The following is a 58118-nucleotide window of genomic DNA, read 5'->3' on the forward strand; positions in this document are numbered from 1 at the left end:
TATAAAAACTATCAAGACAGAACACCACAGTCAAGTTAGGATTTAAGTTGAGTGCTTATATTAGGGCTGTCGATTAATCGCAGTTAACTCACGCGATTAACTCAAAAAAATGAATTGCAATTAAAAAAATTGCAATTAATCACAATTTTAATCACACTGTTACACAATAGACTACCAAATGAAATTTATTAAATATTTTTGGATGTTTTTCTACATTTTCAAATATACTGATTTCAATTACAACACAGAATACAAAGTATACAGTGCTCATTTTATATTTTTGATTACAAATATTTGCACTGTAAATATGATAAATAAAAGGAATAGTATTTTTCAATGCACCTCATACAAGTATTGTAATGCAGTCTCGATCATGAAAGTGCAACTTACAAATGTAGTTTTTTTGGGTTACATAACTGGACTCAAAAACAAAACAATGCAAAACTTTAGAGCCTACAGGTCCACTCAGTCCTACTTCTTGTTCAGCCAATAGCTAAGATAAACAAGTTTGTTTACATTTATGGGAGATAATGCTGCCCTCTTCTTATTTACGTCATCAGAACGTGAGAACAGGCATTTGCATGGGACTTTTGTAGCCAGCATTGCAAGATATTTACATGCCAGATATGCTAAACATTTGTATGCCCCTTCATGCTTCAGCCACCATTCCAGAGGACATGCTTCCATGCTGATGACTCTCATTAAAAAAATGTGTTAATTAAATTTGTGGCTCCTTGGGGGAAAATTGTATGTCTCCAGCTCTGTTTTACCTCCATTCTGCCATATATTTCATGTTATGGCAGTCTCGGATGATGATTCAGCAGATGTTCATTTTAAGAACACTTTCGCTGCCGATTTGACAAAACGCAAAGAAGGTACCAATGTAAGATTTCTCAAGATAGCTACAGCACTCTACCCAAAGTTTAAGAATCTGAAGTGCCTTCCAAAATCTGAGAGGGATGAGGTATGGAGCATGCTTTCTGAAGTCTTAAAAGAGCAACACTTTGATGCGGAACTACAGAACCTGAACCACCAAAAAAGAAAATCAGTCTTCTGCTGGTGGCATCTGACTCAGATGATGAAAATTAACATGTACCAGTCCACACTGCTTTGGATTGTTATTGAGCAGAACCAGTCATCAGCATGGACACATGTCCTCTGGAATGGTGGTTGAAGCATGAAGGGACATATGAATCTTTAGCATATCCGGCATGTAAATATCTTGCGATGCTAGCTACAACAGTGCCATGAGAACATATGTCCTCACTTTCAGATGACATTGTGAATAAGAAGTGGGTAGCATTATCTCCTGCAAATGTAAACAAACTTGTTTGAGTGACTGGCTGAACAAGAAATAGGACTGAGTGGACTTGTAGGCTCTAAAGTTTTACATTGTTTTATTTTTTAATGCAGGGTTTTTTTTCATAATTTTACATTTGTAAGTTCAACTTTCATGATAAAGAGATTGCACTACAGTATTTGTATTAGGTGAATTGAAAAATACTATTTCTTTTGTTTTTTACAGTGCAAATATCTAATAAAAAATTTGATTCTCTTAAAGTGTTGAGCTGGGTTTAGAACCCAACACCTCTGAATCCCAGGTCTGTGCCTCTTTTTCGAAAGCTTGGGTAGTTGTTAAAGTGAGCAGTATACACGTCGTATTCTGTGTTGTAATTGAAATCAATATATTTGAAAATGTAGAAAACACCCAAAATATTTAAATAAATAGTATTCTATTATTGTTTAATCGCACAATTAATCGTGATTTTTTTAATCGCACAATTAATCGTGATTTTTTTTTTAATTGCTTGACAGCCCTAGTGTATATTAAAATAGGGTAGTTCTGACTCATGTTCCTTCTTTTGCATCACCAGCCTCTTCTACAGATGGCATTGTATTCTTATGATAAAAGAATTTAAAAAGGAGCAAATACTGTCATTTGTAGATTACTCATACTGGAAGTCATCTCTCTCTTTTTATGCAAAATCTAAAAACTACCCAGGCTTTCGAAAAAGAGGCACAGGCCCGGGATTCAGAGGTGTTGGGTTCTAACCCAGCTCAACACTTTCAGAGAATCAAATTGAAGACGCAAATGATCAGATACTTTACAGAGTTATTCATGGAGTTGCCTGACTGAACAATGGGCATATGCAGAATAATTGTGAAAACTTTAGAAATTAGGTTCTAATTGAATTTATCTTTGCAAATTAATTCTAGTAGGTATATTACTTCTATGGAGATACTAATACCTCATGACATTTAGAGTCATAAGTCAAGTCTGAAACCGTAGAGGAAAACTGGGGGAAATTACTCTTTGAATGACAATATGCCGTTAACGTCAACTTGTAAAACCCTTGGAGGAGTTTATGTGTACACACACTATGAATAAAAATTATATGCAAGACTAGAGCTGCTTCATTTCTGCTGTGCTTACATTCTCTCTGCTATTTCCCCTACCCTCTAGGTCTCCAACTAGAGCAGCTACAAAGATCGCTCTGATCAGACAATTCACCATATTCCACCCCAGTCCTTGTAGTCCCCTGATGTTCTTGGCTTAGTTTTTCTTTGATGTCTCTCAGACAATTCGTTTACCGCCATGCAGCACAGCACTTTATGAAGTATTGCAGGAGCACCCTCTGCTGGTTAAAATATCAGGACTTCATCAATTTAAATATATATTTTTAAATGAATTAAAAGTTGTTTCTGGTACTGCATCTCAAGAGTCTTCTGCCAGTTTGTGGTCATTTTCCTAGGGTATTTTTATATATATTTTTTCTCCTGTTTTGTGAAAGTCATTCACAGACAATGGGAGGAAATTAAGACTATATACAGGAGAATCAGTGGCGCGCGCACACACACACACAGTCAAATTTACAAACAAAAGACAGATGAAAAATATTGCTGTAATAATTTACAGGTAATGACACAAGTTACTCCCATGCTATTAGATAAATTTTCAGATGGAAATCTGATATGAGTTGACAATATCCATTTAACTTCTAAATTATTTCACAGTAAAGAAGAGAAGGAAAGTATTAATGATACAAATGTTTAATGAGCTTTTCACTACCTTATGTAGAAGGAAAGATTGGAAAAACCAGAGAACTTCATAAAAATATATCAATGCTTAAACATCTGAAAACACATTTTAAAATTCTTATACTTTACAGGCATATAGAAACAGTCAGGCACCTACAGAATGGAGAGTTGAGAAGTGCTAGATGCTTCAACATCATAGGAACAGTGTCTGTACACCCAGGACAGGACCATATCAGTCCCGACAATCTGAAGAATATACTTTATTAAGACTAATAAAACAGTCCAGAGTATGCCAAGGGTATTATCCAGATCTCCTAGTTTTGAAACCAAAGAATTCAGTCTCTATGAACAAAATTTGCTACAAAGACTAACACTGAAATATAGTGCACTGATTGCTCCTTAAGGCTCCTAGAACATTACAGCTCATGCAATTTATAGGAAACTTGGGGACAGACAGGATGTCAGTTAGTGATTTCTGTGGCAAATTATATACCAACTTCTCCAGGGCATTCAGCAAATGTTTAGAATTTGTTACTAGTATCAGTACAAAGAGTTAAAGAAAAGCAATGATATGGATGGTTTGCTAAACAAGGATCCTATTCCAGTGAGGATACAAAAGGAGGACAGGTAAAGGAGACTGTATTTGGAAGAAAAATGCATTTATGATGAAATTTAAAAAAAGGTTTTGCCATAAAGTATCCATAAAGGTAAAGCAAAAAATTCTAGTAGTGGCAGTTTCATTAAAATTACTAAAAGTTTCTTTAGAAACTTAATTATAAAATTAAGCAAAACATGATCAATTTGACTGAAATACAACTAAAAGAGCTGCTTGTTTCTGAGACCATAGTACACATCACAAGACATTTTCAGATAGCTGGAATTTGTTTAGCTGGATTTGTTGTATCTATTATAACCATTTGTACCAATACTGCAGATAAAAACAGAGCAAACACTATCTGGGTCTCTGTTTAGGCAGAGAAAAGTCCATCTAATGAAAATCACCACAGAGTTTTTCTTTCTAAGGAAACAGCTACCTCAAGCAAGATAGTATCAAAATGGTCGGTGCTAGAAGTGTGCTTGATAGATCCAGCCCTTCTGAACATCTCCTACCATGTCACCTCCTGAATACACTAAGCAAAAGCAGATTTACATATCTAGCCTTCTTACCCCTTTGAGAAATAGGGAGCCTAGCCTAAGTAAGTGCATCAAAAAGCTTAACACCTTAGCAATAGAAAAGGATCTATGTGCAGAATGATTAGAACCAAATTCCACAATGAAAAGTTCACAACTTGATCCATGTGACTTTGGGGTCTGTTGCGCTGCAAAATCAATGGTTAGAAACAGGGATCTGTAACCTTAAAGAGAAACTTCTGTGTGCGTGACATTTATGAATTTCGTAAGTTATAATTTTGTCAAGCAGCAGAAACCAGAATTATAGTTTCTGTGATCTGAGAGACATTCCAGTCAGCTGATATAATCAAACTTGAAATCTGGGCTAGTTAGTGATAATAACTTCCAGTCATGCAAGCCTTGGAAGATAGACAATAGCCCTTGGTAATAACAGACCAGAGATAAATTACCAGGCTAATTCTGGTGGTTATAGGAGCTAGAATTTCTTTTATGTGGCAGAGTGTAACAAAAGGGAAACCAAAACCAGCAGTGGCTGGAGGGGTTGGGGAAGAGGAAAAAAAATATGAGAAAAGTGGGACAAATTAATGGAAGCCATCTAAAATTCCTCCTTGGCTCTACAGAGATTTCTGCATTCCCTCAGCATGCTTTAGTACAGGAGAGGTATTTGGTAGTAGACTTACTGAGATTTCATTTCAGTGGTTTAAATATTGGACAATTTCACAGTCAGTTGCTAAATCAGATTCTCATAGCACTGAAAGAAGCTGGCAACTCTTGTAAGTTTGAAGAGGACAGACATCCAGCTTGAGAACTGTATTGACCTGAGTGGATTTAGTGAATGATCAGGGAACCCTGGAGCAAGTTATGATGAATCATTTTGACCATTCTCGTCAGGTAGTTGGTGCCCAGTGGCACATTGGACAGAACAGCAGAAATTTCATCATGGCTGGGAAAGACAAAAAGAAATCATCATCTCAGGTGAGCTTCTGACAGTATACTTCTTAGCATTTAAACTTCCTGTTCCCTGCTTTGAAGTGAAAAGTATGCCCAAAATCCTTTATTCTTCTGCTTGTGCTACTCACCCAAGGCTCCCAATCCATTTTTGGACAGTGAAAGGGAGTGGAGCTGATGGGTAGTTGGCAGATAGAGAGAGTGTCACCTCAAACTTTGCAAAAGCTGTGGAAGTGGAGAACAAGAGCTTCACTCTGCATGGAAAACAAAATGTACATGCAGAGGGTTAAGTCATGGCTTCCTATAATACAGCTTCCTTTGAAATTGTGTCTCCAGATGTGAAAGACTAGTGTCTTAACACAGACGTTACACACAGCCTCACTTTATATTCTTGAAGAGCATCAATAGAATTTGTTTATAGTGTAGCAGTGGGTAAGGTTGAAGGAATCTTCCCATTTTAAGTAATAAGGCCCAAGTTCCCCTCAGAAGAAACCAATCTCCCTAAAGGTTAATATGCCACATTTTGTCTTAAGGCAGAATTGTTTTGGAAGGACTAGGGCAGGAAGGGAGAGGAAAGATTCCTTTTCTGGATTTCCACCCTTCAAAAAATAAACAAACAAACCTCATTTCTCCAAATATGTAACTGCACATTTGTTTTGTTGACCTCGCTAAAGAGTACTGCCTTTTCTTTTGTTGTTATGTTGTGATGAGGGACACAGGGCATTAATGAGGGATATTACCAAAAAAATCCAGCCTGAGATGATGTGTATATACCCCACATTAAGGAACATAGAGAAAGGGTTAACTAGAACAGGGATACAAAGAGGCAATGGAAATCTGGAAGAGGGATCCTGCAGTGAAGAGTAAGTACTTGTCCAGCTCAGCCCAGCCATGCCACAGGACAAGGAAGCACCATGGGAAAGTGGGAACTGGGAAAATGAAGGATTACTGTGCTTTAAATGAACTTGAAGTTAAGCAATGTGTTTTTCTACCTGTCTGAAGCAAACTTAAGATGTCTTCGCTTTGCTGTTTTGATTTTTTTCCCTGAAGACCAACTGTAAGAAAAAGACAGTTACTTACTGTAACTGAGATTCTTTGAGATGTGATGCAGCTGTGCATTCCACTTAGATGTGTGCGCACCCAGCACACCGAAGCCAGAGAATTTTGCCTAGCAGTACCGTAAATGGGGAGTGCTTGTGCCTTGTGGCCACAGCCCCTCCTTTGGCCATATGAGGTGGGGGTGCCCCAACCCCCCTCAGTTCCTTCACACCAACGTGCAGAGACTAGACTCCGATGCAGAGGGGACAGAAGTGGGTCACAGAATACACATCTGCATCACATCTCAAAGAACCACAGTTACAGTAAGTAACCATTTCTTCTTCAAACAGATGCAGCAGTGTATTCCACTTAGGTGACTCACAAGCAGTACCCTCCACCCCAGAAGGCAGGGCTTATCGCAGGGGTGGGCAAACTACAGGTCACGGGCTGGGTCTAGGCCCTCAGGGCTTTGGATCCAGCCCGCAGGATTACCCCCTGTGGTGCCGTAGGCCCCGCGCTGTTCTCAGAAGCGGCCGGAACCACTTCCCTGGGGCCCCGGGAGTGGCAGGCAGAGGGCTCCGTGCGTTGCCCTTGCCTCCAGGCACTGCCCCCCGCAGCTTCCATTGGCTGGGAACGGGGAACCACGGCTAATGGGAGCTTCGGGGGAGGTACCTGGAGGCGTGGCAAGGGCAGCACACAGAGTCCTGTGTCCCCCTCCCCTCCCCACCAGGGACCGTGCAGGGACATGGTTCTGGCTGCTTCCCGGAGTGATGCGGCGTGGGGCCAGGGCAGGCAGGCAGGGAGCCTGCCCTTGCCCCAGTGTGTGCTACTGCCACCCCAGAACCACTTTAGGTAAGCGGTGCTGGGCCTGAGCCTGAACCCCTCCTGCACCCTGTCCCCCAACTACCTTCCCTAAGCCCCCTGCCTGCACCCTGCACCCCAATGCCCTGAGCTCCCTCCCACAGTCCACACCCCTCCTGCACCCCAACCCCCCTTCCCTGAGCCCCCCCATACACCCTGCACCCCTCCTCTGCCCCAATCCCTTGCCCTGAGCCAGTTTTTGCACACCGCACCCCCCCACCCCCTGCACTCCCTCCTGCACCCCAACTCCCTGCCCTGCATACAATTTCCCCACCCAGATGTGGCCCTCAGCCCAAAAAGTGTGCCCACCACTGGCTTACAGCCTACCCAAACAAAGATTACAGGACAGCCCTACCAAAGCTTGCTTCTTCCCTGGCAGATGCGATAATGGCATAATGGTTCGTAAATGTATGGATGGATGCCCACTTAGCAGCCCTGCAAATGTCCGAACTGTTGTGGAAGACAGACTACAGACTGAGGCAAAGGTGGCAAATCGCCTGAAAGCTCTTGGTAGGCAAAAATGCTCTCAAACTCGTTGAGTTTATTAGGATTCCAATGAACTCTATTTTCTGCGCGAGAACCAAAGTTAACTTACTGAGACCCAGACGGTCAAGCAAAGAGACCCAGACGGTCAAGCAAGCGCAACGTAGCATCGACGTGGGAAAGGACTTCCTCTCTGGACCTGCCTCTCAGTAACCAGTCATCCAGGTACAGGAAGATGTTGATTTTTTCTTCCTGAGGTACACCATCACCACAACCATGCAGTTGGTAAAAACCCCAGGGGTGAAAGAGAGGTCAACGGGAAGCACCATATACTGAAAACGCGCTCCACTATGATGAATCAAAGGAAGTCTAAGGCTTGGCAAAATCACCATGTGAATCGTGTCCTGAAGGTTCGGAGCAGCAAACCAGACATTCTGAGACAACACAGGGAGGATAGTCGATAGAGTGACCATTGAGAACCTCATGTATCTGATATATTTGTTGAGGCCGTGAAGGTCAAGAATAGGTCTCATTTCTTCCTTGGATCTGGACACCAGAAAGTACTGAGATTAGAAGCCTTGACCCCAGCGTTCTGGCAGAACATCCTCCACTGCTCTCAAAGCCAGTAGCAAGCAAACCTGCTCGAGGAGCACTCTCTCATGAGAGGGGTCCCTGAAGAGGAATGGGGAGGGAGGGTCGGTAGAGAGGTGGAAAGGAACTGGATGGCTTAGCCCAATCTGATGGTGCTTAGGACCCAGCTGTCTGGGGAGATCAAACCCCAAGCATCGTGAAAACGAGTCAGCCAGTCCCGAAACAAAGGGTACAGGAAGAAGGGAGTGACCCCTGGAACACTGCTCTGGACCAAGGAGTCAAAACAGGTGCTCGGGGGGTGCCAGGTGAAGGTGTGTGGGATTGGCCAAACCCCAGACCCGAATGCCTCCTCCTCTGGGACCTATGCCCCTTTCTGGGGTAGTCCTGCTGTCGTAGGGGAGGGAAAGGCTGCCCAAATGCATGCTGTGGATGATACTGCTGCTGCTATTAATCACAGCAGTGGTCCCTCTCCACTGCCGGTGTGTAAACCCCCGAGAATCGTAGGGTAGCCCTAGAGTGTAGAGTCTCATCCATCTTGTCAAACAAAGCATTTGTCCATCGAAGGGCAAATCCTCTATGGCCTGTTGCATGTTGGGAGCAGTGCCCAAATTCAGCGGCTAAGATGCTTTTTTCATGGTCACTGCCAAGGCCATCACTCTGGCTGAACTATTCGCCACATCCAGTGCAGACTGCAACAAAGTCTTAGCCACCAACCAGCCCTCAGTGATAAATGCCTGAAAGTCCTTCCTCGAGGCTTCAGGCAGCTAGTTTGCAAACTTAGACAGCCATCCAGTTCACAAAATCGTATTTGGACAGCAGTGCCTGCTGGTCAGCAATACACATCTGCAAGGAAGAGAAGGTGTAAATCTTCCTACCCACCAGGACCATCTATCTAGAGTTCTTGTCATTGGGAGTGGAAATAAACCTGCCCTGTTGGGCTCTATTGTTCACCGCAGTTACAACCATGGCGTTTGAGGCATTATGGGACTAAAACCCCTCAAATCCCTGCACTGGAATGAAGCAGAATTTCTCCATGGGTTTCACATTAGGCAGTATTGAATCCAGAGTGCTCCAGAGAACCTTAGCAGGCTCTAGGAGTGCACTGTTAGTAGGAAGGGTGACTCTCCCAGGGACAGATGGCTGCAAGAGATCCAAAACATATGGGTATTCTTCTAGAGAAACTCCTCCTGAATACCCAGGGAGGTCCTGGTATGCCTTGACATCCTCTGGTACTGAAGGAGAGGAAGAGCTTGGCAGTACAGAATTGTTCGGGGATAAAGAGGAAGTGGTTAACTGTGCCAGAGCCAGATCCTGCTTCAGGACCAATGGACCTGGATGGACGAGGCTGGAGGTGACGGGAAGGTTTACTGGTGCCTGGACCTATGGTGACTTGACGGTCACGGTCACTGCCACAGACCTGCCTGGTGACCTCACCTTAGGGCAAGATGAGGAGCATCCATGGATTCCACAGGTATAGGTAAGGGCATTGGTGGCCAATAGGCTTCCTGACCACAAGACAAGCACCAATTCTGATTGCCAGTGTTCCATAAATGGCCCCCGATGCGAGTCAGACAATGGAGAGTGGGAGAGGAGGAGGAAGATCCCAATCTGGATGCTGATGAGTCCTGGGCTTAAGAGGATAAAGGTGGAGCCAGCCCTGAGGGTGAGAGCAACCAGTCTGGCTCATCTGTAGCCAACAACGAAGAGAAAACTGACACAGACGGTGGAAATGGTATCGCTGGCACTGAGTACACCTCCATTGTTTCCAGTGGTGGAAGTAGAGTCAACCCCAAAGTCAGCCCTGGTACCAAGGTGATTGACGGTGCTGAAGTGGAAGGTGATGAGTGCCACCACAGTAACACCTGCAGCTCCAACTGCAACAGTGCCAAGGAGTTTCCCAGTGCTAAGGTCCCTTCCATTGAGCCTGGTACTTCCCCAGTTCCAGACTGTGGAAGGGGAACACTGGGGTGTAGTGTCAACAGACCTAAGGGTTCAGTGGCCTGTCCAGCCAATGGGGCTAAAAATGACTCGGCCGTGGCAAAGTCCAGGACCAAAGGAGAGGTCGGGGCAGAAAGGCAAAGGAGGTCTGCAGCCACCTGGTATGGTACCGACATGGAAACAATCTAACAGGGTCTCTAACATCCCTACTGAGTCCTGGGGAGCGGTAGGGAGGTTAGCACTAACTCTGTGCTGCTCCATGCTCTTCCTGGAAGAGGCAAGAGAGTCCCCACAAGATCTAGAGTAGTCTTGATTGGCCTTACATGACCTTTTCGTTGGTACATGCCACAGGGAACGGCTCCTCCGTTTTTTCGGAGAGACACCTGCTCCAGGGCACAAAGTGGCAGCACTCTCAGAACCTGAGGGTGACCTCTGATCCAACAAGCGCCTTGGTGTTGAAGCAAGCCACATGGTCTCTTCAAGCAGGTGCTGTTTTAGGCAAAGGCCCTTAGCCACTTGAGTTCATTTTGTGACTGATTTACAGATCAAACACTGCTCCTTGTGGGCCTCACCCAAACACCACAAACTCCACGTCTGAAGAATTGTTAGGGATCACTCCCCGACACAATAGACCATGTTTAAACCCTGGTAAGGGCATCAGAAGGGAATACTTAACTAAATACAGCTAACCCTAATTTAACTACCACTAAGTGTACTAATTAATTATATTCAACTAGGAAAAACACTAAAATAGTGAGAGGTTAAGACCACACAGAGCAAACTCCTCCAGCCACAAGGGGAAAGAAGGATCTGGGAGGGGCTGGGTGGAGGTTTCGGAGTGATGCTGACCCATAGAGTCAGAGAGGGGCTGTGGCCACGAGGGAAGAGCATTGCCCCTCTACTGGTACTGCTAGGCAAAATTCTCCAGCTCCAGTGTGTTGGGTGCGCATACACCTAAGTGGAATACACAGCTACATCTACCTGAAGAACTCTTGGTCCTGACTCCTTGATCTAATGCTTTGGATAGAGGTATGTATCAAAGTGGCAGGTAGCAAGTGATGAAAGATATGTCAGTAAGGAAGCTGACAGAATCCCTGAACTGTTCATTTTCTGCTATTCTGAAGTTAGGGTTTTGTTTTTTAAAAAGGTGCTGAATTTGTAAAAAAACCAACAAAAACAATGAAGTTTTTGGATGTCAGCTGGCTTCCATTATTAAAGTTAGACGGAAAGTGTGTTTCTAAGTCTTCTGTTTGTGAGTAGTCACTAACAGCACTTTTTTGGTGTTGAATTGCAGTAGGTGTGATCTTTAATCACTCACTTTGTATTGTCCACTTCTGTCTTCAGAAGATTAAACTTTCCACCCCATCTGTTCAGAAACACAATCTCTTCTCCTAAGAGTCGACAGCGATTCACCACTAATGAGACCTCATGCAGCATCTAAGTGGACAATCAGATAAAGTAATCATATTAGAGTTTACTCTTGTAAGCTACATAACATTTTAAATTGCAGTTCTACTCTAGAAAGTACATAAAAAAACCCATAATCTTAACTGCTAGCTCTACACTCAGTCTGGGATCTAAAAATGAAACTGCTCAAGTATCACCACAGATAAAAATTCTGCTGCCCGAATTCTGCTCTCAAATATACCTCTGCATCGTTTTGGGAAGGCCAAATTTGGTTCTGCAATTAAAACCACTATTCTATTAATTATGTAGGAACCAGAATAGAATTTCTGTCCTGGATGGTTGTGCTGTCTCTGTAGTACTAACAGAAGCCGTAAAACATTTCAATCGTAAAGCAAGCAGACATCAATCAGGGAACAGATCTATTGATTGAGGAATCTACAGTTATACAGACTAACCATTCAGAGCAGAACCAGATACTTTACTGTATGATTTATGATTGATTGAAACTACAGCTTTAGAATCACTTTCCTTATGGCAAACACTTAAGCAGCAGAATATGAATTAATTCAGGGCTGAACTTTATTTTAAGAAATCATTGTTAAAGAATATCATCTTTATTCTGTTGAACAGAATAGATTCCATGATCATCTTCTCAGGGCTCTGTAGTTTAGCTTCTTGGAACATTACCTGGGGCAGGTAGTCCATTGTTGTGCATTTTGTATGCCAGGAACCCTGACTTTCAATAAACTGGAAGATGAGCCTTTGGACTAGACATGATGAGAGTGGAGCTTTTTCTTCTGTAAGACAAAAGAAAGAATTATTCTTCAGAACTGTTTATATTTGTAATCAATAATCTCTGTTTGGCACTGCCAGGCAATGCACTTGCAGATAAAGTGCAAGTGTGCAGATGCCTTCCCACAAAACAGCAAACCCAAGGACCAGAGCAGCAAGCCACTTCAGAGCCTTACCATCCAACAGAGATTCAAAGCTCATATCAACAATCTTTTTGCAGGGATTGTGATTGAAAATAGCACCATCTGTGAGAGACCAAAAACAAACCGTATTATAAGGGTGTATTTCCAGACTGTGTGCACTTCCTAACACCTCAGAAATCTCTCTCTAGAGCAGACATCCAGGTTGTATAATTTAATCCTTTTGTTAAAAAAAAAAAAAAATCAGGCCCAGACTCCAATCCATAACTACCGTAACTCACAGTTTGAGTGCTTCCATTCTAGTATGTTTGCCCTCTCCTACTAGTATAAGGTCAGCCTGATCTGATGGATTTATATTATGTAAACCTTTTGGTTTGTAAGCCAGAGAAAGCTCTGCCAAATTTTGCCACTCACCCACTGGTGGTCCAAATGTAATAGTCAGTTCTATAGAATCATAAAGGAAGGTGAACACTGCCTGTTGATCGCTCCATTCACTGATCTCCCATTCAGTGAAGCTAAAGAAGAAAAACGTGAGTTACAAACAAAGACACAAAGTGGAAAAAGATAAAAGTACTAGATGTACATACAACATCTAGCACCACATAAATGTGCTAATGGAAGCTGGCATTTTGCTGTCCCTGTGGACAGATGGAAACAGTAGCATGACCTTCCAGGAAACATTTAAAATTTTGTCTTCTATTGAGAGGTAACACTAAACATTAAAACAAAAATACTCATTTTGGAAGGGGAGGAGACTGCTATAGGAAGAGATTTTGCAATGTGTCTTTTGTATATAAAATCAGTGCATCCTACTATGCACTAAACTCACAGAAGCTTTACTGCTAATTCTATATTGCCAGGAGATAGGCTCCCAAATGTAGCATCAATTAAAAATACATTAGCACTACCAATGTGGGGAGAGGAAACTGGTTGATCTCTGGGATAAGAATCAAAGGTGAAGACCCTTCCCTCCTCTTACTTGTATTTGTCAAGGAGCTCCTCACAGTCACTTGCTTTATTCTTCAGACGGTTTATCTCAGAAAACCCCTGCTTCTTCTGAACCTCCAGATTTGACAGATCCCTACAGAAATATAGCAACAAAATCAGATGCTCCTGGGAAGACAAAGCACCCTGATTCAATCTCTAGAACCTTAGTGCACATGCAGGCTTTAAATAGATGTAAAAGAATCATTGTGCGAAATTCTACCTTTGAAGCTCCTCTTCTTGGACTTTGAGGTTTTCAAGTTCTAAGAAATTTAAAAAAAGCTATGAAAGATCTGCAAGCAGTATGAGAAGCATGAAAAAAACCCGACTGGCTGTGCAGACCTGGTTCTCAACATCAGGAGAGACCCCAGAGTGATGGTAATTACCCTTTCTAGGATGTCAGTAGAAATGGGCAATGATTCAGCACTTGGAGAGCAATGCACTATAGCTGGCCCATGTTCTTTTCAGCTCATTGTATTCCAAGTTCTGATTTTCCAGAAAAAAGACAAAATGCAGAAAGGATGGTTTTTGTGGATAGCCATCTCCCAACCCAGTGAAGACAACTGTGGTGGTAAGATGCCCACCTTCAGTGTTTGCTTTCACACTAGCCTGGAGGTAGATATCCCCTACTCTGGACCACAAACCTTTCCATCCCCAGAGTTCATTAATGGAAATACACCTCAGCTGGCCCCATTACCTTTCTCAGAGTTTCTCACTTTGGACTCCCACTCTGATACTGGATCACTGATATCTGCTTCACATTCTTCCAACTTAGTAACTAAAGGAAAGAAGCATTAGAAGCCATTCTCTACCTACCACACTATTCTGAAGCACAGCAGTGAGTTCTACAGGAATTCAGCCTCTCTTTGTATCAGTCAGTCAGGCTCAATGTTTAGGTTTCAGTTGTCTTCAGCTATTATAATAATGAGCTGCAGTTTTACTTTGTCAAAAATGACAATATGGACACATGTGACAAGAAGCCTGTAGTTCTAGGGTTTACACAGAAAATTTCAGGTAGCAGTGGATGGTGGGTAAAAATCTTATTTGTGCTATATCCCATTATAGCAATTTTGAAACTCACGGTGCACATTTGTCTTGAGCACTGAAATATATTAGGAAAAAAAAAAACCAATCAAACTGGTCACTTAGTCTCCATGTCCTACTTACAAGGTTCCCTTAAGCCAAATCTACAATCACAGGCCTATCCAACCAGCCTCATACAGACAAGTTACTCACAGTACAGGACTTGTAATGCTCCAACACCCCTTTGCTAGTTTCTGCTTGTAAGTGATCATTTGAATAGTACAGGGGTGGGCAAACTTTTTGACCCAAGGGCCACATCAGGGTTGGGAAACTGTATGGAGGGCTGGGTAGGAAAGGCTTTGCCTCCCCAAACAGCCTGGTCCCCGCCCCCTATCCGCCCACTCCCACTTCTCACTCCCTGACTGCCCCCTCAGATCCCCCGACCCATCCAACCCCCCCCCAGGACCTCCTGCCCCAACTGCCCCCCCAGACCCCAGCCCCTATCCAACCCCCCCTGCTCCCTGTCCCCTGACTGCCCCAACCCCTATCCACACCCCTGCTCCCTGACAGGCCCCCCCGAGACTCCCACGCCTATCCAACCTCCCATGTTCCCTGTCCTCTGACCACCCCCTCCCAGAATCTCTACCCCATCCAACCACCCCCTGCTCTCTGACTGCCCTGACCCCTATCCACCCCCCCACCCCCTGAGAGGCCCCCCCGGGACTCCGTCTATCCAATCGCCCCCTGCTCCCCATCCTCTGACCGCCCCACCCCAGAACCTCCGCCCCATCCAACCACCCCATTCCCTGTCCCCGGAAACCCCCTGCCCCTTATCCAACCCCCAACCACCTCCTTACCATACCACTCGGAGAGGCAGGACTGGCTTATTGGAAAGCCTGGGAGGTGGGCAGGCACAAGCCACGCTGCCCGCGTGGCTGCTGGAAAGGGGGGACAGCAGGGGCGGGGCCAGGAGCTAGCCTCCCCGTCCGGGAGCTCAAGGGCTGGGCAGCACGGTCCCGTGGGCCAGATGTGGCCCGCGGGCCGTAGTTTGACTACCTCTGGAATAGTAGCTCTTCCAAAGAAGTTAAGAGGTGTTTATACTCCAGTAAATGAAAATTCTTGAACTAGGATCTGAAACACTTACCCGTTTCCAGAGCAAAAAGACAACTATCCATCTCCCTGAGGAATTCATCCATTTTTGCTATTCTTGACTGTAGTTTCTCCCATTGGATCTAAGAGTAAAATTGAACAATTATGTTTCATTTTTGTTTGGTAATATATTTTCACATAAATCTATGGCTGTATTTAAATAATAGTTCTGGTTTTCTAGGACTCTCACACTGATCTCTGCTTGCTAGGAAATGGACCAATGAAGCCAATGCAGTCTATCATACTTTGACCTAAAACCAGATAGACAGCAGTTAAGGCAATCACAGGATTTCAGATGACACCAGAGCTGCTTTGCCATAATCTTTCAATCACTTTTCTCAGGAAGAGGAGAGATGATGCAGGGTGCTAACTGAGAAGACAGTTTTTTGAGCAAATGCTAACCTGTTCAACCCTTTAAGAAATAAGCAAATTCTGAGATGTCCTTCACAATGGGACAAATGCTCCATTTATTTCTCTGACTGGTGGCCTATGCCGATATCCCCACTCTCTCATTACTTGTAGTGCAATATGATCACACCATAAGAAGATAGCAGTGCCCATGTCATTGCTACTCTCCCCCTCCCCTTTTATACTTTGTAGTGTGTAGCATCCACAGGTCTGAATCAGGAGCAAGGTCCCCACTGTGTAAGTGCATAGAAAGATATTGCCCCTGCCCTAAAGTGTTCACAATCAAATTTAAAATAAGATTCCACAATATGAGGGAATAACAGTAGTAGAATGCATATTTACATAGGATAGTTATGTGCATGATTTGATAGTCCCAACTCACCTTACACATTTTAAATATAAATGAAATAAATAAATCAGGAATCCCTAATGGCTCTCTACCACCCTCTTCCCTTCTCCAACCCTCATACCTGTGTGTTCTGCACCAAATGGTCATACAATTTCACTTTCCCCTTGTGAGCCAGGACTTTACTCTTCTTGGTGAAACAGGATTTCATTTTATTCAACTCTGTTCCAAAGTTCTTCAGCTGCAATGGATGGGAAGAACAATAGGCAAGGTGAATTAGAAAGTTACATAAAGTTAGTCTTTGGGACTGATTCAACTGTCTAGTAGCAGCATATGAAAGTCACAAGTAGAGCCCAGCAAATCTGCGGATATCCATGGACCATGTTTGCGGATCACGGATGAATGCGGATCCAAGTTTTATATCTAGAGTCCTCCAAATCTGCAGATATCCTTGTGAAACTGCATTCCATATTCACCATAGTGATATGATTATGATGCATCTTGTACAAAATATGTCATGTGAGGTGTGAATGGAAAAGTTATGCTTTGCTGCATATGATTATCTTATATGCATGCATGCATCATTTTTGTATCTGGAGTTATGAATATTTGACTATGCATCTGTATTTCAAGTGTGCTTTCTCTTGGATAACTCCCATAAGGTAATTTACATCCAGTCTAGGTGGCACATTGTGATGGGTCTATTCAAGGTAATGGCCCATCAACGAAAACAATGGGCCATGGGAAAAGCTTAGCCTCACCTGATGAGTTTTCCTGTGGACACTTGAGCCAATATATGGGTAATGGCTGCTATGACTCATCGAAGCACGCAAGGGCACATGACTAGGTCATGTGATATTAAACTCCATCCTGTGTCAGTATTTTTCCACTAACTGAGCTGGGGCTTTGCTTGGAGCAATGAAGTCCCCTCCACATGGAAGAAGCTATAAAAGGGGGGAAATGACATCACCACTGGCCTAATTCCCCCTACAACACATCACCTGGAAACACCTTAGGAACAAAGACTGATCTGGGGAAGGGGGTCCCAGGCGAGAAAGAAGAAAACACTGCCTGTGTATGGAAGATTGGTGGACTACTGGTACCATCAGGGTAAAACACTGCTTATTTCAAATCCTGTCTAGTTTATAAAATTTAGATTGTAATTTTATTTATTTCTTAGTAACCAACTTTGATCTGTACACTATTACTTATAATCACTTAAAATATTTCTGTAGATAATAAATTTGTTTTATATTTTTACTAAAACAGTGTGGTGTTTGAAGCACAAAGGTAAATCTGCTCAGGAACAGGGGCTGGTGCATTGTCCTCTCCACATTGAGTGAGGGGTGGACAGGGAAATAAACTTACACTGGTCAGGCTTTTGACCAGCGCAAGCTGGTACAGCTCTGGGGTCCTAGGCTGTGGAGTTCGGGGGGAGGGGGGGTGAAGCTGGCTGGAGCCTCTCTATTCTTGGTTCATGACTGGCTAGGAGAAGCATTCATGTAACTGCAGCTTGGGGTGTCCCAGCTTGTGTATGGCTGTGTAAGAATAAGGCCTGGAGAGGATTGCAGCTTGTCACTGCCTCACAACGTGAGAGGGGGCCCAGGCTGGTATGCCAGAGGTCTCAGCAGTATCCCAGTTCCAGGCTGCACCCCAAGGAAGTCCATCACAATCCTCTTTGGGACAGGGGCCACGTTTGTGGATCGGATGCAGATAAAAATTTTGTATCCACACAGGGTGCTACACACTAGGAATCAAACATTTGGGTCAGGAAGTTCCATAATGATAATCAGGCTCAATACAATTTAGTACTTTATTCTTTGCACAGACTTAGCAAATTGGAAATCCCTTATTCAAAAGGTAGAGTAGCACACAAAGTATCTAAACACCAATAGCATTGGACACTTATGTCCAATAACCAGAGAAGAGGAGCTTTCAGAACATAAAAGGAGTGATATGTATTTTTTTGGCTTACTGTATAGCCTCGTTCATTAGCCCGTTCGTTTATAAGCCGACCCCCACCCCCAAGATGGATAGGTAAAAATAGTAAAAACTGTATGACCCTTTCATAAGCCGACCTTATATTTCAGGGGTTGGCAAACTTTGGCTCCTGGCCCGTCAGAGTAAGCCGCTGGCAGGTTGGGACGTTTTGTTTATCTGGAGCGTTCACAGGCACGAAGCCCCTCAGCTCCTTGTGGCTGCGGTTCGCCGTTCAAGCTCCCGTTGGCTGGGAACGGCGAACTGCGGCCACAGGGAGCTGAGGGGCTCTGTGCCTGTGAACGCTCCAGGTAAACAAAACAACCATGTATTAGATATTCAATTCAATGATTTCATATAGAGTTTAAAATCATCAAATTTTGGTGTAGACCATTTATAACCTGACCCCCACTCTTTGATACAACTTTTTTACCAAAAATATTCGGCTTATGAATGAGTATATATGGTAAGTACTCTGAAATTTGTTGCCCTGGTTATTTGAGACACTTAGCAAAACTCTACAATATATATATGGTATTGCCATACTGAATTACATTTGTGGTTCATCTAGTCCAATATCTTGGCTCCAACAGTGGCCAGCTCTAGAAGCTTCAGGGGAGGGTGAAAGACACACACCAGCCACACTCTAGACATGCAGATACATGACAATCTACCTCCACATGAAGGTTTCATTCTAATCCCTAATAGAGATTGGTTTAGTATCTCTTGCAACATTTGTTAGCATTAGCTATAACAAAAATATCCGAAAGTTATCATCCATAATGATGTCCAACCCTTCTCTGAATCCTGCTAAGGTCTTGGCCTCAATGACATAATCCTATGACAATGAGTTCCACAGTTTAATTATGAATCGTGTGATAAAGTATTTCTTTATCACTTTTGATTTTACCATGTTCCAGGTTCACTGAATGTCCCTTGTTCTTGTATTGAGACAGTGAAGCTCCTGATCTACTTTCTCAATACTATTAATTATTTTGTATACTTTTATTTGTCCCCTCTTTTTTCAGATCCAAATGTTTTCAATTTCTTCATATAAGAATTTTTCCATGTCCCTAATCATTCTCATTGTCTTTCTCCAAACCCTTGCCAACTCTAATACCCCTTTCTGAGATGGAGTGACCAATGCTGCATACAGCATTCCAGATGGGAGGCAGCCCACTGATTTATATAATAGCATAATATTTTCTGTATTATCCATAACTAAGGCTACGTTTTAGTCATGGGTATTTTCAGTAAAAGTCATGGACAGGACACAGGCAGTAGTAAACTTGGGCCAGGGGGCCATGGGTGCTGAGGGAGCGGGTGGCCCAGGACCCCTGCTGGTGGTTGGGGGCGGGGGAAGGAGACTCAAGTGGCAGCACATGGCCTGGGACCCCTGCTGGTGCTGGGGGGGTGGGGGGTTGGAGGGGCTTCCAACTCCTTACTAGGCTCCCTACTCAGTCCTAGGAGCTACAGGAACATGCCAGTGGGAGCCGGGGAGCCCCTCCCCCAGGTAAGTGCCGCCCTGCACCTCAACCCCCTCCCACACACCCAAGCTGCTGCTGGCCCAGGGGCTGCCTGGCTCAGGCAGCCTCTGAGCCAGCACAGACCACTGCAGAAGTCACGGAAGTCATGGAAACTCATGGAATCCGTGACTTCCATTACCTCTGTGACAGACAGAGAGCCTTATCCATAACATTCGTTACACATCCTAACATCTTGTTTGCTCTTCTGACTGTAGGAGTGCACTGAGCAGAATTCTTCATTGCAAGGTCTACAGTGACATGCCGATCCTTTTCCTGAGTTGATGAATTAATTTACAATCCAGAAAGGTGTATGAGTAGTTCAAATTTTTCCATCCAACGTTCATTACTTTGCATTTGTCAACACTGGTCATCATCTGCCATTGTGTAGTCAATTCTCCTAGCTTGGTTAGGTCCCTCTGAAATTCCTAAGACTTCTCTGAACTCAACTAAGCCAAATAACATTGTATCACTCTCAAACTGAAGACTGAAACTAGACAAATTCAGACTAGAAATATGGGGTAAATTTTTAACAGTTGTTAAAACAATTTACCAAGGATCCTGTGGATTCTCCATCACTGACAATTTTAAAATTAAGATTGGATATTTTTCTAAAACTATACTCTCGGGATTATTTTGGGGAAGTTCTACAGCCTGTGTTATACAAGAAGTGAGACATGATAATCCAAATGGTCCCTTCTGGCCTGAGAACCTATGAAATTTTGCTACCTTACAACTTACTCCCCTTTTCCAGATTGTTAATATACTAAGCACAAGACCTAATATACAATTCTTAGCTATTCTGCTGTTAACTTTTTGCCATGATGAAAATCAATCATTGTTGATTCCAGCTCTTTATTTCCTGTCTCCTAGCCAGTTTTGGATCTATAATAATAATTTGCCTTTTGTCCCACAATTAGCGAGTCATGTCCAGTCACCATTCAAGTTTTTATAACTGCATGCAATAAGACTGCAACAGTTGGTATTACCTCTTTGTCAGAGAAGGTCCTCATCACCTCCCAGAGGCTCTTATTCACATCCACCAAAAGTTTATCCTGGACTCCTGCACATAACTTTAAACTGAAATATGAAAAAAGGTCAGAGAACAGTCTTGTTATAGCCATGTAAGCCAGCACACAAGAGGTTATGCATTTTATGCAAATCTACTACACTGAGTTTTAACTAAGCATGGAGATGTAAGTATTTTTTTTAAGTAGGACTCAGTGCCTTTGACTAACTTGTCAGACCTGACTCCTTCACTGCCCTTTCACTATCTTTTGGATATTACCCCTCTTTTGATTAAAAATTCCTAACAGACCACATTGTGAAGGAGGTAGTCTTCACAGAATATTTAATCTCCTCAATTTCTTTACACTTAATTATGTTATTCTTTAATCCCAGTTACAAAATTACAGGTCAACAAACTCCAGAAGTGTGAATTTATGTAAAATAAAGGGGCATAATCTCTTTTTGTTGTCCAGGGAATTAAATGCATGAAGACTGCTATATCAGAATGAAAGTAGAACTGTTGGTTTCTAACTGCTGTATAGCTGCTTTATTCTTAAAGAAGCATTTCCGACCCAATTCAGTTCCATTTGTACTATTGTGGCTATGTGAATAGTATGGGTACTGTGGGTACAGCTTAAGTGTGGTTCCTATATTTATAGGAAAAACTCCTCAGAAGTAAAACTAACTGGACTGACTGATCTCCGAGGTTTATATTCATACTCCTCTTGCTCAAGGTTAATGTAAGGCTGCTGGGAGAGTTAGTGAGTAGCTGCAGGTAACATCCTCAGTATGCTGTCGTCATTCAATTTATTTCCATATCTGAACTGGCTGGTTCAGTGCAGTGACTTATTTGGTGTCTAAGATTGGGGCATGGATGAGATCAAGGTGACTAAGGATGAAATCCTGACCCCACTCAAGTCAATGGGAGTTTTGCCTTTGACTTCAGTGAGGCCAAGATTTCATCCATAATGTTTACAGGATAAGTAAGGCACCCAGAAGTAATTCCCATTATATCAGAACCTACGCCAATTAACAGGATAAACCTACAGTTTTATTCACAACTTGGAGATTTTGTTGGATATCCATGTAAAAATTTGCCAAAAGTGATTTTTATTTTTATCCTCGGCCTGGGGCATAAAGGCTGTACCATTTTTTTTTTATTTTTTTTTAATATTGACCATGCTATGGTTATCAAGTCTTTTGTCACCTTGAAGCTGGATTATTGCAATGAAATCTAGAAGTTCAAGTAATCTGAAAATTGCAGCTTGCTTTCATGCTGAAAGCACATTAAACATCTGCTGCTCTGATATCTCCATTGGTTACTAGCTGTGTTCCAGGTGAAGTTTAAGGTGGTGTTTTTGAGCTATAAATTCCCAAGTGGCTTTTTCCTTGATTACTTGAGAGACTGCCTCTTCCTGTGAGATACTGTGTTAGATTATCCATGACAGTAAAGCTAACAGTCCATTGGTTTAAACAAGAGGCAACCTGGAATTTATTTCCATCTCAAATCTGCACAAGCCCAGATTTGATGATCTACAGAATATGATGCAAAGCTCATGTTTTCCCCAGCTGTCTTTTTTTTTTTTTTTTAGGGAAGGCTGAGCATGCAGGGAAGAGTTGTTCAGGGAACAAAGGAGGAGGAAATGGAATTGGTGTTATGGTTGTTAAGTTTTTAGGACGGCTTTTACATTCTATTTCCTATATTTTGTTTTAGTAGTTTAACTGCAGTGTGACTAAAAAATCAGATACTAGAATCAATCATGAACAGGAAAACTTAAGTCTCTGGGATATCGTACTGTCTGTATTTTAATTTGATAAATTCTGGAGAATTAGAACAGATAATGGCAGATTATAATCCACCATGATCTTTCTTCTGTTTGCTATCTTTTATCAGCTTTGATAAAAACATTTACTTTTGCTAACATTAAGTTACATTTACAGGTCAGAGGAGATAAAGAACAAATTAAATCACTGTTGGCAGATTTGTCTCTACCCACCTCCACACCCACAAGTCCTACCAAGACTTTCCCACATTCAGCTTTAACCCATAGGTTTAAATGATACTTGTTTAAAATTAAACAGGCTTACTACAGTCTTGAACTTTTTTCCACCTGTCCATTGGAAAATAATGGAATTACTCCCTTCAGGCCATCCTGCATGCAGCCAAATCTAAGATGATGGGTTAACAAAAAAACTAACATTCCCTGTGAATGACAAAAAAACCAACCCCTCTCTTACTCTTCTATCATCTGAGAGAGAACCTGGCAATCTTCTTCATAAATCTGCAGCTTGGGGCGATAAATGTACTGGCTGAAAATCAGGTCTTCTGGAGTAGGAGCTGTGTTTACTGCATACTAGAGAGGGAAATAGGAATGAAACTGAAAAATCCAAGAGAGTGCATTTCAGAAACACTAACTTCAAGTCAAATCCACATCCAGAAATTAGTTCCAGGATCAAGATAGTTATTTAGCAGAAATTTTATTGGAGAGAAAGTTCCTATGGCTGGCAGCATGGCCTAGTGGAAAGGGCACAGCACTAGGAGTTAGAAGTGCTGAATTATATTCCATCCTGTACCAAAATTTACTATGCATCTTAAGGTAAGTCACGTCACTTCTGTACCTCAAATTTACTCACCTTTGTGAAGCACTTTGAGATCTAGGGATGAAGCATGCTACATGAGTGCCAAGTATTATTTTTATTCTTAAAGGCCAGCCCTAGAGTATCTGTAGACAGGTTACAGTTCAGGAAAACTGGTAGAGTAAAATATGAAGGCTACAATTTTCAAAAGCACCCATGTGACTTAGAAGACCAAGTCCAACTGACTTTCAGACTCCTAAGTGCTTAAATCACTGGATGCTTTTGAAAATTTTATTCATAGACAAGAATTTACGTAGGCTGTTCTAACTTGACGCAAGGATGGATGAAGGAAGCTTTTGGTTTTGTTGACTTTTCATTCACTAGTAAAATGGTTAGAGTCTGCAAATCCATGTATAACCGCTTTATATCAGCGGATATACGCATCTATGGATGCGGATGCAGATATCCACGGTCCATTTTTGTGGATCGGATGCGGATACAAATTTTGTATCCATGCAGAGCTCTAAATATAGGATCTCAAAGGCAGGGAAGCAGCTGTCTTCAGCTCATAGCCTATGAGGCTACTTCCACATCTTCCAGACCCTATATTCCCTCTCCCAACATGTACAGAGAAAAGGGAGGTGATAGATCAAGACAGGTAGCAAAATCGCCCATGCTCCGATCACCACAGTTTAAGCAGCCAAACAATTTAGGAAACCTCTCCCAACATCATTGTCATATCAAATCAATTGGGGAGGGAGGCAGCTACTTCTGCAAAGTCAGTCAGGAAGCCATATTGACTTACTTTGCAGAAGCAGCTGCTTCCCTCTCCAACTGACCTGATACAGCACAAATTAAGCACTGGCTAGGCAGCTGAAGAGCAACTTCACCCCCATCTGTGCCCGTAACCCCTGCACCAACCTCCTACACCCCTAACCCCTGCACTCCCCCCATCACTCCTATCACCTGTACTGTGCCCCCTTTACCCCTAACCCTTGCACCCCCTCCTGCGCCCATCTAGGGAAACTGATCTGGAGTCATGGAGTGCCTGCTATCGTTGCTCCCCCCCCCCCCCCCCCCCGCCCCAAGTCCTCTAGGGCAGTGGTCTCCAAACTGGGGTGCACGAGATGATCCCAGGGGGTGCGCAGCAGCAATAGCACCGCCGGACGGTGCTCCACAGTTTTTTTCTTCGGCAGCAGCTCTGCACGTCCACGGCTGGTGTTCCCCTGCGGCTGGTCTTCTGGTCTTCTTCCATCACTCTGGGGGTGTGCGAGCCAAGAAGTTTGGAGACCACTGCTCTAGAGGGCTGCGGAGGATGACCTGCCAAAGCATTGGCTGGGCAGCCAGAGAGCACCTTTATCTCCCTCCTATGCCCATCACCCCTGCACCACCCTAACCCTAAGCTACTCCTAAGCTAGACAGAGATTGCTGTTATAAGAAGCTAAATGTTCCCACTTTCCAGGAGTGCTGTGTGCATCATCTCTGGCACAACGAGCAGTTCCTATTGGCATAAGAAAGAAATCAGAAACAGAAATTGGACTATTAGACCAGCCCCAATGTAACCATTGCCATTTTACCAATTAGAAGCTGCACTACAGAATATATTTACAAAGCCAGTTTCAAAGCAGAGTACAGGATACGGGAGTAGATCAGTGCATACAAAAGAACTACTAGTGCACGTTAGAAGGGCCCACACAGATACTTAGTGCGCAGCAGGCTAGCAGGGGTAGATTCACACCCTGGCATGCCACAAACTAAGTGTTCATGTAGATAAGCCCTTCGTGTGTAATAATTCTGAAGTGCTCTGATCTACAGGGCTGGAAAATAAACTGTCCAGATTTATTCAGAAGTAAACTGGGGGAAAGGGAAGGAGGCTGGTTAGTCTGTGGGCCTGGAAACAAAGATCTTTACAACTCAACTTCTTTAGCTGTCTTTAGTCAGATTCTATAAAATAATTGAAATAAATACATTTTAAGTGGCAGTGATGACTCTGCGTTTGAGAGGTTAGATACTCACATTGGCTGGAAGATGACTCTGCCGGGGCTTCTGAATTAGAATATGGACCTGGAGAAGCGTAAAAAACTCCCCTACTGTGATAACACCATCCTGAAATTTCTACAGAGTGAATAAAGTGTACACATCAATAATTAGAGTATGCTCATTAGCAAGAGTGCATGCAAAAGAGCATCTAAAGAGAAGACAGGTAATATCTCTCTTATTAGGAAAAAAATTAATGGCCTTTTAGGTACCTACATACCTCAAATAAATTCTGTTCGCAAATACTGTCCATGAGAAGCTGAGTCTCCATCTGACTGCTTCGCTGCACTAGAGAGAAAGGAGATTGCTGCAGTTCAAAAATAAAACTTTATGAAGTCATGACTGTAGGTCCATACCAGTTCAGATTATAAGAACAATTTTCATACAATTCAGAGTTTGACCTTCACACCATATGAACAATGCTTTTTCTGCCTTGCTTACTCAGAACTTGTCTACACATACGGTACTACAGCGATGCAGATGCACCACTTTAGGGCTTAGTGAAGACACTACCTATGCCAAAGGCAGAGCTTCTCCCATCGGCATAGGTACTCCACTTCCCTGAGAGGCAGTAGATATGTTGACAGGAGAAGCCCTCCCGTTGACATAGCGCTGTCTACACTGGGAGTTAGGCCGGTATAACTGTGTTGCTCAGGGCTGTGGATTTTCCACAACCCTCAGTAATGTAGTTATACTGACTTAAGTTTACAGTGTAGACAAGGGCTTAGCAGCCAAAGAAATACTGTTGGGGAAATTTGAGGTAATAGGAAAGTTCATTAGTAGTTAATGATATGAAGTTTCTAATGTTTAGAAATATATCTTAATACCATTCGAATATTCTTCACATGACTTATTAGGCTGTGGTGAAAAGGGTTATGGGATCAGAGTTAAGTTGCTTATGAACCTTAAGTCCACCTTTCTTAAATTTCAAGGCTGTTTTTGTTTTTAAATTACATTTTAATTTGATTTTCTGTTCAAAGTATATTTCCAACTTTCAAATCTTATTTGTCTGAATAATCAAATGAAATAAACTTAGCTATATTTTCTTCAGTTCTCTCTGTTATACATTACGTTACTCTCACTTGTATCATCTCAATTGATCTGTGACTCCTGAGCCTCTCTATTATGAATACAACCACCATTTCTGGTGAGGACAGAGAAATATTATTGCAGGCCTTCCTTCAACTGGTAACAAGAATCTGCTTTTTCTAAATCACTTCTTAGGAAAAATGCCATTACAATTTGTACTCATCCACAGAATCGAAGAGCTATCTTAACTGAAAAAGATTAATACATATTACCATACAGCGCTTGCATGACATGAAACATCCCCAGAGAAAATAAATGCTGGTAAGAGAACCTTATCAACTGAGCTGATTAAAACCGAAATAAGTTAACAGTTTTAGGTGAATACTGCCAAGAGAGTCTTACTACTAAGATCTGTGTCAGCTTTAAGAGAATCCAGACTGCTGCTGTTGCTAGAGTTGCTCCTTTCCAGGCTTTTAGCTGATAGACTTGGAGGATTTTCACCCTCATGAGTTTCTACTTGGGTATGAGATAAAATGATACTGGAGGTAGCCTGAAATCAAACAAACAGATATTTATTAGGACACTTGCTATACAACAGCTACATTGTTACTTTCAATAGCAAATCATGTTTAGCTTCTGCATATTTATATATAGGGCCCTACCAAATTCACGGTCCATTTTGGTCAATTTCACAATCATATGATTTTAAAAATAATAAATTTCATGCTTTCAGCTATTTAAATCTGAAATTTCATGGTGTTGGAATTATACGAGTCTTGACCCAAAAAGGAAGTGTGTGTGAGGGGGGCAGGGGGGTCACAAGGTTATTGTAGGGGGGGTTGCAGTACTGCTACCCTTACTTCTGTGCCTTCAGAGCTGGGCAGCTGGAAAGCAGCGCCTGCTGGCCGGGAGCCCAAATCTGAAGGCAGATCCACTGCCAGCAGCAGCACAAAAGTAAAGATGGCATGGTATGGTATTGCCACCTTTACTTCTGCGCTGCTGCCTGCAGAGCTGGGCCCTCAGTCAGCAGCCACCACTCTCCAGCTGCCCTGCTCTGAAGGCAACACAGAAGTAAGGTTGGCAATACTGTGACCCCCCTGCAACTCCCTTTTGGATCAGGACCCCCAATTTGAGAAACGCTGGTCTCCCCCATGAAATCTGTATAATATAGGGTAAAAGCACACAAAAGACCAGATTTCATGGTCCATGATGCATTTTTCATGGCCGAGAATTTGGTAGGGCCCTATTTATATATACTAAATAGTAGGACATCCCACTATAAGGCCATACCAGCCACCTGTCTAACTCCCAGCTCTTCTGGCAGGTGGGTCTGCAGTCACCTTTCCAGCTTTTGGACATTCTCACCACTCTTTGTGAAGTAAAAGCCCAGTTCAGTTCCACTCCAGAACGTCACTCCTCCAAGGACAACCAGTCAGTTGCCTCTTGTTTTGTATGCAGTTGCTAATGCGAACTATTTTGCTGTTTGTCTGCTCTGTTTCATACCTCCCACCTGCTCTCATTATAGAAATAGTTTAAGGAATTAAAAAATATAATTTTAGAAAAGAGCCAGGCAAAGTTATAAAAATAGAAGTAGGGCAAAGGAATTACAAATATAGAAATAGAAAAAGCTAAGGGATTAAAAAGAGCCAAACAAAGGCATGACTCATGACTAGTCTATATGACCACATGACCTCACTATTGTTATCCTTGTTCTCCCTATCCCTTCTTCCTGCTGTTTGTCCCTCACTTGTTGAGCCTTATCTCAGCTAAAGCTATTCAGGACAAGGACAATATCTTATTCCTTGTTTTCATTCAAAGTTGCATGGTGGTTTAACTCAAAGTATGATTTTAAACAGATTTAATTAAATCTGTGCAAAACCCTGTGTGGACACCTCCAATTCAATTTAAGACAGGATAAGGAATCAGTTTAAGCTAAATCTCTATTACACACAAAGAACATTATTAAGGGTGCAAATTCAAGCACTGAAAAATGCTAGAATTAAGGTTGCCTGTGCATTTGGCAGGGATGAAATTAAATATTCTGCTAGAGAACAGGTCATAATTCTAAGTATTAACAACATCCTGCTCCATCTTTCTTACTAGCAATACAAGGGTTGCTAAGTTTGGGTCTGTAGGGGAAAGCAAACGAAGCAATGTGACCTTGTCAAATGGTCTGATGACTATGAACACATGTCAAAGAAAGAATTAGCATGAAACTATTAAGGGTGGATGCTTTAAAACTGGCATGAAAATCAGTACTCTGTCCCAAATTCCTCTCACTTCAGAAGTGCGTTCCACACATCAATTTATTTTGTAGCTCTGGCAAGAGATAGGAAAGATAGTGGGGAAAGGCAGAGAACCATGATCATTAATGAACTGGTGACTGAGAGAAACCCAAGGAGTAAAGACTACACTAAAACTTTTTAATTCACACTCCTATAATTTAGGCAGAATGAAATCGAAGCCCTGGGGCAGTTGACCACATTCTGATTACTGAGTAATTAGGCTCACCCGCTGTTCTGTTGTGGTATCTCCATCCCAGCTCTCAGCCCTCTTGATCTTCTTTCCTTTCTGGAGTTCCTCTTCCTCTTGTTCCCAAGCTCTCTTCTGGTTGTTGCAAGTTTCTTGCTCCTCTAATGGACAGCTTTTATTGTGAAAGATCTCCTTTTTATTCATCTCTTTACAGGTTCCATCAAGGGGCTCATCATTTATAATCTCAACTGAATCCATTTCCTCTGGGCATGTAGGAAGCAATTCCTCATCTATATACTGAGAAGGGCTCAAGATCTGCCTTCCAATGGGATAAATGTTGTCAGAGGTTTTGCTGGTGACTAAATTTATTTCTGGAACCTGAGCTTCTACTCCACTTGGAACAGTGGAATTTCTTTTGTTTGGCAATTTAGGCAAGAAGATACCTAGGGGTAGCTTTCTCACTTGACATTTATCTGTATGTGTTGTGTCTAAGGGTGCATCTCCAGTTTCAAAATATATATTTTCCTCTTCTTTGATATAAAATGCATTAATGGACTCCTTTTCAACATCTTTTCTTAAGCTCAAAGGATCTTCTGGCTGTGTTGCCAATTTGGGAAAATTGTCAGCAAGATTAGAGACAGCAGCAGTTTGAGAGAATGGGACAACTTCTGACTTCCTTCTACAATTTTTCAGCCTTGAACAAATGTTAACAATACCTGATAATTCAGACACAAGGCTGGGATCTACTTGTTCTGCAGGAATGTCATTGACTTGGGAGAATTGCTTAATCTGTTCAGAGTCTTTTTGGGAATCTTTTGTAAGTTTTTCCCATTCAGCAGACACTCCCTCATTTTCCTTAGTCTCTTTGTAAGAAAGCATAACAGTGTCTGCTCCATCAATGTCTAACTCTGTGGATCTGCATTCATGTCTAGATGAAGTCAACTTCCCTGGATCATCTTTCAAGTCTATACTACCAGTATCCAACATATTAACTGCACCCCTGTTCAAACTATCAGTGATCTCCTTAAATAAGTGAGACTGCTGGACTGGAATTTGAACCTGAGACACACCATTATCATTTTCTCCATCACAATCCAAGAGGCTATTCTCAGCAACTTCTTTTCTTTGACTTTCAATCTTGTAAGTCGAGGATTCTATCTGGTTCTCTGGAAGCTTGAAAGACACTCTCTTTGATTTAAGTTTTACTTGTTTTTTCAGATCCTGGCAGTATACAGAACTTGAGTTGCCCTTGGAAAGGTTAATAACATTCTGTGGTTCCTGAACAATATCCAAAGTGACTTCAGGAAGTGGCAGAGTGACAGGACCAATGGACTTTTCCGTGGCAACATTGTGGATTTTGAGTGTATCTGTTTCTTCCTTTTTATAGGGAAATACTAAAACTGATAAAGCAGGGAAATCCAGGCCATGTTTGTCCCTAAAATCTGAGTGGCATCCCTTATCCAAATCTTCTACATGCATAAAATACATTTTCTCTCCACATGTAGGGGCCGATGTTCTACATAAATTCTGCTGCTGGTGGTTTTTACTTGACACTTCTTGGTTCTCAGATCCTTTAAGATTATTACTATTAATAGCAACAGTGTGAGATGCAGTGATATCCATCTTATCCTGGTTACATGTAAACACAATGGTTTCATTAACAGGAAGTACAGGACCAACGTGGGTGGTTTGCCCACCTTGTAGGGCAATATCATCATCTGAGGACACTGTATGGATTTTAGTGGTCTCCATGTCATCACCCATCGCAAACACAACTGTTTTGCTATTTGAAAAAGCTTCCTGTCCAACCCATTTATCCAGTTTTAATCTATCCACATGCATGACCCTTTCCATAGTTTTATCAATAGTGTGAGATTCAGTTATTTCCAAATCATCCTGATTAAACATAAACACCATTTTATCTCCATGAACTACAGACTGGGTTTGAGGTGCTCTCTCACCTTGTGAGGCAATTTCACTGTTTATTGCTGCTATATGGCTCTTTGTGATCTCCATGTCATTCTCACCACCCAGTGAAAACACAACAGTCTTTTCACTAGTTGATCCAATCAGACTTTTCCTTCCAGTCCCTTTACCTAGTTCTGGCACAGTCTGGGATGCAGCCTTTTCCATAGGTTTATCAATTACAACAGTGTTGGGTCTAGTTATTTCCATGTCATCATTGTATGTAAATACAACAGTTTTATCTGCAGGAATTAAGGGTATTACATTACTTGAACTCTCGCCTTGTAGGTAAATTTTATTGTCCGATGCCATGGTGTGACTTTTAGTCATCTCCATATCATCATCCACTGAAAATATGACAGTCTTCTCATTTGAAAGAGACAATGGCTTTAAGCCATTGTTGCTTAACGTCTTATTGCCATATATCAAGGGGCACTGGTCACATCCTGGTTGCTGCACACTATCTGCAGCTATAATGGTAGGGCATGAGGTCAAGTCCTTTTTCTTTAGAAATAAAGTATCTTTTCTTTCCGTTAAAACTGTATCAGGAACATTTACTACACAGCTACCAGTCAAATCCATATTTTCTTCAGAGAAGAACACAACTGACTTTTCCAAAAGAGAAGCCATCTGTGAATTTTTTGTATCCTGCATCGATGTTCTGGCTGTTTTAATGAAGTCCTGTTTTGAAGAAAGTGAAGCTGCTTTACTAGTTGAAGAAAGTCTCTCAGAATTTGCAGTGTTTGACAGTACCTTGTTTAATGCTGCCATAGTATGGCTTTGCTGTTGCAATTCAGAATTTTTTGAGTCAATGTGTATTCCTGCTGTCTTCCCAAAATGCACATTTCCTTTAATATCAGAGGGAAGGGTCTCATCACCAGAAGTGAAAGCAAATCTTGGAGCAGCAAGGGCTGGAATTTGGTTATTTCCAGGAGTGTCATTCTTTTGATTTGAGTTCATTCCGAGACTCCCACATTCTATTGCCGCAGTCTGACTTCTAGTAATATCTATATCAGAACCATCAGAAAATAAGAGGGTCTTATTTTGTAGTTGTTGTGGTTTAGATATTACATTGTTCTGAGTACGTGTACTCTCATATTCCTGTGCTACTAGAATAGGAGCAAAGTCAAGAACAGCAGTATGATTTCTGGTTATATCCATACTTTGATTATCTGGAAAAACAGTTTTGTCGTTAGTATAGGCAAGTGAAGGGTTGACTAGGCTTCTCCTCAATTGTTGAGATATTTCACAGTTTTGTCTTTGCAAAGGTTTCAGCACACAGTTGTTGCTGGCAATGGTGTGGCTTTTAGTGACTTCCATCTCTTGCTCTTGTGATGAAAAAATAATGGTTTTGGGATTGGGATGGCTTCTTTTAATATCTGTGTGATCACCCATTTCCTTGTCAAGGTTTAGAAGACGACTTACAGCTTCATTCACTTCGTTGTTCCAGTTCTCTCCTGGAATAGTTTTAGGCTGCATTTGTTGTTGGCTTGTAGTTATTCTAGTGTTTTGATGGTCAATGACTGAAGCATGACATTTAGTTATTTCCATTTCTTCCTGCTCATTTAAATTAGAAGAGCTAGGTTTGTTACCAAAAATTTGAGGTTTGAATTTCACAGAGGTGGACATACCAGCAGAGACAGGGGGAAGTTGACTTGCAATGCCCTTTTCGACATCCTTGGCAATATAACTTCTAGTCAAGCCCATATCTTCCCCTGAGAAGACTATTGTTTTGTCACTTGGCCGTGAAACGAGCAGAGGGGTCACTGTGCTGTGTTGAAATGTGCCCTTAGAAGTCCAAGAACTAGGATTTGCACTTGAATTTAGACCCAGAGTCTCAGAAGCAGCTCTGTGATTTTGGATCCCTTTTTCACGTCCGTTATCTGGCACAGAAGATATTGTATGTGCATTGTTTTTACATTGCCTGAGAACTTGATTATCTGAAGTTATTTGACATTTTGTAATGTCCATGTCATCATCTCTTGAAACTGTTTTTTCCATTAGCAAAGAGATGGCATTTCCTGGTTTTTGAAAAGCTTCATAATAAGACTTGCCAATTGCCTTGGAAGTTTCATTATAGTTTACAAATGTACAATTCCCAGTAACTTCCATATCATTACAACTGGAAAAGACAATGGTTTTATCACCATGGAAGACGGGCTCAAAAGAAACACATCCAGGAACCACAGTCTTTGTTCTGCAACCTTGATTAGAGGTTTGTGATGCTTTGTGATTGTCTATCAAGATAGTATGGCTTCGAGTAATACCTTCCTCATCTTCTACACTTACAGTTTTCTTTTCAACACACCTTTGGGGGTCCTGTGGAACAATCAATTGATGGTTAGATGATGTCTTTAATCTAGATTGGTCAGCAACAAAACTGGATGATAAATCCATTCTGATGGTCTGACTGTGTTTCTCAGTGTTGAATGTGTTATTTTTGGAGAGGGACATTTTTACAGTTTGGCTGGCAGTCATATCCATATCTCCACAAGCCACAGTTACATCACCACATTCTAATTGCTTTGATATGGCCTCACAAGTATTGGGGAACATGGTATTAATGTTAGATACATGACACTTTGTAATATCCATCCCATCATCTTGTCCACTGAAGATTCTAGTCACACTGCTGGTGTTCTCTTGTGCAAGGGAATATACACACTCCACGGGAGAAAATGTACTAGTTTCTGGAAGTTGTGAAGGGACAAAAAACAGGTTCTCCTTGTCAGGTCCTTCAAGAGTGGGGTTAGCAAACATTTCACTTGACTTCAGACTTGTCAAGAATTCACTGAAATCTATTTTCTTTACTGGCTCAAAGTCTGGCTTCTGTTGAAGAGACGGACATGTATAATTTGCCTCTGTAGGATCACAGAAAAAACGAAATTCCTTGTTCATTTCTGGCCCTTCATTTTTAGATGTTAACCCAGCTAAAAATGATTTGATGTCTATTTTCCTAGGTTTGTCAATTTCTTCATTGCTTTTAAGGTTACGTGTGATCACTGCAGTGTGACTAGCTGTCATATCCATTTCATTTTCATCCAAAAAGATAAGTGTTCTGTCGTTTCTATTTGTTTGATTGTTGTCTGTATCATGCCACTAATAAAGAACAGGAAATGACAGTTACTGACATATACAAGAAGCGCTAAACCAATTATTCTGGTTAATACACGGCTCAGTTAAAGTGGCCTAAAGGCCAGTTTTATTTATTTATTTAATAATACAGACTATCACTTGTATCTGACCTTCTAGGTGAGCAGTAAATAGACACAGCTTTAGCTAAAAATGAAAGCTTACACACCTTCAAGGAAAGAGACAGGGCTCCATAATTACAGCATAATGCTATGTAACATTTTAGAGTAAGAGTTTACTTCAGAACTTTACAGCGATATATAAACTTCTGATATGTTGGATCTATCTTGCTTAGATTATAGCTGGATCACTGATCCTTATTCATAAAGTTGGGTCACTTATGGATCAAAAATGTTCCATTTTTCTTTCCAGTTATATGTTGTGGCCTAATCCTTTCTTCCTGGCTGCAATCAAAAGCCCTCCCTTGTTGCTGGCATATGTATGCTCATATAAGCAATGGGATCTGGAAGTTATACAATTCTTTTTCCCACAACCAAGACGAGAATGAAGAAAAGATTTAGACAGGCTCAACCAATCTAACATAGTGAAAGAAAATTGACCAATAATGATCCACAATTGACCAGGGTCCTCATATTTTATAAAGCGTAGATCAAGGGAAAATATTCTATACACTTTATTTAAAGTACAATTTTTTTATGCAATACAAGCAATAAGCAGTATGCTTGAAGCAGCATGACCTGTTTGGGCTTTTCTAAAATGATCAGGAGCCTAGGCTTTAACTTGACCAGTTTAGCATGTGTTAAGGCAGGGGTCTCAAACACGTTGCCCGTGGAGTTATTTCCTGCGGGCCGCCATAGGCGGCCAAGCTCCCCTCACCCCCCGCCCCGCTCCTCCACCTACCTCCCAGTGCTTCCCGCCGCCAAACAGCTGTGATTTGAGTTTGAGATCCCTGTGTTAAGGTATATACTGCCTTGTCTACACTAGACTTTAGAACATTTTAGTTAGCTTGTATTAGATAACATCTTTAAATCCTAGTCTAGAAAAAGCCAAAGGGCATTGCAACAGCAGCAAGTATCTTGGCAAATGCCTGCCTGGAAAAAAAAGAATCACGAGCATGTTCCACAACACTGGATTACATGCTCCCAGGATGCATGAGTGAAGTGTAAGAACACACAAGCTCAATGATTTACATGACCAGGATTACAAAAATATTAGCTGCAAGGTAGGATTTTTCACTGCCTGAGTCAGTAGGGAAAACTACAGAGACATGCTCAAACACCAGCTGTTTACTATCTTTCTGGAACGTTGCAGCGGCCATAGGGATAATGGGATAATGTATCTATTCTTACCTCCATCTTTAAAGGAATATCACTAGATGAGAAAAGCATGGGTGAGCTCTCCCAGCTATGAAAAGGCGGTTGGCACAAAAGTCTTTTCTGCATACCCTGAGATCACAACTAGAAATAATGGAAAAGCTCTCTCTAATGCTGAAATTAGCAAGCTACTTTAAAGTAGAAGTCTGCAGTATCACAGTATGATATTCATCAGATTGGGGGGAAATACTTGGAAGAAAGTCTGAACATTTTTCTCTTCCCAAGAGAATTATGAACAAAGATCCTGTTTGTTCAGTAACTCATTTACATTTTAAGTTGTATTTTCATCTTTGTTGGTTAGGCCTCTTGCATTCATTTGTGTAGGAAGTAATAGATTTTTGGACCCAAATATTCTCAGCATGAAAGAGTGAACGTATTCACATACCTCAGTCTGCTGCACCAGTGTCTGGATTGGGGCATGAAGCAAAGTGTCCATCCCTTTTAAGAGAAAAAAGTATTGCATCCATTGAGTTCGGGATCATAGGAAATGGGGATCTGTGAACTTACTCTACATGTATCAGTAACTGAGTGTGGATAGAACACAAATACAGCCGACTAAGACAAATATACCCTAAAATAAGTTTTCATCAGTCTCTTGTGAGGAAGTAGCTGAGGTCCAACAGCAGAATGCTTGCCAAGCAGTTATGGGGCAAAAACCCCAGTTACACAACAGTTCTCTTCATTAACAGACAGATTGTTCCAGGACTGCTCACATCCTTTAACACAATAAGTAGTTTTGGACAAAAGTAACTTGTTAATAAAGAAATCTATTTTTAAACTTACCAGTAATCTCGCACTGAACAGTTTCAGACCCTTCATTTCTAAAAAAAAGTAGTTTTATATAAACAGTTTACTAAAAGATTTCAAAACACAGAGCTCTCATTTCGGTAATATAGCAAGAAGTGAGCATTAGGGTTGGAACAGTGTTCGGGTATTGAACAGCAGGTAACAGATGCTGTGAGTAGATTTGTAAGATACAAAGTTGCAGTCCAATAACGCTGAAGAGAGTCCTTAACTCAAGAAATTATTGCAACATTACATGTCAAGAAGATACTGCCCGTCCCAAATATTTTGCATACTGGTGAATTATTATTTGCCACTGAGGAAGAGAGAAGGGCTAAAATTAATTCCTTATTCTAAACCCAGACCTTTTGCTTTAGGTTATCCCCTTCTGCTCCCAATGGGCTATAAGGCAGTTTGAGTTCAATCTTCTGTAAACTAAAAGGCTCCAGTAATTCCATCTAAGGAAAAGGGGAGTATCAGGTAAACACCTTGTTCTGCTCTCAGTGTGACTTCTGATGCCCTCTCCTTTTGGTGTCCTTTACTGCTCTTTCAGGACAGATAGACTTTAGCATGATGAAGGAAAAATGTGGGGGGTGGGAGAGAAGTGGGAAGACGGTTGGTTTAAAGCATGTTAGTACCTAGACAGGGCTTGACTCCTTTAAAAATGTTAGCTGTTCGTGGCCAATCCTAAGCTCCTCCCTCACCAACTAAAATGTTTTAAAGGCATCAAACTGTACATTCATGAGGTGCATCAATATGTTTTAAACACTTTAATCAAAATCACACTAAATTTTTTTTTTAACCACCACCATTCCCCCTCATTTAGACAAGGCCTTAGAGCACAGATTCCATGGGCTTGTCTTCACTATGAAAAGAGGTGTATTTTTAGCATGAATTAGTAAACTCAGTAGGGTTCACCTCAAAGAGCTAACATGTTCAAAATATTTTTATCTAGTATAGAATGATACAAACTATCTTCCCTGTCCCATTAATTTGTTTTTGAAGTGCAAATACCACCACTGTGGTACCTCAATGCTGCATAGGGAGTGGAAGTCTTTGAAACATGCGGGTCTTATTTCTGTTCATCCTTTAAAAATCTTTCGGAAAAATCTAGGCTTTGTTATTTTCCAAAGACTTCTACTCCCTTCATAGAACTAAGCATCACTAGCAGCAGAAAGCTTGAAGAAGAACCTGTTCTAGATTCTTTGGGAGCTATGACTAGTGGCAAATACCATGACCCATACAGCTGTATTATTCTGAGTGGCTGAACTGAACATGTGCTTTCTTCAAGATTATCATTTCCATAACGAAGCTAAACCCCTTAAACTAATTTTTAAAATAAGAGTATGCCATGCTTAATTTTGTTTTTGAGAGAAACATTAATTTTGATAGTTGTGTCATGTAAGGAATTTCCCCCCCTCAGAGCATAGCTCTTAAGGTGTACAAAAAAACAATTTTCCAAACTTACTGGTTAAATAGGATTTGATTCCTTATATTTGCTGCTCTCTCTAAAAATAAAATGAGAATATAAATATTAAATCAACAAAAGGAGCAGCGACATCAAGACATTCAGAGATAGGAATTAACTGCAGGAAAAAGGTTCTACTCTTTCTGACTTTTGATGTGCCCTCTCACAGTCGGAAAACCAGAAGAACAGAACAGCTTGACGTTCTGTTAACTCTTTTCAGGTACTTGCTACACAAACTTTTGGAAGCTGGGAATAGATAGAAGGCTATTCTGCTGGGTCTGTAGAAACTGAATGCTAAATACACCTCTACCCCGATATAACGCGGTCCTCAGGAGTCAAAAAAATCTTACCACGTTATAGGTCAAACTGCGTTATATCAAACTTGCTTTGGCCTCGAGCATTTCCATTATTAATAGTCACTTCCTGCCCCCTGACTGACCCATCCAACCCCCGCCCCCCGACCCTTATCCACACCCGCCCCCTGACAAGCCCCTGGGGACTCCACACCCTATCCAACACCCCCGTTCCCCGTCACCCGACCGCCCCACCCCCAGAACCATCCAACCCTCCGCTCCTTATCCCCTGACCACCCCCCAAGACCCTCTGCCCCGGCCCAGCACCCTTAACACGCTGCTCAGAGCAGCATGTCGGAGCCAGACACACACTCACGCTGATCCGCCAGAGCGCGCAGCCCCACCCCCCAGAGCACTGCTTTATCATGTTATATTTGAATTCGTGTTATATTGGGTCACATTATATCGGGGTAGAGGTGTATATAGAATAGGAACGTTTATTTTGATCAAAAGTTTCCTCTTAGTTACATGATCTACAGAGCTGTTAACTAATGGGCTCTCTCAGCCTGCATGCAGCTACATAGACTGAATCAGACCTGTCAGTCACTGACAGTTGGCCCCGCCCTACCCTATCAGTGACTGACAGGTCTAGTTCTGCTTATGTAGCTGCATGCATACTGAAAACCCACTGGCCAACAGATCTGTAGACCCTGTAATTGAAAGAGAAAGAAATTTTTACCTGTATTTTCTGGCTCTACCACATTAGTTTGAAGATCTGTCTGGAAAACCCTGAAACAAAGAACAGAATAGACATTTTATAAGCTACACAAAATTATCTCTGCTGGAGCAAAGGGTGTTCTGTTTAAAACCAAGTAAAAAAAAAAATCAGTTTTGATTTCAGCCCTTCTCTATATTGTATGTTCTACAAAATACCTGAACACAAGTGCTCAGAAAGACAAGAACTTCCTGAACTTACCTCCAACTTCCCATGGGAAATTATCTTTATTAGACTTAAAATGAAAGCCACAAAGTGAATTAATGACACAACCAAAACATTCTAGTTATAAAATCTTCCCTTTTGCCTTCTTTTCGAGACAGGCAGAAGAATGGGTTAAGGATCTCTTCAAATTCCTGAGGTCTCTGACTTTCTATTTTCTCCTGCCACCAATAATATTCAGTTCCTTCACTTGAATTCGCATGCATTTATGCGAACCTATCAGTTTCACTGGCCACCAGCTCACTGCCTGGGATGTACATTTATACATAAACAATCTGTAGATCAGAAACCTTCAGATTAAACTTACTTTATGGTATCTGCAAAGCTGACACGGCGAGAGTTCTTCCGACGCTTCTCAGTGTCATAATCCTAAAGATATAGAGAGGACACAACAATATGATTTACAGGTGACTGTTAATCTTATTCCATATAAACCAGCAAACCATTCCTTGGAGAAGATGGGCGCACAACAAATGGAATGCATTTACTATCATCTTTAACAGCTCAGCAGAGCACAAAAACTGGAGTTCACAAAGTTATGTAGTAGAGAACCAATTAGACATAAGGATGCAGCCCTTAAAGTACATCTTCTACACTAACTATTCTCTATGCTAATGTGAGATGCCTGATACACAGTTTCAGATTTCAATATAGCCAGGCATAATTTATCTAGAAGAACAGTAATTCCATCTGCAGCTTTTCTCAGACTTCCCTTTCCCTAACCTACAGATCCCCACCCTAGAGCAAGCAGCTATTGTGGAGTCTTCCTCTCAAAAATCAGTCATCTCTCAGACACAGTAAGTAGAGCACTACTGACCGGGAGTGTTTCTCAGACTGCCTGACACACTAGAAAATGCATATGGTGCCGAGCAAGAGATTTACAGAATTGCTCTCAGCCCTGCCAAGAAAGATGGGAAGAAAAAGATTCACCATTCTCACTACTGTGAGGAGAGATGTGTCAAAGAATCACAAAATAACCACAGCACAGTGTCTTGCAATAGCACTGTTTGTATTGCATCACTATGACGACACTCACAAGGTAAACAGTGCAATGGAACGTTAGGACTTCACAGCTCTATGGCTCTCTGACTCCATTCACAGATCCAGCGGCTCTGAATCTCAGCAAGGTTGAGTATCACTTATTTAAGGAAATATACAGAAGACTTACATGACAGGGTCCGAATTATATACCTGCAACAAGACTAATTCCATGGAATTCTTCTAAATGCATTTCAAAAATCATAAACAATGCCAGCAACGTGAGCAATTGTGGGTAAAGTCAAACTGCTAAGAAATGATGGAGTTACATTGATCAACATCTCTCTTAACAAAAACCTTGATATTTTAAGGAGACATCTGCTGTTGGGAAGATCCCTTACATGGTGGATTGTGAGCTGTTCTTCACACTTGAACCAGATTTGGCATATGTACTGTATGTAAGTATCTCAGGCCTTATTTGCATATACTGTTGGAAAACATCCACCTTTTGTTCACTTACAGTAACATATGCTGAGTGATATTCATTAAGACTCATTGTGATTGCTCTTGCCACTGAGCAAATATGAAGATAAACAGCCTGATCAATAGTGCCTCTGTGCCTTTCCCTTTTTCATTTGCAGACCTCTACAAAATTTCAAATGGAGGCAAGTACCCCCTCTGGAAATCTTAGACAGTCTGTGGACCCACAGAGGCTCATGGACCACAGGTTGAAAACCACTGTTCTATGGTAACAAAAACCTTTTGCAGACCTCTTAGACATAGTCTGAAGACCCCCAGGAGTCCTCGGACCACAAGTTGAAAACCCTACTCTCATGATACAGGACAGACTGTGGGGGCAGACAGGAGTGTTTTGAATAGAGGAGTTGAAGAAAAATGGCCAAGATAGTGATTAAGTAAATAGACCATAAAAGAAAGACACAGAAATTAACTAACCACTTTCAAAAGCTTAAAGGTCAAATATCAGCATCCTGTATATCTTTCTTGTACTCCTCAGGGAAAAATGGGACAAGCAAACAATTGAAAATTTAAATTCTGTGATCAATGAAAAACACATGTACACAAACTCCTTCTGGTGAGTAAGTTAAATTTTCCACATCCATATTTATCATAGTGTAATGAACAGCAAAGTCCATGTATACCCTAGAGCACAGATTTAAAGGAATGTATTACAAACTTGCAGAGCAGCTGGGACTACGTCCACATGTACTATGGGGTGGCAGACGTTTACTTGAACTAAATCATGTACTAAAAGTTACTCTGTATAAAATGAAAATATTAATGTTTGTTAACCTTTACCTTAAATAGAGAGTTTGCTGCCTAGTTTTTAACAAGTTAACTTTAGCTTTTCATATGTAAAATCATTTTAACTGCTATAATAATCTATAAACATTAATCAGCCTTAAAACTCTAAGTCTTATGGACTGTAACAAAAGCAAGTAATATCTACTAATTTGTTAATCATTGCTCTCTTCCCTCTCTTTTTATTTTAAGTAAGTTTGCTTTTGTTAAGGCAAACACAAAAAAATAAAAAACTGACTGGAATAAACACTTTAGTTAGCCTACAAAATATCAGATAAACGTTACAGGAAGTCCACAGAATTTTAGCAACTGAAGCATTCATATTCTTGAGCAGTTATAACAAGAGTTTCTACATGTGCAGCCATGCCAGTGAGGTGACTCAATCAATGACATTTGTTCAGAACAGATTGCAGTCGTTAAAAAATATTGACAAGTAAAGGGTTAATCCCTACCTGAGTGAATTCATTCCCACTCCCAAGGTCCTTGAGAGGACTCCGTGGAGCTTTTAAAATCTAAAAGGAAATATTTATAATAGTTGAGAAAATGATTTCTGCAGCTTCAACAATTGGCCTCCTATAAAGATCAGGCACTCAGGAAAGCTAGCAAATGAGTAACATGTTCCAATACAGACTCTCTCTCTCCTCTACTATGATCAGAATGCTAATCAAGCACACACTTTGCTGCTGCTTCCTGATTTCTAGAACTTCACCTACCACAAATGACAGTTTTATATGAAGATTTCCAAAAAGCAAGACAGTACAAAACTCCATCTGAGAAAAGTAGTGCGCAGGATTGGGACATTAGAAAATGGATGAGACAGTAAGGTTAATTTGGTATTGCACATTGGTGCAGAAGATAAGATTTTTTTTTTTAAAGAGATGTTAATGACCAAAGGAAGATGAGAGTGCAGCAGCTCTTAAAACCTCTTAGGAATTTTTAAAGCAATCATACAAGATATACATCTTAGGCAAAGAGCTCACTCTGAATTTCTAAGCATATGTCTCATTTCACTGTTTTAAGCACTTCTAATTCTTCTATTAGACAATAAGGTACATAAGGCTGTCCCTTTCAGTAATGAGTTCTTTCACTTTTGTCAGAAAGATACTAAATGAGCCCACGTATGTTTTTTCTTAAATTATAAACCTTTCCACGGAAACCGTGTCAAACTGTGTTACGTCATTTTGTTAACAGCAATGCTTCCATCCTCTTCCATGATGCAACATACAGACCACTAAATAGTTGTCTGATCTACCAGTATATCCATCGAACAGCTATTTCAATATGCTGTGGAGAACGGTGAGGACGTATCTTCACTACAAAATTAAGTCAACATAAATTAACTTGACATACAGCCACCAGAATAATTACACCTCTACCCCGATATAATGCGGTCCTCGGGAGACAAAAAAATCTCACCGCATCATAGGTGAGACTGCGTTATATCGAACTTGCTTTGGCCCCCCTGTTCCTTGACCACCCCCTCCAGAGACCCCCGTCCCTAATCATCCCCAGGACCCCACCAACCCCCCCCGCTCCCTGACTGCTCCGACCCCTATCCACACACCCCTGCGGCAGGAAGCAGAGCACTGCGGCTGGGAGCTGGCGGAGTGGAGCAGGCTGGGGCCGAGCTGCTCCGCTCCAGGCTGCTCCACTTCCGCCACTGCCGGTGAGTGCGGGGGGGATCCCTTCCCCCAAACCCCCTCCCCCAAGAGATGCGGCTGGGTCGAGGGAAGCGGAGTGGGCTGCTCCTGGCCTCCTGCTAATCCCCCGGGCCACTCTGGGACTACGGGGCCCCCAAAAGTGCCCCCCCACAGCTCCTGCCTCCCAGACCCTGTGGGGGGGCAGGGGGAGCCCCCGAGACCCTCTGCCCCTTATCCAACCCCTCTGCTCCGGCCCAGCCCAGCACCCTTAACACGCTGCTCAGGGCAGCATGTCAGAGCTTTATCGCATTGTATGTGAACCCACGTTATATTAGGTCGCATTACATCGGGGTAGAGGTGTAATCTGATTTTTAATGTCTACACTATGCTCTTTCTGTCGGTGGCGCACATCCTCATCAGGAGCACTTGCACGGATTTAACTGACAATGTGGGGCACTGACAGCCTGAGCCCTGCCACCTGGGCTCAGACTCTCCCCCCATCCTCCCCAAATCCCTCACCGTGATGCAGACGAAGCTCAGGCTGTCCTTCCACACACACACCCCCAAATCCCTCACCAGGAGCTGGTGGCAGCTCTCCTTCCCCTCTTACCCCTCCTCAATCCCTCACTGGGACGCAACCCCAGTTCGGGCTCTCCTCCCCACCTAGCCTCAAATCGTCATTGGGCAGTGGAGGTGAGGTTCCAGCTCTCCTCCCCACTACCCGCAATTCCTCACTGGGAGGGCAGCAGTGGGCTCTGGCTGTCAGTCCCTGATGGCAAAGGGCAATGTAAGCAACACAGGCTCTACATGGACACTGCATTGACTTAACTACATCAACTTAAGCACTACGTTTTCGCAGAAGTGGAGTTATTAAATTACTGTAGTGAGCGACTTACATCGGCAGGAGCGCCATTTTAATTTAGACGCTTACTGAGTAAGTGGCCAGACTGCACTATAGAAAACAACTAGAACAACCATCGGAAAGAGATGGATAGGCAAACCCACTTGACTTATTCTTTTTTGACTCTGAGGATTTTCCATATGCTAGGGAGAAAAGCAGGCTCATCTATACCAACTTCCACTACTGATAAACGATCTTATTCAAAGTCACACTCACCGAGGAAAGCCTTTGCCTTCTGATGCATTCTGTATGATCACTGAGAGAAAAGAAAAGAGGAACTGTTAGGGTGTAAACCCACACAAAGGATGTCGTTCTTCAATGACACTATCTTTAGCAACAAGTTTCTAAAATGGGCAGGATTTCATTATTTTTATGTTTAGAAAATAATTCAATCCAAGCCCTCTTGGCACAGCTGATCCCAATGCTAGAGAGCAGAAAAGAAATTCTGGAAAATATAGTGCTTGCCCCCCCCCCGATGAGACCTCAAACAACCTACTGCTATGAAATATTTGTAGAATTTTCCCTTATTGTAACAATGAAGCTCCCTCTGTCCTTTGGGTTTAATGGAGATGTTAGTGTCTCTGGGGACAGCTGCTGTGTGTAGGGCCAAGGACAGGAAATAATCTTTATCCACTAAAACAAAACAATGTTTGGCACCTTAAAATTCTCAGTTGGAAGCTTCAACTTACTTTTCCTCATTTGATTCTGAATAAATCCTGTCCATTTCTGAAGGGCAAGTTTTTCCTGTAACAAACACACAACATTTAAATCCAAAAAAACAGCTAAGAGTCAAAGCAATAGGGAAATCACATTAAGCCATGATACTCAACCACTGCCACACCCAGGTCATTGAAGTGGTTCAGGATAACAATCACTATTGTTAAGGTTGCATCATGACATCTGTTTAAAGGTGGACCTAAGTCCTCTAAAATCAACATGCTTAGTTGGATCTCTTTGAAGTTTGGTGTGCCTCAGGAAGGTGCATGGCAGGGTTAAGGCTCCAAAATTGGAATAATTTAAGCCAGGAGTCACAGAAAAGTTGAAAAGTTTCTAGGTCTTTTTTTTTTTTTTTTTTTTTTTTGCCCAGAGCTACAAGTCAAACTATTGACGCAATGTGGATCAAAATGGTCTCAATCTGTCAAGTTTTATCCAAGGTATTGTATGGCACTCACTAAATCTTTGGGGGACCCAAATTGAGAGTGGTATTTAAGAAAATGTCCGTTTACACTGTGCATGTGCCAATATTAGGAAAACAGCTAGAGTTCAATTCCTGACATTACAAATGCTTTAAACTTGACTTTTGTAAGTGCTCTAGAATCCAAATTGTAACTGATTGCTTTGAAATTTGGTGTGCCTCAAGGGAGGACAGGGTAACATTAGTGATCCAAATTTGAGGTCATTTGACCCAGGGGTTCCTGAATTAAAGCTCCCATCTCCAAATGGTTTTCTTTTGCAGCCTTGTTAAAACTGAGAGGTACTAATAAAAACGTAAGAGCTGCCATACCAGGTCAGACCAATGGTCCATCTAGCCCAGTATCCAGTCTCCAACAGTGGCTAATACCAGAGTTTCAAGGGGGATGTACAGAACAGGGAAATTTTGGAGAGATCCACCCCGGCTTCTTCTCTCTTCATTCCAGGCATGGGGCTACATCCCTGACCATCTTGGCTAATAGCCATTTATACACCTATCCTCCATGAACCTATCTAGTTGTTTTTTTCCACCCAGTTATGTTTTTGGACATCACAACATCCCATATCAATGAGTTCCACAGGTTAATTGTGCATTGTGTGAAAAAGTATTTCCTCTTGCTTGTAGTAAACCTACTGCCTATTAATTTCATCAAGGGACCCCTGTTTTTTGTATTTTGGGAAAGGGTATATAACATTTCTCTATTCACTTTTAATAGACCTTTATCATATCTCCCCTCAATTATCCCGTTTCTAAGCTGAACAGCCCTAATTTTTTTTCAGTCTCTCCTCGTATGAAAGCCATTCTATACCCCTGATCACCTTTGTTGCCCTTCTCTGAAGATTTTCCAGTACCACCACATCTTTTTTGAGATGAAGTGACCAGAACTCGACACAGTATTCAAGGTGTGGGCATACCGTGAATTTATATAGTGGCACTGTACTTTGTCTTATTTTCTATTCCTTTCCTAATAGTTCCTAACATTCTATTCAACATTTGACCACTGATGCACATTGAGCTGAAGTTTTCAGAGAACTATCCACCATGACTCCAAGATCTCCTTCTTGAGTGGAAACAACTAATTTAGACCCCCATCATTATATTTGTGTAGTTGGAATTATTTTTTCCAATGACTGGATGAATGACAGACCTCTTAATGGCCGTGAGCGCACCCTTCAATTAACAGAACTAAGGAAAAGTAAATCATAAGTCCCCACCTAAGAGAAAAGGAGTTTGAGACTGAGCAGCTGGAAGTTGCTGCAATTTGTGAATCACGGGTGGCAGTTTCATTTTGGAGGGACTGTAATCACAGTATTCGGGGGGGGGGGGCGGAAATAAGACAAATTACTTCTTGGGAGGGAAAGGGAAAGATATTAGGGGACAAAGGAGTGGGGGAATAAGAGGTTGGGGTTTGGAGCTTCAGCAAGGAGAGGGGTCTTGCGGGGAGGGGGATAAATAGGGTTGAATACTAGGGAAGGCAAGAGAGTTTGTAGGCTCAGATGAGGAAAGTATAGCACCCCCAGCTCTTCCAGTGCACCCCAATACTCTGCACCCCACAACTCTGCCAGTATACTCCAACTACGCTGCTCCCCCAGCTGCCCATGCACCCTAACCAGCCTAAACCCCAACTCTCCTGCATCCCAGCTCTGCCAGTCCCCGCCAACCTCCTGCATTGCCAAGTCCCCCAGTCCCCTGCACCTCAGAGCTCTGCCAGTGTGCTAGCTCAAGCGGAGGTAGCACAGGTACATCTACATGAACTAGGAATCACATCTTCAAGGTCAAATGCAGAAGTACTGTTACTCACAGAATACAATTTCAACCTATACTTTAACTTAACCATCATTAAAGCATTAGAATTCTCTCCTATTCCACCTCACTGCTGACAATATCCTTTATAATAAAGGCCCTATGCCTTGCTACTGACATTCTACTACATTCTGCTCCTACGCAATTCTGCATAGAAATAATGCATACTGCATCCTGAAGGCATACATGCACCTCTTCTCTTTCTTTACACTGGAGGGTGAAAAACAGATTACCTCATCTCACAATCACAGCTGTCTCACACTTCAAAGTAATCCACAGATCTTGACCAAGCAGAATTAACTAATACCTCCACTGTCAGTTAATCCTGGGGGAATTCTGCGCCAAAAATATAAAAATTCTGCACTAAAAAATTAAAAATTCTGTACACAATATTTTAAAATTTTGCAAAATTCAGCAAATTTTATTTGTCAAAATAACACTAGATAATCACACCAGTTTCAATTTTAGTAATTTATTTCAAAATACCTGTCAGCAAGTATGTCTGCAATATGACAGACACAAAAAAATCCCCCCAGGAGTAGAGAGTTAAAGAAACCCCTATGACAACCCAGTTCATGTTTCTCTGCCCGCTTTCTCCCCCTCCCAGAGCCCAGCCAGGGTGCCAGACACCCACAACCCCTTCCCGCGCCACCCCCCTTAGCATTTCCTGGGTTTCTGACATTAGAGTTTTGCTCAGCTCAATGTTCTGCAAGGGGATGACATATCACCAACCAACCTTATCTCTGCATTTTGCAATAGCTTTTTGTCATTGAATTATAATATTTATCTCCTCCTGTCTAGTCACAGAAAAGCAAGGAGCACTCAACGTTCACATTTTCTAATCTAAATTACCAGTTTATTCAACATTTGTGCTAGACCAGTGCTTCTCAAACTTTTGTACTGGTGACCCCCTTCAGATAGCAAGCCTCTGAATGCGACCCCCCCCTATAAATTAAAAAAAAAAACACTTTTTAAAATATATTTTACACCATTATAAATGCTGGAGGCAAAGCAGGGTTTGGGGTCTAGGCTGACAGCTGGTGACCCCCCATGTGATAACCTCATGACCCCCTGAGTGGTCCCAACCCCCAGTTTGAGAATCCCTGTGCTAGACAATCTTCAACAATCACAACCCATCCATTAAATTCTCTTTAGAACACTCCCACACTAGCATCAACTTCCTAGACACCACAATCAGCTTCATCATTGGAACCCACAGACAACTGTTTGGAAGAAACCTACAGATTGCCACACCTACTTTCACAGACCCAGTAACCCCTTTCCTCCCCACAATTACACCAAAAAATCTGTTATCGAAGCCAGGTGCTCAGATAACACAGAATATACTCCAAAGATAAGGTCCGGAATATACACCTTAACATTCTTAAAACCATCGTCACCAAACAAGGACAGTCCCCCAAAGAACTAGATCATGTAGTGGAACGGACCACCCAAATACTCCGAGATAACTCCCTCTAATCCCATATCCCTAGTTGTCACCTACCACCCCCCACAGTGGAACCCAGGTGTGGTATCATTAAACAATTACAACCCATACTCAATGGGGGCCACATCCTGAAAGATATCTTTCCCGAACCCCCTATTCTGGCCTTCAAACAACCCTCCAAGTTAATCATCAGAAGCAAAATAAGAATGGCTATACTGCATCAGACCAAAGGTCCATCTAGCCCAGGGGTTCTCAAACTGGGGGTCGGGACCCCTCAGGGGGTCATGAGGTTATTACATGGGGGTCGCGAGCTGTCAGCCTCCACCCCAAACCCCGCTTTGCCTCCAGCATTTATAAGGGTGTTAAATATATACACAAGTGTTTTTAATTTAAAAGGGGGGAGTCTACTCAGAGGCTTGCTATGTGAAAGGGGTCACCAGTACAATAGTTTGAGAACCACTGATCTAGCCCAGGTTTCAGAGTAGCAGCCGTGTTAGTCTGTATCCGCAAAAGTATCCTGTCTTCCAACATTTATACATTATACATGTAGACATGGCTTTACAGATTTCCCTCATCAAAAGACTTTGATCCAGTGAAAGAATTACCTTACCCACCTTGCCTCTCTAATATTCTGAGACCTACACAACAACAGCCCTGCATATGTGAGAAATAAACCATACCAGCAAAAGCACTGTTCTACTGGTACGATCTGCACTAGGGCTTTTGTCAGTAGAGAAAGGTCACCAAAAAAATCACATACCCCTAACCAATATTAGTATACCAACAAAAGTTTCTCGTGTAGATGTGGCCTAAGAAGGGGGAGGAACAAAACAGCTATAAAAAACAACTGTCTGGGCTTAATAACGTTAGCATGCAAATGGTCCCAAAACTTATCAATGGGACAGGCTGCATGGAGGTCTCCCCAGAACGGCTGCTGTCTGGCTGAGAACAGGTTTCGATCAGCGGCGGTGGCCGTGTTCGCAACGGAAACAGAAGGGTTTTAAAAACGGAGCGCTCAGCATCCGCAGGCAGCGGCACAGAACCGGCGCAGAGACCTGCACGCGCGGGACCGAGATCTCGGCTTCCCCCTAAGGCCGCGGCGAACACCTCTCGCAAGACTGAGCTGGTCCCATGGGACAGTTACCGTCACCGCACGGCACACAGGGGAGCGGGAGGCCACCCGCCCTCAGCCCCAGGCCGAGAGAGGGGCCCATGGGGATCCAGGGAGCCCCCCGCCCGGTCAGAGACCCTCCCGCCTGACACAGAGCGGCGGCGGCGGCGGCAGCTCTCATGGGACCCGCCCTCCCTGCAGGACCCGGGCCGGGCCCGCTCCCTCCCACCTCTGCTCCCCGCTCCCGGCCCCTCACGAGCCGCCGCCATTACGGACTCCTCACCCTCCACAGCTCCGCTCCAAATCCAGCCCTCAAGACACCAACGCTCCCGCGGCGCCCATCAGGCTCGGCTGAGGCCGCCGCTTCACTATTCAAACCTAACCGCCTATTCTTGCGCATGCGCCCTAGGCTCCTGGCAAATCGCACTCCACAAGTACAATATGGCGGCCCCTACACCCTTCGCCGTACAACATGGTGGCCACCAAATTTCCGTACAACATGACGGCCTCGGTTTAGTCAGATCTACGTATTGCATTACAATGTCTCCTCCTAAACTGTCTCAGGGCTCGCCCCGAGGCAGAAGTGGAGCTAGGAGCATTGTGCGTTCATGGTGGGAATTTGTTTAGGTGTACTCTGTGCAGGGAGCCGAAAAACAAGCTAAGCCTGGCTAAACTCGTTTCTTATAGACTACGGGAGGTTATAGGTTTCTGTGACGAGGTGGCCGAGTGGTTAAGGCGATGGACTGCTAATCCATTGTGCTCTGCACGCGTGGGTTCGAATCCCATCCTCGTCGCAAAATGCTTTTTTTCTTCTCTTTATTTAATAAATGAAGCGGCTGGATTTACATTATTGCTGGCTGGGAGGGCGGTTGATTATTTAGCAGCGTGCCGAACATGCCCGCCAGCTTCATTGATCTCGATCACAATCGCCTATCAGGGCGCGGGGTGACTATAAAGTGATTGGGGAGCTCGCCAGTGGCAGCGAATGCCTCCCCAGCTGAAAGGCAGTTTTCTGCCCCCCCAGCAGCTCCGTAGGGGGGGGACACGTGCTGCCTTCAGTCGCAGCGAGCCGGCCCAAGCGGCTGTGGTCCGGCGAAGGAGGCTGCCCGAGCCGGGACACGCGGGCTGATCCGCACTGTCCCAGGGCGGCGCGCTGGCAGAACCCGAACCGCTCTCTCGTGTAGGGGAAAGATCTGCCCTGTTTTCTTCAAGGGAACAGTTCAGGTCTCCGTCATGGGGCAGGCGGGGGGAAGGGGCGGACATCGGGACTACTGAATTATGGGAGACAGCCCCCCTGCTCTTGGTTAGGGGGTCGACTCGCTCCTGTCCTTTTTGTTACAGTTTCTGGGCTGCCCCTCTGCTGCAGGCAAGCAACACTTCCTTAGTTACCGAAGAACGCCTGGGCACCTCTTTGTCACAGAATAGCTGCTTTCCTGTGGCAGGGAAGACACTTGTGCGTCTCACTGTGCTAGGGGGATCATCTGTGTGCTTCTCCCCGGGACCGGCTCTGGGCACCAGCAAAGCAAGCAGGTGCTTGGGGCACAATGCCAGGGGCGGCGTTCCCGCCACCCTTCTTGTTTCCTTTGTTTTGTTTGGGCAGTTGCGCTCTTGGAACTTGGGGCAGCAAATTTTTTGCTTGGGGCGGCAAAAAACCTAGAGCCGGCCCTGTTTCGCTCTGCTGTGGGCTGGTCTGGCCCAGACCTGAAGAAGAGATCTGTGGAGCTCGAAAGCTTGTCTCTTTCACCAGCAGAAGTTGGTTCAGTAAAAGATAGGACCTCACCCATCTTGTCATTCTAATATCCTGGGACCCACAGGGCTGCAACACTGCAGACAACAGTGGACTAGGGAGGCATCTGGGCTTCCATAGTGGGGAGACATATGGAGCTAACAAATGGGCTTTCCTCTGTTATTAGGATAACCTGAAAATCCCTGCTATGATGGTTGCAATATTTGCTTCGCTCACCCTGTGATAAAGAACAAAAACTGGGTTTGTTCCTGTAGTGGGATAACCTCACTGAACTATCCACTTTTCCAGGGAGCAAGGAATTAACATCTGGAATTCTTGCAAGGGGGACTTTTGACCTCTGTCACTGAGGTGAGAAGGTGCAGCTTGGCTGTCCCCTGATGGTGGTAGGGATTTATCTGGATTTCCCTATTTTAACAAGCTGAAGTGAGCTGCTTTCTGTTCTAAATAAGCTTGGAAGGGTTAGATTTTTCATTGGTAAATGTCAGTAAATGTTGATTTCACCATAGACACACAAACTGATGAAAATTATTTCCGTCAATAATAATCAAAGTTTACAGATAAGCAAAGTAAGAAAAATTCTACCTCAGAACTTATTAGCATTTGATTGAAGGATATTTACTTTGTATATTTTTGACATGTCACATTGACAATTTTTATTTTAATGGGTGTACAACTTTAACTTTTGATTCTCAACATCAGCTGTCCCCTCCCAGCACTATATTACACCTCTCATAATTTCCTGCAGCTGTGAAAATTTAAACTGATAAAAATTGAAAAACTGCTTAAAAATAAACATAGATATTATCCATCAAAATTATATTTAAAAAATTGAATTCTGCCAACCCTAGTTATAGTGGATGGACATCTGTGCTTCCTTATAGTAGGGAGTAACAGCTGAACTTTCATGAACATTTCCTGTGTCTATATGTTTCCCAGTAACATGTATGCCTATCCTCCCAGCTACATGCTTTAAAGGTGATTAACAAAGGAAGTGGGGAAAAGACTTATCCTCTGTTCTAGTTCTTATTTTTAAAGGCCAACAAAGTTCCCTGGGAAAAATGGAAAGAAAGAAAAAGAAAAAAAGGTCCTCCCCCCTGATTTTTTGTATGAAGAGGTTCCGCTCCTGTCTAGAGTGGAAGACTACAAGCCAGTGAAATTGCACAAATCAAGAGAATAAAAGCTGAGCAACTGACAGTGGAAGGAATTTTTAGTCAGACTCTTTTAAAACTCCAATTTTATCTATTTACAACTGTTTAATATTCGTACCTAATATTTTGGAGAAAGGTTATCTTTGCGTGATCTGGTCAGGTGAGAAGCAGCGGACTGGTTATTAATCTTTTATTTAATAATTATAATAATTATTTAATAATTATAATAATAATAAAAAATTATTTGTCTGGTTATTAATCCAGACAAAACTAAGTCCCTGGCCATTGCCATCAAGCACCCTCCAACTCTAGATTACAACCAGCTCACTGTTAACCTGTCCAGATGGGACACTTGGCAAGTGGCAACTGTACAATACTTGGGAAGCATCACAGACAGTGCTGAAGGATGCCAGAGAGAGGTGGACACCCCTATAGCAGCTGCTGCTGCTTTGTTTCGAGCCCTTCAGCAGCCTCTGTGGCAATGTTGTGACACCAAGCTTGCTAGGAATCCACAGCTCTATGGAGTCGTAGTTGTATGGCAGTGAAATGTGTGCACTAAGGTAGGCTGAAGAGCAGTTGATTGGCATTTTTGATTCTCATCATCTCTATAAATTGTTCCATATTAAGTGGCAGGACAAGATAAAAAATGAGAATATTTGTAGCCAAACCCACCAACCACCTCCATCAGCGCTGGTTCCATTTCAGCAGCTTTCTTGGTACAGACATAGTATTATGATGGCAGATCCACAAATTATAAAGCATATTTACTAAGGAATCTTGCCACATGGAAAGTGATCTTACCAAAAGCTTGGGTGATGCGATAAGATTACCAATGATGGACAAAGACTGAATATCCAGCCAGACTGTCTTAGGGACCTAGCTAAAGATTGATTGGAGTTGTGCTTGATCTGCAAGGAGGCTACATCCCTTTGGGATTTGCTTTGGTGGTGATGATAATGATGAATGATGATGTCTTTGCTAAAAGATTCAACCTATCGCACCCCTTCAATGAATGTTTGAGAGTTCACAATAAATATCACAGAGATCTTGATATTTCCACAGCAAAATAGAAGCAGGAAAACAAACTGATTCAGTCTTCTTTAGACATCATAAAGCAATAAAACAAAACACAAAAATAAAACCATGGAAATTCAATTAAAAAAACTCCTTACAGGTTATCTTTAAAGGGCAAAATGCCTTGGAAATCAGAGAAACTGATGGATTTGCTTTAGGTGTTTTTTAAAAAATATGAAACTGGGAGAGATCAAATTTGTGTTAATAATTTACATGTAAATAATACTTTTCATCTGAAGTATTAAGTATTAGGGCACAGCAAAAATCAACTGCACATAAGACCGGCCATACTGAGTCAGACCAGCGGTCCATCTAGCCCAATAGCCTATCTTCTGACAGTGGCCAATACCAGATGCTTCAAAGGGAATGAATAGAACAGGGCAATCATCGGGTGATCCATCCCCTGCTGTCCAGTCCAAGCATCTGGCAATCAGATGCTTAAGGACATCCAGAGCATGGAGTTGCATCCCTGTCCATCTTGTCTAATAGCTGTTGATGGACCTATCCTCTATGAACTTATCTAATTCTCTTTTGAACCCAGATATAGTTTTTGCCTTCACAACATCCCCTGGCAATGAGTTCCAGAGGTTGACTGTGTGCTGTGTGAAGAAGTACTTCCTTTTGTTTGTTTTAAACCTGCTGTTTATTAATTTCATCGGATGACCCCTGGTTCTTGTGTTATGTGAAGGGGTAAATAACACTTCTTCTCACCAGTCATGATTTTATAGACCTCTGTCATATTCCCCCTCAGTCATCTCTTTTCCAAGCTGAATAATCCCAGTCTTTTTAATTTCTCCTCACGCAGAAGCTGTTCCATACCCTCAATCAGTTTTGGTGCCCTTCTCTGTACCATTTCCATTTCTAATATGTATTTATTTTTGAGAAGGGGCAATCAGAACTGCACACAGTATTCAAGATGTGGGTATACTTTGGATTTATATAGTGTCATTATGATATTTTCTGTTTTATCTATCCTTTTCCTATTTGCACTTAACATTGTTAAATTTTTTGATTGCTGCTGCTCCTTGAGTGGATGTTTTCAGAGAACTATTCACAATGACTCCGAGATCTTGTTCTCGAGTGGTAATAGATTCATAGATTCATAGATATTAAGGTCAGAAGGGACCATTATGATCATCTAGTCCGACCTCCTGCACAACGCAGGCCACAGAATCTCACCCACCCACTCCTGCGAAAAACCTCTCACCTATGTCTGAGCTACTGATGTCCTCACATCGTGGTTTAAAGACTTCAAGGAGCAGAGAATCCTCCAGCAAGTGACTCGTGCCCCATGCTACAGAGGAAGGCAAAAAACCTCCAGGGCCTCTTCCAATCTGCCTGGAGGAAAATTCCTTCCCGACCCCAAATATATACAGAGGTTTGAGGAAATACCTTGTTAAACATCTAAGATTTACTAAGCCTGGGTACAAGCTAATTAAGACCCCATAATTTTGTAAATATTTGGGATTATGTTTTACAATGTGCATTACTTTGCATTTATCAGCATTGAATTTCACCTGCCATTTTGTTGCACAGTCACCTAGTTTTGTGAGACCCCTTTGTAACTCTTCACAGTCAACTTTGGACTTAACTATCCTAAATAATTTTGTATAATCTGCAAACTTTGCCATCTCCCTGCTTATTTCTTTTTCTAGAAGCTGTCTTCAACTAGACCAAGTGGTCATATTTATGACCAAAGGAGAGCAGAATCCTTAGGAATACTCAGAGTGGTTACTTAAGACAACAGATTAATCTGTTAGTGGTGCAGGTTTAATAGCTTTTTAGAAAGCACTTCATACGCCCCTGAAATGCAGTGACATTTGTGGTGGAGGATTTGTAAAGACACACAAAAGTCTTTAATGGTGAGACCAAACTAAAAATGAGGAATTGATATTCAGGATGTCTTTACATCTTTAATTTATCCCACCGTGGCAAACAACCTTCCTATACTCATTCTGCCAAGACAAGAATTGTGTGGGCTGGAAGGAAGCCCACACAGCTGCTGCAGGAAGGAGTATCAGCACGCTGAAGTTTGGGATTTGGGAGTTGATTATAAACTTGTTACTCATGGTGTCCATTTCTGTCATGTTCCCCTTGCAAATTAGTCTCTTTGTATTGTCAAAAAAATGAAGTGATGTTTATTCACTTTCCTGAGTGTCTCGCCCAGCTCAAGGTCATAAAGGGCCCCCTACAAACAATCGTGAAAACTAAGCTGTGCTGGGATCAAAGTCCCTAGGAAGCAATTGCTCTCTGCTATTGCAGGCACCACAGACTCCTAGAGCAAGCCCCTCCTGAGTCTATTCTCACAGTCCTGCACTTCATACAGTCTTTGCCAGGCCAGGTCTACACTAAAAATTAAGTCGACCCAGCTATGTCACTTAGGAGTATGAAAAATCCACAGCCAGTGCAGTCAGCGCTAGGTCGACAGAAGAATTCTTTCATCAACCTAGCTATCACTTCTTGGGGAGGTGGATTAACTCCAGCAATGGGTGAACCCCTCCTGTCACTGCAGTGAAGAGCTGAAGAGCTACAATAGTGCAGTTACAGTCCTGCACTAGTATTTTCACTGTAGACATAGCCCCATACAAGTAACCCTACTGACCTCTGTGGAATTATTCATTTGGGTAAGGCTTGCAAGGCCAGGGGCTCAGGCAGTTCCAGGCAAATTGATTCCAATTCCTTCAATAAAATGAGAGAGAGACTATTTTTTTTTTGGGAGGGGGGGGTTCAAAATGCTTATTGGAACTAATCCAGTCTATCCTGAAATGAAGCAGATTTTAAAACAAATTATTATATCCAAGAAAGCAAATTGGCTCCTTCTGTCCTTTCAATCTATCATTAGATTGCTTTTTCAAAAGTGAACATAAGAATGGCTGAGACCAATGGTTCCATGTAGCTCAGTATCTTGTCTCTGACAGTGGCAGGTGCCAGATGCTTCACAGAGGGTAAAAAGAACAGGGCAATGTATCAAGTAACCCATTCCCTATCATCCAATCCAACAGCTATCAGAGATTTAGGGACACCAAGAGAATGGGGTTGCATTCATGATCACCATGGCTAATAGTCACTGATGGACCTATCCTCCATGAATTTATCTAATTCTCTTTTGAATTCAGTTATACTTTTGGCCTTTATAGCAACATCCCCTGGCAATGAGTTCCACAGATTGACTGTGCATTGTGTGATGAAGTACTTCCTTCTGTTTGTTTTATACTTGCTGGTTCTTATTTTGAGTGTTATTCCTTATTCGTTCTCTCAATTCCATTCATGATTTTATACACCTCTATCCTATTCTGCACCCCCCCCCCCAATCTCTTTTCCAAGTTGACCAATCCTAGTGTTTTTTTAATCTCTCCTCATATGAAAGCTATTCCATACCCTTATCATTGTTGTTGCCCTTCTGTAAGGATAAAGCCTTTTCCTGTAGCCATAGTGTAAGTCTTAAGGTCTTTGTCTGTGGCAATATTAGGAGAGCAGCAGCCATGAGCTAAGAAGCAGAAAGTCACATTGTCACATTTCATCTAAATCACATTAAAACAAGGTAATATCAGGTTGTTAAGAAGGTGATCCTGTCCTAATAGCACCCAACATCACCAGACAAAAAAACCAGATCTTACGATGGTTAAAGAAAACTTTGTTTAATAGCATTTTGTCTGGCAAGAAATAACGTATCAATGGTTGTGGTTGTGAAATCCTCATTTCTTTATTGTTTGTATGATCTCCATCTGGTTCTTTGATTGTCTCTGTCCATTACATAATTAATTTTGCTAAGTGTAAATCAATTAAGGTGGTGGGGAATGATTGATTAAAGGATTGTTTTACAGAATGTTAGGATTGGTTAGAAAATTGTTTAGTAATATTTTAGTAAAATGATTGGTTAAGGTACAGCTAAGCAAGACTCAAATTTCACTATATAAACTGGGATCTAAAAGGAAGTTCTTTGGAACCAAGATCAGAGGTGCCAGACCTCAACACCCTACCAATTACACCATACAAAAGCTGGAGTCCCCAGGTGACCTGATCCTGATTGGCCAACAAGAAAAGTTCATCTGCCTTATAGGGAGGGGTGAGCATTGTGTGCTTAGCGTGAGTATTCTGTTTTGGTAATTGTTAACAAATAGAGGTTAAGTAGGATATTACTGTGTAAAGCTCCTTCACTGGTAAAAGACCCCACAAACCCACAGAGTTTAAGGTTACACCCTGAGCCCATGGAAGGGTAAGGATGGGTGCCTAAATTAACAGGGTTACGCCTGAGCCCTAGGAACAAGGTAAGGGTGGCTGCCCTAGAGCGTAAGGTTACGCTTGAGCTCTAGGAATGGGGTATGGGTGGGTGCCTAAATTAAGAAGGTTATGCCTTAAGCCCTAGGAACTGGGTAAAGGTAGGTGCCCGTATTGTGTGAGAGTAACAGAGAATTGCGTGTAGGTAACACTTCTCTATATTTTTTCCAGTTCTAATATTTCATCTAAAAAAAGATGTAATATGCAGCTAATGGAACAGAAGGGCTCCCATGAAGCAATTCTGTTCCATGGCGTAAACACATAATTACAACTGTTTACAGTACCTTTAGGTGCATACTGTAATGGTAGATTTGAAAAGTTGTTAACTGTACTAAAAATCCTGACGGAAGTTAGAGAGAGAAAATAATCTCTCTCTTGGCCTATTCACAATAGCTTTATCTATGCAAAGAGGCACATTGGCAGGCTGATGAGTTAGTAAGGTAAGCAAGATATGACTACATAGATCTTGGACACATTTTAGAGGTTCATTCTCTGTTAACTTCCTGCTTCCCAGGCCTTGATGCATTCTCTGGGTCAGGTGTAGTAAAGCAAAGCTCCCAGAAGAGTTTAACAGAGCTGCCAGCAGGGGCTATCGCTGTGTTACTC

General features: G+C 42.3%; 1 protein-coding gene and 1 non-coding gene across 2 annotated transcripts; one reads left to right on the forward strand and one right to left on the reverse strand.

Moving 5' to 3' along the window:
• Positions 1-2446: 2446 nt before the first annotated feature.
• KNL1 (kinetochore scaffold 1) lies at positions 2447-49679 on the reverse strand. The gene is made up of 26 exons (XM_074955695.1): positions 49549-49679; positions 44402-44456; positions 43929-43968; positions 41624-41683; positions 39181-39242; positions 38616-38665; positions 37584-37623; positions 36116-36153; positions 35718-35770; positions 28941-33965; positions 26832-26979; positions 25621-25688; positions 25380-25478; positions 23025-23140; positions 20768-20858; positions 16403-16519; positions 15520-15607; positions 14050-14130; positions 13576-13615; positions 13348-13449; positions 12783-12883; positions 12405-12473; positions 12124-12233; positions 11348-11466; positions 5250-5372; positions 2447-5113 (listed from the first exon to the last, which is right to left on the reverse strand). Exons 2-26 carry the CDS (start codon positions 44434-44436, stop codon positions 4999-5001), a joined length of 6990 nt encoding a protein of 2329 aa, XP_074811796.1. The 5' UTR covers positions 44437-44456; positions 49549-49679; the 3' UTR covers positions 2447-4998.
• A 298-nt stretch (positions 49680-49977) lies between these two features.
• TRNAS-GCU (transfer RNA serine (anticodon GCU)) lies at positions 49978-50059 on the forward strand. Its single transcript has one exon. It is a non-coding gene; the product is annotated as a tRNA-Ser (tRNA).
• The last annotated feature ends 8059 nt before the right edge of the window (positions 50060-58118 follow it).

This window comes from Natator depressus, chromosome 6, assembly GCF_965152275.1.
Source record: "Natator depressus isolate rNatDep1 chromosome 6, rNatDep2.hap1, whole genome shotgun sequence".
NCBI lineage: Eukaryota > Metazoa > Chordata > Testudines > Cheloniidae > Natator > Natator depressus.

Bases quoted from the DNA above. Each gene is read 5' to 3' on its own strand.
- KNL1 (XM_074955695.1), bottom strand. From the start codon at position 44,436: ATGGACAGGATTTATTCAGAATCAAATGAGGAAAA. The intron at 25,689-26,831 runs GTAAGACTCTCT...CTTTCTCTCTAG, and splicing joins AGCTGACACAGATCTTAGTA to TGCAGCGAAGCAGTCAGATG. The intron at 5,114-5,249 runs GTGAGTAGCACA...TGTCTTTCCCAG, and splicing joins AAATGGATTGGGAGCCTTGG to CCATGATGAAATTTCTGCTG.